Here is a 59,267-nt window from a genome sequence, read left to right on the forward strand (position 1 = left end):
ACCAAACAGGTTTTCTCAGGATAAGGGTTTAATTGATCGGGATTAGTAAGTTCAAGGGCCTAAACAGGGATTGTTAGGGTTTGAATCAGACAATTTCTGCAAGTATAAGGTTTCTCCGAAAGAAATAATCAGTCGCAACTGTTGCCGTCGCTCGCAAAGGTTACAAGACGTACAGACGTGTAGCGTAAAGCTTGTGAGGCGCAAACGCGAAGGGGAGCAATCGGCTTGAAATAGCAAACGGATTAGAGGCTACTTTTGCAAAACTCCCCCTACACTTCTCCTTCATCCCCTAAATCACCAGCCCCCAAATGGCCAAATCACAATCCCCCTCGTCCATCCCTCCATTTCGCGGGTCTAAACATAGGCGAAGCTCGACGCACGCGCCGCGTGCACCCCGCGCGCACACACACGCGATCGGAGGAATTTTGGTCTCTCACGATCTCGCCCGACGCGATCGGCGATCCCCGCTCCCCCCCTCCACCTCCACTCCACGTCGAGATCCCATTTCGGATTCGACTCGAATCCTCTAGGTTTGCTCGCCGCCGGTGGTGATGCGCTGCTCCTGCTGCTGCTGGTAGGCTCGGGTCGGAGGCGATGAACATTGTGCGGGGCGTCGCCGATCTCCTCCGCAAGTCGCCGAATCCCGTCGCGCCGCCCACGCCCGTCACCCCCTCCGTCCGCGGCGGCTCCTTCCGCGGCGCCGACATCGACGACGCTCCCGCGCCCCGCGTGGTCTTCGGGTACGTATGTTTGATCACACCCGCTCATTCTCCTCCCGCATTGGCTCCAATTTAGCGTGCGTGTTCCCAGTTGCCCATGACCTAATCTCCAGTTCCCCGAAAAAAGAAGACCTAACCCCCAGAGCTGGCGTTCGTAAATTTCGCATGCGATGTCCCGCTGTCGGTTGTCACAGCAATTGCGTGTGCGTGTTCATGTACTGTGGAAATGCATGTGTTGGGATTAACTCACTGTGGGTTCATAGTAGTAATAGGGCTTTTGTTTCAGCCCAGCTATGAGATTTATTCACGAACTGTTATCTACTGCTTCGAGTTTTTTTGTTGAGGGAAATCTACTGCTTCGAGTTGTTTAGATGATTATAAAAATGATTTACATTGAGCGTGCAACTATGGCTACAGTGGAGCAAGTGCTTATGTTAATTCATGATACAAAAAGCATTAAATTAAACTAGCTTTGTTTTTTCGGTTTCCATGAAATCCGGTGAAATGAGCCTCCCTCCCAGTCCCTTCTTATTGGACGAGTAGCATAGGTAGATGAAACAACAATATTACTCCCTCCGTTCCATAAAGGTTGGCACGATTTTGAACGAAGGAGTATATGCCTTCAATAAGATTGCATGGAACAGCACACCAAATGCTGTCCAGTCAGGCAATTTCTAAATATTCTGTTTAGTCTGCCTGACACATCAAGTGTTATGTCTGACATACTATCATATTATTGGTCCATGGTATCTAACATGTTTTTTACGGACTACGGTAACTGTAAGGATTATAGATAAAAGTTTTTGGAATGGCGTGATTATAGATAAATCTAGAGACAAATACATTTTGGGTCCCTCAACCGTCCGCAGAGTTCACTTTTGGTCTCTTATCTTTTTTCCTTATATCTTTGGTCCCTCATCTTTCTAAACCGACAAACTTGTCCCTTACCTGCCCAAAGCAGTACCCTAGCTTATGTGCCTTTTCTTTTGGCTGACCTACCACGCGTCTGTCCAAGTTGGTGCTATGGCCACATCAGCACATGACTGAAGAAACACACAATATTTTTTCTGACGAAGGTGGCAGCTCCGCTTCAATTAATTAAGATAAAACACACACAATACGAAAAACAGGGGAGAGGCATGTGCCATGTGGTGATGCGGAGCTCGAACTCGCCAGAGCTAGAGGGGAGAAGAGCACCTCGTGAGGACGAAAGGGAAATCAGGAGGAAAAGAAGAAGCTAACATGGAGGGCCACATGGCAAGTCGGGTCAAAGACGAGGAAACCACTTTGGGTCGGGTGAGGGACCAAACTTATCCATTTTTGGAAGAAGAGGGACCAAACTTTCCAAACAGTTGAGGGACAGAAAACTAGAAAAGAGAAAACATACTTATCTCTGAAGTCTATTATCGAATCACTTGATTTTATCTGCACATCAGCATGAATATTTCTTCTCAGAATTTGTCTTCTGGTTTTAGTGATAGCCCGGAGGAGGGAGTCTTAAACACACTTTGGCAGAAGTATGAGAATGCCCTTGATAAGGTATTTCCCTGAATCTTGCCAGTTCCTTTTCAAACACTAATGATTAGGATCGTAGACTATATAAAAATATTGTGTCTCAAACGTTTGGTAGATGTATTTTCTCCATGCTTTGATGTAATGTAAAAGGATTAAAGGGCTAGGGATATTTAATTTAGCGTGTGTTCTGATTCTTATGCATGGCATGGCCGAGTAATTGCCTGTCCAAGTGCAATGTGTGAGAAATGCCAAATACACGGACTAAAAATAGACAAACATATATTTTAAAGCAAAAAGCGAAGTTTAATACTTATGTTTAGCTGTGTTTACTTCTTACTTCTTAATAATCATTTTGCTCAGTGGGCCTAGAGTTAGCTTGTGTGTAACAATGTTGAATGCTTTACAAAAAAAACATGTTTCTTATTCAACTTTCAAGTCAAGTTAGACTTTTTTTCTCTGAACAAAGTCAAGTTTAACTTCGAATTAGGAACTACTCCCAATATGACGATAGGTATACATGTGTTGTTACAAGTTATATTGTACAAGTTTCTTTATCTACAAGTGTGAGGTTGGTAACAAGAATGATTGCTAAATGGGATTAGATTTCTATCAAGAATTAGACACAGCTGTACTCATTTGTGCTTTATAATTTGCTATCCAAGTATCTTTCTTTGTTGCTCCATTAGCAATCCAGTCAGTATTATCTAATTGTGCAGTACTATATCTTGTATCTCTATGTAATAAATTTTTACAGGATGAAAAGGAGAAATCCCTGCAAATTTTTCTGTTACAATTTGTACAAACATTCAGAGATTGGGGTCCATACCATATTGAGCAATTGGTTGATCAAGAATTAGGATCTGATGAAACAGTCGTCGGATGCTCTCACGGGCATCCTTCTGAGGTCATTCTTATTTTGATTCAGGAAATTTCACTAATAACGTCAACTATCACCGAAAGTAAGTGGCTATATTATATGATGAGTATCTATCGTGGGATGCAGCTCTAGTTCTCTTCAGTGCGATCTTGATGTTTGTGAATTCTTCTTTGCTTGTGGTACTGCATAACATCCCACCTACTACTATCTGATCATGCAATATATTTACATGTTATGTTGAACTACATTAATGCAGTGAGGAAGTGAGCCTTGGTTGGGGGACTGGATGCACAATCCCACCACCTGGGTTCAAGTCCTCAAGGATGCAAATTTAGGTTCCTATTTATACTGCAGGGGTTTCCCTTACAGTTTTCTTTCAAAAAACAAAACAGATACCCAGTGACAGCCCTATAAGAAATGGCCATGCACTCTCCTGTAGTCCTATTAATGGACATACTACAGTCACCTAGGCCCTTTCAGAGCATTAGTCCAATATTAAACTCTTGATTCTCTCAGTGAACAGATATTTGAAAATGGATTCTCCTGAGACTGGGGACAGTTTTAGTGGCGTAATTAAAATAAAAGTGAGCTAACTAACTTGCTTCCATTTGTCGACTACCTGTCACTTCTTTTGTCTAGCCAATTCGCTTATAACTAGTTTGCCATTGTTGTGCAGTGGTGTGTTGTGCTCCGTTGTGGAATCTTTTGTTGTTATGGGCTTATGGCTCTAAGGATGGTCTTTATGTAGCTAGTCTATCAAAAATAGAGTTTCTTCCAAAATGGCAGTGCTACACAAAATTTAGCATTAATCAACGCAGACACACACAAAAGGGAATCAACATTTATGTCATGCGTGAACACTTCCTGCGCTACAGTATCGCTGCAATACTCACTACACAACAATTTATCTGCAGGCAACACAGTGTGTGGTCTAGAATACTTGCTGTGAATGATACATTGAGGACTGTTGATTTTGTGATGATGCTATTTTTGCTTTTGGCAGTTATTGTGATAAATGGGATCACATTTGCTCTTGTCTTGCATTATTAGGTGGCACCAGTCCAGAATCTTCTCCGAAGCATTCAGACCAGCCAGAACCCCTGGAATTAAGCGCTGAAAGATTACATGTTCTTGAGTGCCTGGCTATTCTGACTCGCTCCGTGCATAACTGTAGAGTATTTAGCTATTATGGTGGTGTGCAGAAGGTTACTTCTCTACTAAAAGGTAGCAAATTTTTTCAGGTGCTGATCACTCATTCTAAGAGATATCTTCTGGGTGCTGGATTCTCGTTATGTTTTTTTTTACTCGTTAGCTTAACTATGCTTTCCTGAATCTGATTTTGATGGATTATTATCAAATATTTTTAAATAACTCTTTTGTCTTTGTTATACTCAGCTGCAGTTGATCAGCTCAAAACCTTGAACAGCCTGCACGCTGTAGATGACCAATCTTCAGGTCAAGCGGTAGAAAATACAAGGATGATGCTGAAGATACTCATATGCATAATCACAATAATTTCAAATTTCATAAAGTTGGAGCCAACTGTTACAAGGGATCCCCGCTTTGTCGACACCACTAAATATGCCCGATCAAACAGTCATTTGACTGCAGTTACTACAAGTACTTCAGAGAACTCCATTTCTGACGCACTTCAACATTGGCAGCAAAAGGCAATTGTTCTTGTGGTGGAAGCTGGTTGTGTCAACCGGTTAGTAGGTAAAATTGCCCTTTGGCTGTCTATTGAAATCGAATACCATAAGTTCTGCTTATTTGTCTTTAAAACTACATTAATGCAGTAGTATCTACTATCTACTATTCTACTTTACTGGTTTGTCATTTAAAGCCTGTTTGCTCGAAAATTCACCAGGATGCCTAGTAAAATTAATTTCATTCCATGGTTTTTTACTCTCTGGGCAATAGATTCTCGAAGTATCAAAAGATGATGATTAAAGGTAGGTTGTTAGCATGCTTATGTTAATAACTTCTCATCAGTGATCTCTGTAGTAACTTTTGAACTAATCGAGCACTTAGGAATAATATCATGCATGTGAGAGAATCCTGATGTACCAAGGGAGTTTGATAACAGAAAAGAGCATAGACATTGTCTGCAGACTTCACTGCTTATTCATGTCAGCTTTGTATTGGTAGAAAAAAAACACAGTTCTAGTTCAGTAATAGTTCTAAATTAGACAATTAAATTAAGCTGGGAAAGATAGGTTTGTTTTGATTAATAAACACAACTTTATACCACTGGACGTGTATGAGGTTCTAAGAAGAAACCAGAGGTCTGCTGCAACACCATGGACCACAAATAATGCATGTCAAAAGATGTTTGCCAGTGGATCTATCTGAAGTTGATCATAGGGGTGTTGTTAAATTTGTACCATGTTTACCTGTGGATCTATCTGAAGTTTACAATGTGGTCATAGGGCTATTATTAAATTTCTACCATTTTTTTTATAAATATAAAAGTGTTACTGCAGAACTCTTACGGGTCATTCAGAGGCTGAATTTGAAAGAGCAGTGGACTGATCTCTCACTTCATTTTACCACTTTGTGCACTCTGCGATCGACTATATCTGGTACCCGTGCACAGAATCATTTCAGAAGCATAGGTGGGCTGGAAATTTTACTGGATGGGCTAGGGCTTCCTTCAAATAAATTTTCAGTTTCGAAGCATTCATCCATCTCAAAAGATGAAAGGTGCACCTTTGAGAGCCTAGAGTACTTCTGTTTGTCATGGCGTGCTTCCTTTCCTTGTTCTCTCATATTGTACTCAGAATGGAAAATACTCCGTGTAAGGGAAAAACTAGTTATATACATAAGAGTTTTCTAGATCAAGTAAAACTATATTGCAAAACAGAGCAGTGCTTTTGCAAGAAAAAAGAGACCTGAAATTTATGTTGAAGTTTTTCTTGAACAAAATTTATTTTGAAGTTAAAGTTTGAAAACATCATTTGCTTAAATTTGACATTCAAGAACAATATTTATGTGAAAGTCACATGTCCATACTCAAAATGCACACTACAATTTACTTGACATTGCTAAGTTTGACATTTTCATTTTGGAATGTCAATATCAAAACATTAGTTTCATCTATGATTTCAATTTTCTAATTTGATATCTAATTTTTTCTGACAAACTTATAGAGCACAATGGTTGAAACTTTGGAACATAAAGTCACGCTTCTTTAAAGAAAATACTGGATTTGGTATCTTCAACATGTATTTCTTTAGTCAACATTAATTATATTCTGCCAATTACTCGTCCAACTTTTGTGGGCATTTTCCATGTTCTATTACGCATGAAAGTTTTGTAATGAGCAACTTTTTTTTTGAAAATCTGCAATGATATTCTATCATTCACCCTCTATATCATGAAAGTTTTGCAGTGAAAAATAAATGTCAAGCTGCTAGCTTAAGAGTTCAGCTTTGTTATGCTAGCATTCAGCTCCTATATTCTATCCCTGCATTTATGTTCTGACATTGCCATGCTTTTATAGGGGTGAAATTCTTCTGCTCCAGATACTTTATTTGGAAATTATGAGCGAGGCAGTGTATCCTGTGCTCTAAACCACTTTTAATTGGTAATTAAAGTTTGTTTTGCAACTTCCAGAATATTAATATACTTATCTAAAAATGAAGAATATCAATATACTGTGCCAATACTTAATTTAAGTAAATTTTGGTCGTATGGTTCATACCATGGGGACAAATTGACTTGCTATTCACTACACTCTACTTTCAATGAAATTGAAGAATTTAGTAATGTATCTGAACTTTGATATTATACTACTTCAGCATTTCCCCATATTTGGTCCTTGACTGCTATTCAGATTTGGCAATGTCAGCAATTTGCAATTTTTATGCGAAAATGCATGGGTGCATAAATTTGCAAACAGCATCAGTTGGCCTGCATTTATGATTCAGGAGTTTCATCGGCAAAAGGATAACACCAGGACTTCTCTCGCACTAGATTCTATCTCTGGTCCAATTCATTTTCTTGATATAACAGAATGGAATGACTATTCTGTAAAGTTGAGCACCACACTTTGCTCTTTTATTCTCCCCTCAAACATTGTGAAATGCTGCTCTGATGAAATAGCTATCAGCCAAATTTCTGTCACCATCCCATCAGCTTATCAGGAGCAGTCTGTGAGATGGATGATAAGGGTTCTCCTAACAGTCTTTCTATGCATCAAAGCTTGTACCAGTGAAACTGAATTACCAAACCATATAAAGTAAGTTTTTTAAATGGACTGGCATGGATCTCCTTTTCAGCTAGAATAGTTACCTTTCCTTTGTTCAATACTATCTATATGCTTCCTTTTGCTCTATGGAAGATTTTCTCAGATTATCTATTTTAACAACCATGGGAGTTCAATTAAAATCTTCACATGCAAATGATCAGTCTTTCAGTCAATTGTGACTTCACTAAATTAGTTGTTATTCATCAAGTGACTAGCAATATTCTGAAGTACATTGCAACTGCTGAATGTGCAATGGACTAATGTGATGCAGTAGTACCCGTTGTATAAGCATGACTATTTCTGAGTCAAGTCAATGAACATCTGTATATTGAAACTTTGAACAGAACTTTTTTTTTTCTCATCTCCTTTGATGACAAATTGATCCCTCTATGATGTGGCTCATGCTCCAGGATATTAGCCAAAACCATTCAACTTTACATGATCCGTACATTCAGAAGGGTTCTTGTTTCAGCACCAGCTCTACTCACAGCGTTTCGAGAGGAAGGTGTATGGGACTTGATATTCTCCGAAGATTGTTTCTACATTGGGTCATCTGTTTCTGTGGAAGACATCCAATTTCACATTGTTAGAGAGGATCAAAATGACAATGTTAAAAATAATAGGAAAGCAACTAATTATGAAAGCTCATATAGAACTGATGTTAACATTCTTCAAGTGGAAGCTATCTCCTTCCTGGAGTTCGCTGCAACAATGAATGAAAACACGTATAACCTGGTAACTGTTTTTCTCCTTTAGTACTTATATGTTGATTATTTTACCAATAATAAATGATACATTATTTCTTTTGATTTTTTTCTTTCTAATAGCCTTCTTTTTTTATATTCCCTTTGTTCTTTGTAGCCAGAATGCTCAGCACTACTAGATGCACTTGAGCATGGCGTTTCTGATGCAGTGGTGACCAGCATTCTTCTAAAATGTTTTCGTGTTATTCTACAACTTGCAACAGAACAAACTCTAGCTTCAATCAAGTCATTGGATGCAATTACTAGAGTCCTTAAGGTTGCATGCTATCAGGCACAAGGACTTCAAAACTCTAGGGCTTTGCCTCGTCCTGACATTATCATCACCACAGAAGGTTCTCAGAAAAAAAATACTGAGATGAGTTTACCTGAGGACAGAGCAGATCACACTCTTAAATGTCTAGAATTAGGTTTGAGCCTCCTTAAGGATTATGTCACTATATCTAGCGATGGAAGAATTCTGGTTTTGCACAATGGGGAATGTATTGAGTGTTTATTCAATTTATTCCAAGAAGAGAACCTCCGGAAGCATGTACTGGAGCAAGTGCTTGCCTTATTTAGGGTAAAACTGTGTTTATCTCAAATTCTCCTCCTGTTAGTCTTGCTGTTAACGTTTGGAGCTAAAATATTGTGATTATTTATTACAACCAGTTGCCTCCAACCTCAGCACAAGATCATGCTGCAAAGTTGCAGCTATGCTCCAAATATTTGGAGAACTTCACTCAAGCAAATGAAAAGGAAAAGGTGAACTCAGAATTGTTAATTGATCTACTGGTCAGCATGAGAGAGATCATTTTGATGGATCGTGTGGTAAGTTTCCATATGTATATCTTTACACATAGCAGTTTACAATGACAATAGTGTTTGCCTCCTGCCATAAATGACACTGTTTACAAATATACTTCTGTAATCCATTTTGCTTAGTACTATCAAAATTTATTTCGCAATGGAGGGTGCTTTCTGCACATTATCTCTTTATTGAATGGAACTTTCGACGAGGCAACTTGTGAGCGCTTGGTCCTTAACGTCCTTGAGACATTAACCTTATTACTTGAAGGAAATAATGCTTCCAAGGTAATCATATTGGTGTATATTGTTTTATGCAATAGCTTCTTCTGATGTGCTAATAAATCTTGGTTTTGTCTTGTCTAGGCTGCTTTCAGAATGCTAGTTGGTGTGGGTTATCAAACACTACAGAGCATGCTATTGGATTTTTACAAATGGTTGCCAAGTGAGCGGCTCTTGGGTGCATTGCTTAGTATGCTAGTTGATGGGAAGTTTGAGATAAATGAGAAAACAACAATAAAGGCTAGTAATTACCATATGCTTGAACCATTTTAACATTATTTTAGGATCTATTTAATTTTTATGCGCTCCATTCTTTGATTATTATCACAAGTGTTTTCTTAATTTATTTCTCAGAATGAAGATGTTGTGGTGTTATTTCTGAACGTTTTACAAAAGGTTCTCTCTCTCTCACACACACACAAACAGATATGTGACTGCCATCCTTTGATAAATTAAATCAATATGTTTTGCATTTTTGTAACATCACCTATTTCTGATCGGCAGAGCAGCACATCACTTCAACATTATGGGCTTGTTGTCTTGCAGCAGTTGCTCAAGCAGTCCATTACAAATAGAACCTACTGTTTCAGAGCAGGGTTGCTTAGTGTTCTTCTTGATTGGTTTTCAACTGAGGAAAATGATGACACAGTTCTCGGAATTGCAGAGTTGATTCAGATAATTGGTGCACACAGTATATGTGGGAAGGATATTAGGAAAATCTTTGCCCTCTTACGTAGCGAGAAGATTGGTGCCAAGCAAAAGCACACTTCTTTGCTTTTGACAAGTCTCAGCCACATGCTCAAGGAAAAGGGTCCAGAAGCTTTTTTTGAATTCAGTGGCCATGATTCTGTGAGTCCTGTCATATTTATTTGGCTATTTAGAATTTATTTTTCTTCAGATTCATTGTTTAAATGACAACCGGTTGCCAAGTTTTGAACTCTGGTGTTCATGGGTCCAAAGTGGGGTTTTTCACACTGAGCTTTGGGTGGCGGGAAGTGTGCGGGTGGGTGGGGGCACTAAGAAGGTGTGGGAAAGCAACCATGAGAACAAGCTATGTGGGTTTCCAGATAATCTCCCAAACGTTTTTGGGGTGAAATGATGGCACTTTAATCTTGCCTCCCTCCTTTTCAAGTTCCATAAGGAAGCCATGGTGTGGATGCGGGCTGGAGCTTTAGGTCTTAGGTTTGCTCTCCCCAGCACTTGGGATGCCAACCAGTTTATGTTTTCAGCTTGTTTGCTGTACCCTCCTGGCTTGTAAATACTACTATACCTTTTCAATATATTGAGATGCAAGGCTCTTGCCTTTTCTCGAAAATAACTATTTGCTATGAGTTAGGCATATGTTACCATGTGTTAAAGTAGCTTTTCTTTTGTCCCTCGGTTTATGAACCCTTTTGGGGTTAATTATGATGACACATTCTACTTTTGACAATGTTCTACCAATAACATTGTTTTATTTTTTTTCATGTTCATTTACCTTCTTTATGCGTCATACTCCCTCCGTTCCTAAATACTTGTCGCTGTTTTAGTGTTTGAGTGCAAACTTGCACTAAAACAGCAACAAGTATTTAGGAACGGAGGGAGTACTTTATCATGAAGTACAATATTTAATCTTTCTTTTTCCTTGACAGGGTATTGAAATAAAATCTCCATTTCAATGGCCTTACAATAGAGGGCTATCTTTTTCTTGCTGGTTAAGAGTAGAAAACTTCCCAGAAAATGGTATGATGGGCCTTTTCTCCTTTTTCACAGAAGATGGAAAGGGGTGTGCAGCAATGCTTAGCAAAAGTGCTTTAGTATATGAGGTAATTGTGTTTTTCTGCCATGGTTTGAGTCAATCAGGTACTTCATAATTGAGTTATTGTTGTGAAATAATTTATCAGATTTTACGTTCTATTAACTAGCATATCTATTTTTGTCCTATAAAATTATTACCAATCTCCACTTTTATACTAGATCAGTTGATCGGTTTCTGAACACAATTCATTGAACTTCCAGCTTGCAACACAACTGCATGGAAAATGACACAATAACAGCTTTGGAGATTTTACTAGTTCCATAAGCAATTTTAAGAAATCCCCTGGCTGCCTCTAAACCATCTTCCCTCATCTCAGGGCTTCGGTGGGAGCAGCAGGCCCGAGGATTCTCCTACGAGCCATTACTAACCCCATAGCATAACGTTATAAAGGGCATGGCCTAGTCTTAGGAATTACTCAAATTTACTCCCCTGAACCTGCAGAACAGTCCATATCTTCCTGAGCTAGAAAACAGGACATCCAACCGTTACACATCAAACACCTAAGCATTTAACCCTGCAGGATTGGTTTTGAAGCAGTTTTGCCACCATGGACACAACGTGGCTGACATGCCAGCCTGAAAAAAAAAAGAAGCCATGACGGCCAAATCTTTTTTTTCGAGGACATGCAGGAGAGCTGCATGTAATTATAATATTATGAGAAGTGTTCACAATGCCATGAGGGCACGACCACAAAAAGAAGAACAAGCTCTCACCAAGTGTCGACAGAAACAGAAACTTAAAAAGCCGGAGCAAGAAGCAACCACTCTAGACAAGCACAAAATCTACTGATGGCCAAATCAGGTGGCCGAATCTGAATCAGAAACAGATGGCCAAAATCTTTCCCTCCCTCCCTCTGTGAATTCTCTACTCCACTGGTATAAAAGGAGGCAGTGAAGAACTTTTTGGTGACAAGTATATCGACGGGCTACTATGATGTCACCAAGCTCAACTTGGGTGGCAGAGTGATTTTTTTTTATTTGCGTTTCTCACCACATGCCGGTCCATGTGCCGAAAGTAGATCCTATCACCTTTCACCGTGGAAAAAACATTTCTACAAAGTAGCCTTAGCGTTCCGTGATTAATTTACAGGTTTAGTGATTAATTGGACTTTTGTGGGGGTTCAGGGGGGCAATTGACAAATTATTAGACTTATCCCGCTTAGAAATGTTAAATGTTTGGTCTAAGAGTGTGCTTGGTTTGATGCCCCATTTGTCAATGCCAATAATTTGGCAAGCCAATTTTTGGCAAAGCTAAAACTTGCCAATGATTGGCAATATTGGCTAGCACTTGGTTGCTAGCCAGTTTTTATGCCAATAGAGAGAAGGGTCTGGGCTATTAGATGGGGGTTTGACCATGAATTGTCTTTCCAATCGACAGACAACGGGTTGGGCATAACCAAAAGTTGGCATTGGCAAACGGGCCGCACATCAAGCACACCATAAATCTGGACAGCAGGCATTCCAGATGATGTTGGTACTTCATGCTTGTTTCCCCCCCATAGTAGCTGTATATATCTTGGCCTTAGACCATGCATTTTGTCACTGTCACTGAAATTATGTGCTATGCTAAAGTCTGCTCTTGCCCTGTTTTGGCAGTCTATCAACCAAAAGCATCAGTCTGTTCTGTTACAACTCAACCTCCCACCAAAGGAGTGGAGGTTCCTTTCTGTTACTCATACAATAGGAAGAGCTTTCTCTGGAGGAAGCCAGCTGAGGTGTTATGTTGATGGGGAGCTAGTATCATCCGAGAAGTGTAGGTGAGCAAATAATTCTGCATTTATAGTTTACAACAATTTTTAAATTTATCTTTGTCACATCGAGGTACAATATACACACGAGTGTTTATATTTAGGTTGAGCAAATAATTGCAGCAGCTCTATGAGCTGAGGGGTCACGGGTTTCATGTCCTGAATCAAGCCCTGCTAACCCTTTTTCCGAAGAAACCTGACGCTGATTGCCTCAGCGACTTCAGGTCAATCAGCCTCATACACATCATGAGCAAGCTGTTTGCGAAGCTCCTACCCATGCATTTGGCACCAACACTTAGCGCACTGGTCTCACGCAACCAGAGCGCGTTCACTGTAGGACGCAGCCTGCACGACAACTTCGTGCGGGTGCAGCTATCCGCGTGGCTTCTTCATCAATTCAAACTCCAGCGGATGGCCGGACGCTCCTCGAGCTTGACCTCGCTTAGAGGTGCAAATGGGACTCTACTTAGTTCAACCAAATGAACTAAAATTTTAAAATCACATCACTTTTTGGAAAACTAGTTCATTTGTTTGAACCAAAGATAGTACCCTCAGGGTCACCTTTTTGCACTTCTAACCTCACGAAGTCCTTTGATTCTGTTTGTTGAGCTTTTATTCTGGAGGTTTTGCGGCGCTATGGTTTTGGAGAAAGATGGTGCGGCTGGTTATGCATCTTGTGGTCTTCTGCCAGCAGGCTGGTCATGATCAACGGCGTGCCCGGCGCCCCGATTTGGCTCCGAAAGGGCCTGCGGCAAGGGGATCCCTCTCACCGCAAGTCTGCTTGATCGTTGTGGACACACAGCTGCCTCATACGGTCATTCCCCACGCCTTGGATTACGGCTTTCTTCACCAACTCCACCCGCGCAGGGACATACTGGCAGTATCCCTTTACGCTTACGATGTCGTTGCGCTCTTCCACTCATCCAGGCATGATCTTGTGCGGTGAAGGGCCTTCTCCTGGCGTTCAGTGTTGCCTCAGACCTTGTCACTAACCCTGCCAAGAGCTCTGCATCTCCCATTAATTGCGGCGTTGAGAACATCGAGGAGATTATCTGGTGTGGCTGCCAACTCACTGAGTTCCCATTCAGGTTGGCATCTCTCTCACTGTCAGGTGCCCAATGTGCCTGCAACTCCAGCCGCTTCTGCAGTGCATTGCCAACAGGTTGCCAACTCTTGGAAGACACAGTTTCCACTAACTCTTGGTGCCCCCCCCCCCCCCCCCCCCCCCCTCACGCACACCCACACACAGAGAAGAAGCTCATCGAGCAAGTCAAACAAGATCAGTGATTTCACCTGGGCTGGGCACAAGGAGGCTAATGGCAGCAATTGTCTTGTGAATTGGAGCGGGTCTGCGTCCAAATGAGCTTGGATGACTCGGCATTTTGGACCTATACAAATTGGGCATGGTGCTCTGTTCTTTGCCGCCTCAACCTTCCCCAAGCTTGGCAATGGCGAGACAAGCCACTTCTGGATGGACCGCTGGTTAGATGTGCATGTGCTGATGGAGACCGCACCGGCAATTCTCACCAAGTTTCCCAAGCGAAGGTGAAAACCCCACACTTTTGGTGTGGATCGTCCGTGGTCTTGTGGGTTGTCCGTGCAGCGGTCTATCGTGAATTGGTGGTGTTGAAGCTGTAGCTGGTAGGGTTTCTATTTATCTGCTTGTGGTGAAGTCGGAGTCGCCGGTCCGGAGGGCTGTTGTCGATGACGATGACACCGGTTGACGTGCTAGGTGCCTCTGGTGCCGGCGATGGTGCCTCGCGGAAGGTGGTTCAATGTTCAGAGATCTCCAGCACAAGGTCTGCGTATCTCCCTTTCCGAGCTTGTCCTCAGAATCGGAGCCGCCTTGTCCTTGACGTGTTGGCCGGCTGTTTGGCATAGGCTAGCGTGGGCTTTCTGCAACCGCACGGGGAGGATTTGTTGGTGGTCGTTTGTGGTGAAGTCAGAGTCGTCAGCTCGAGGAGTGATCTGTGATGACGATGGCACGTGCGTGCGGCTTTGACGTTCCTTATCGTTGGTGTGTATGGAGTGCGTGTTGGTAGCCAGGCCTGCTGGTGTTGTCCGGGGTGTTTGTGGGTGTGTTTGTAACGGTTTTCGTCCAGTTTTCCGTTAATTAACTGGACATCTTTCTTCTCTGTCTCTATTAATAAAATGTGGCAATTTTTTTGCCTTCGTTTTGAGAAAAAGAAGCAGCCCACACTGCGGCACAGGGTCTGCAGAACAGGACTTGGATTGACGACATTCTCAGCAGCCTTTCCTTAGTGGAGGCAACAGTTTGTGGTGCTCTGACACGCGATTGCTGCAGCCCACCTCAGGATGATTCTGACTTTCTCGTTTGGCATCAGAGTAGAATCCTAACTCTGCTCAATGATTGCTACAGGGAAACCTTACATGGCTAAGTTTACTGCAGGTCCTGGAAGCCGACTTGGAAGTCGTGGGCTCCAGAAGAGGTGAGGTTCTTCTGGCTAGCCCGCATGGACCATTGCTGGATGGCTGAGAGACCACGCGTAGAGGCCTACCACCCAGCCCGACCTCCCTGCTTTGTGGGCAAACCCTGGAGATGATGCAGCATCTGTTGGTGGACTGCTCCTTTGCCAGAGAAATATTGCCAGAAGTTTCTCCTTGGTCAGAGCTTAGAGCCCCTATCCCTGGAGAAACTCTCATCGACGGGTGGCTCATCGCGAAGCAGAGGACTCTGAAAGGGCGACAAAGGGTCTTGCAAGTACAGTATTCCTTACAGATTGGATGGTTTGAAAGCAAAGGAATGCTTGCACTTTCCACAACAGTAATCCAGACTTCCGCAGTATGCTCAGTGATATCAAGGACGAGGTTCTGCTTGGATAAAAGCAGGAGCCGCCACGCTGGCAATTTTCCTGCCTGAGGGCTGGGATGTGCACTCAGCACCCTTGCGTTGTACTATTCCTTTTTTTGCTTTCGTGGTGTTCACTTGGGCCTGTAATTAACCTTTTTTTTCCTATCTATTTGATCCATCGAGACACAAAGCTTTTGCATTTTCTCGACAAAAAAGTTTTCTTAATAAGGGTTTTAATATATTATTGGCTTTTATTCATCCTTGATTATTTTTGCTTGTAACTTCGAAACTTATTATTGTTATTTTCAGGTACGCAAAAGTCAATGAGGTAATGACCCGCTGCACTATCGGTACACAATTGATACCTGTTGGTGAAGAACCTCTTTCTATTGGTTTCGAAAGGACTTTCGCATTTACTGGTCAAATGGGCCCAGTTTATGTGTTTTCTGATGCTCTCTCTTCAGAGCAAATAAAAGGCATATATAACCTGGGACCAAGTTATATGTACTCCTTCCATGGTGACGATTCACTCTATAGGGGAATTTTGGATGCAAGAGATGGCATTTCATCAAAGATAATTTTTGGTCTTAATGCACAGGTCCCGATTCTCTTCCCTGTTAAGAATGATACTGTACTTATTTCATCAAGTATAACACTCTGGTCCAAATAGTGTTTTCCCATGTGTGTAGTATATAGTAGGGGGAGTGGGATTAGCCCAGCAGGCAGAGTTTAAGTGAGAGTTTGGACCGCAATAGACCTAAAGTAATCAAACGTAGCGACTCCGGGCGAACCTTGTAGTGAGGAAGAAAGTCTGTGTATATATTAAGATAATGCAGGAAAGCTGGATGAGTTTATATTAAAGTAAAGTCTTACAGGGGGTCTCTAGGACCCCAGCAGCGAAAGAACAACAACAGCAGCAGCAGCAGCGAAAGAACGTAGAAGCACTAAGAGATTGCCTAGCACAACCTAGGGCTTAAGGGAGCTGAGCTTAAATCATGCCATGGCTTAAATGCTCCAGTATTAAACCAAGCTTGCTCTCCTTACGGATCAACCAGGTGACGAGGTTAACCACTTTGTCGAACCCTTCCTTCTCTGTAGGGAGTTTTGTCCTGAGTTGATCCTCCCATCTCCCAAGTTTGCCGTCAATTGTGGTGTAACATGTGTCTGAATTTGCTCCATGTTGGGCAAGTTTGGGCAGATTTTGGGCTCTTGGATGTTACATCAAAAGTTCAGATTGACTAATAGAATATTTTTCCTTTCCTCCATATCCCCAGGCCAGTGAGAGCAAGACTCTGTTCAGTGTGTCATCTGCTCTCGATAGTGCTGACAAAAGTACAGTTGAAGCAACAATCATCGGCGGGACAAAGTTATGCTCACGGCGCCTGCCGCAGGATATTATTTATTGCGTCGGTGGTGTCTCTGTATTTTTCCCTCTCTTCACTCAATTTTGTGATGTTGTATCTTGTCATACATCTGTCATCGATGATAAATTGGCAGCAGAGGTCATTGAGCTGGTCGCATCTGTTCTGGATGGAAATGTATCAAATCAACAACAGATGTATCTTCTTTCAGGATTATCTATTCTGGGTTTCTTGCTTCAAGCTGCTACACCTCAGCTGTTAAATATGAAAACACTTCCTGCAATGAAGTATATGTTTGATGTTCTAAGAAACTGCGGTATTCTCTCTCTCTCTCTCTCTCACGTGCTGAGTGTGGTCTTTTTGTCAGTGTATGATATTCGAAGCTGCACATTATTAAAAAACAATCTGTGCATCTTCAGGTATGTCAAAGGTTCTGCTGAAAGATGCTATTTCACAAGTTTATTTGAATCCAGAAATATGGTTATATGCAAGCTATGAAGTACAGAGAGATCTTTATATGTTCTTGATACAATATTTTGAAACTGACGGAAGGTTTTTACCGCTACTATGTGGACTCCCTAGAGTTATTGACATTGTGCGTCAATATTATTGGGAAAAGATAGATTCTAGGTATGTTGTCGGTTCCAAGCCATTGCTGCATCCAATTACGAAACAAGTTATTGGAGAGAGACCTAAGATAGAAGAAATCCGCAAGCTTCGACTTCTCCTTCTGAGCTTAGCAGAAATGAGCATAAAGTAAGTACGTCCAACTTCCAAAAAATCTTTTAGAGATGATTTGATGGTTTTCCTTCTACCCTCCCTTCTGCCTTTGCTTTCATATCCAGATATCTTCTAGGTGTCCTATCTATTTTTCCATTTTTTCTGCGCATCACATGGGAGCAATCTCTAAGTGTTTTTCGCAGACTTAGCTTGTAATGCAACAAACATTGATTTACAGGCTTAAAGTATCTCCTGATGATATACAAGCTCTTGTATCATTTTCTGAGAGGAGCCAAGATATAGCATGCATCGAGGACATACTGAATATGATCATTCATGCTCTTTCACACAGTTCACTTTTGTCATCCTTCTTGGAACATGTAAATGTTCTTGGTGGCTGTTGCATTTTCTTAAATCTTCTTAAGAGGTAATGTATTTTCATTGATTACTATCCAGAATTCCAGAGACAATTTCATTATGATAATCTAGTACCTTGTTCTAAGTAATACACTGCATATAAATTCTGATGTTGCTTTTCTTGCAAAGCAGACGTGCAAATCAGACACATGAAATGGTACTTGACCCTGGTTAGAAATTAAGTTGGTTGCTAGAGTAAAGTTATTAGCTGCTTGATAGCCTGCAAAACAACACAAAAATTCCAGAGATTATGACTATCTTTGACTTGATTATTTTGTTGTGCTGATTCCCGTCAGGACATTCCACAAGTTACTGAGAAGGAACAAAGAAATAGATTGTGTGAACCTCGGAGCAGAGTGATTGTTGAGGACAGTGAGAATACGTATCTCTTCGGTGTATAACACATGCCCCATTTAAGTCTTTGTTGTGCATGCTCTGTCTGTCCCTCGGTTGGTTTGGCTGGTGGTTTCAGTTGAGGAGTGTGCCACATGTGTGGTATCTAGGAGAATTTGTCTCCCTTGAGATCTATCTTTCTTAAATATTCTTAACAGCGACGTTAATGTTCAATGGCAGAGCAGATGCCGAGCCAGTAACTGCCGAGCTTGCCGGACGCAGAGCATAGATGGATTAAAATGGAAACGGATACAATGCAACGTTCCGTACCTAAGTATTGATTCAATTTGGGGTAGATGAGAGACGTAGAGATGATGGCGATGTCTTGTTAGCTTCTTGCAAAGAAGAATGGACCAGAACTATCCCATTAAATTTTCGGTAACCCCAAAATGCTGAAGCATCAGCATTTTTTGCATGATTGGGTGGTCCGGTCGATGAAGTAACATGTGAGTGAAAGAAATTGAAGGGGACAGATGAGGGGGTTTAGTATGACATGTGGGACCCATAGGGACCATCTTGGCTATTTCGTGCTGTTGACAAAGATGCCACATCAACTTAGCATAGATTTATTCTGGAAAAACGAACTGTAGACTTATTGTGATGCCACATCAGATCAAAACCGCTCAAACGAGGTCGAGGATAAAGTAAACTGTTTTCATAATTCATGGTTGTAATAGAGATGGTTCCCTAGTTTATGGTTGTAAATCTGAATTTTGCCAAAGTTCAAGTAAGTTCGAGTTTTTTTTTTTGCAAGGACCGTCCTGTTTCTGTTGGAATCTTTTTACGTAAATGTTGTATGAATTGCATCACTGAATTTTGTATATATTACTAGCATAGTGCCCGTGCTTTGCTACAGAATCACCAAGAGAAAATCTACATATAGCAATAAAAAATAATAGTTAGACTATGGAGCAATGCCATTAAACTATTTAAACTATTACTCAAGCTCATGGAGATTTGAGTGTAAAGGCAGCATAAGAATATTGGGGGAGGGAGTGTTATTGGTCTGCTTCTCTAACTCGCGGGTTTGCATGGTCCAACTTGCTAGGGCTGAGAAGGGAAGAATTAGGAAGGAGTGAATGGGCGACGACCAACTCCAAATTTTATAAGTAGGAAGATTATCATAATAAAACATGCCTTTGGGAAAGCTTACTATTGTTTAATATATCTTAACTCGTAAGTTCCCTTTTGGTCTATGTGACTTGGTTATTTTTTCAGGGAATTCGAACCAATCAGATTGTTGGGGCTTCAGCTTCTTGGAAAGCTCTTGGTTGGGATTCCATCTGAGAACAAAGAAGCAACATTATTTACCTCACCAATAGGACAATCTAGACCCTTCTCTGAGAACTTAAGAAAAGAAATAGCATCGGCACCTCAGTTGTTTTTTGATACAATATCGGAAAGGCTCTTGAAATTTCCACTCTCAGATAATTTGTGTGCAACTCTTTTCAATGTTCTTCTTGGTGGAACCAGTCCAAAACAGGTTATATTGCCAACTTCATGTCATATTACTATTTCATTTGTATTACTTTTACCATTGATACCCATAAATGTGATCTGCTGTTTCCCCTGTATATAGGTCCTACAGGAACATTTGCAATCCGATCCATCCAAGGATAGGAATTGCAATCCTTCAAGCTTGGTTTACTTTTCCGTTCCTCAGATTTTGGTCAGCATCTTCAAATATATGCAGTATTGCCAAGATTCTTCAGCACGCACAAGAATCTTAATCGACCTTCTTGGTCTACTCTATTCAAACCCTATAAACATTGAGGCCTTAATGGTACTGATTATTTTCTGAGATCTAACGACCTCGTTTTTTAGGCTTCTGTTCTACTTCTTTATTTGTTTCTGTTTTTTCAGTTTTGTTATTTGTTTTGGTTGGATTTTTTTAATTTTGCACCTTCTTGGTGCTCTTCTTCTAATGAAAAATGACGCGCATTTTGATCCATGTTTGAGAAAAAAAAACTTAGGCTGAAATGATTTTGTCAGGAGCATGGTTGGAACTCTTGGCTTGAGACATCAACAAATCTTGATGTAATTAAGGACCACAAATCAGTTTCTAAAGGTAAGCTGGACAATGTGGAGATCAATGAACTGATTCAAGTGAGGAATTTGTATTCCTTGGTCCTTTCATACTACCTGAGCTCTGTAAAAGGTGGCTGGCATCAACTTGAAGATACAGCTCATTTTTTTCTTTTGAAGTTTGACCAGGTTTGGTTTTATCTCTTTTGTTTATTCTACTTATATGAACAACTTGGTAGCATATATTTCTGTTTTGTTCTGACGCATTATTGTGATTCATTAACCTGCAGGGACAATTATCAAGTTCTTATTTTCTGCGGGACATACTCGATGATATTGTTGGCAGCCTGCTTCAGACATCTTTGGAAGAAAATATTTTCCTTTCGCAGCCATGCTGTGATAATGTCTTGCATCTTTTGAAGCTTATCCAGGAGTTGCTTGTCAATCAAATAGGAATTAAGCTCTTGGTAAACTTTGAAATATACTTCTATCAAACAGAAAGTAGATTATTGCCTATGTACATGTTGAATAATGTTTCTATTCTTCCACAGTTTCCGTCTCCTAGCACTACAGAGGAATCTTCATCCGATGACAAATGGAAAAATGATATTAAGTTTGCATTAAATGAAATTTTGAATGCTGAGAGCAATGGTCATTATAGAAGGTATTAGTACTTTAACTATGTTTCCTACATAATATGCTTAGTTACTATTGTTACATGCGTAAGTCTTGTGTAGCTAGTTGTGCAGTATTTGTACCTTGTATAGGGTGTTATTTGCATATTGTGCTCTACTCTTGCACACAAGGTTATCAGTATCAGTATACCAGGTGATGCCGTTTCTGGCAGCACTATCAGATCAGACCATATTGTGAAAATGCATCGGGTGGATTATCTATCACATGTAGGAAAATGTAGTAATGCAGTGTAACGGGCATGCTATTATGCGCCGTCATGCAAAATATCCTATGCTGGCCTAATAGTATGAGGTGTGCAAAACTACACATGTTTGCTCGTAAACCCGTCCTAGCAGTCGTAAAATCTTCCAGATTTTTGTGCCACGGTTTGGAGCGCATATCCAATCATAAATCTGTTCTACCTGGTTGTAAGCACTAAATAATAAACAACTGATGTAAAACCATAGTTGCAGATCATAAACATATTGCGCCCATCCATAATACCTTGGTATTCAATCATATATCCACATATGCATCTAGTTTGTTCTCCTCTGGCGCAGCGGCACCAGCAACCGGGTTGATCGTAAAACTAGAGATGCATATGGGTCACCATTAGGGTACCCTCCAATCCTACTTAGTTTAATCAAATGAACTAAAATTCCAAAGTCACATCACCTTTGGAAAACTAATTCATTTGTTTGAACGAAAAAGGCATGGAGGGTACTCTAATGATGACCAATTTGCATCTCTACATAAAACCTAGTTTTGTAGTGGTAAATGCACGTCTGAGGCGCCGACTGTCTTAAAAGATTGCTTCTAGTTGTATTTCAGTATCAAAGATGTGTTGGAGATCCTAGCTTCTTCCGGGCGAGGCAGAGTGGAGGCACAAGTAAAGTGTGTCGACTGTTGTAAAGAATCTTGTGCCTAGACGTGAAACCTTATTTTAGGATTGTTGACGTGCCAGAGAACATAGCTTCCTACGGTGAGTCAATGTCGGCGATGATATTGATCGTTAAACCCAGCATTAGGACCTTGGTCGACAACTTATACATAGTACATGGTTGAACTTTGTCATTCTGGTAACTACCCCGTGAAAGGTTGGTGCAAACTCAAACCAAGTTGAGACGTTTGATTGCAATTATGATCATCAATCACAACATATATCCTATGCAGACATACTGTTGATTCTGTTCTTCACTGGACTACCTTTTATATCCTTTTTCTCATTGGTGGCCATGAAACATATATCTTTATCCTAAAATGGGTGCAACTTCAATGGCGAATATCTTGGCATTGCCAGTCCATTGGACACAACAAAATCCGAGGCGCAGTCCTGGGCAACTGCTGGTGCGGCATGCCTCCAGCAGCTGCCTGCCGACCGCATCTAGTCTTTTGGCTGTGTGTGTGGTTTGCCTAGTTTTAGGCTTGTGTATAGGCCCTGCTTTTTTCCCTATCAATCTATGCATCAAGACACCAAGCTTTTGACATTTTATCCAAGGAAAAATATGTATTTTCATTAACATGCACCCCTAATATGTGCAATTTTTTATTAAATGCATATGTTGCTGCCATTGGTAGTTAAAACAATTCAATATTGACGCTTGGTGTATACACAACGTGAAGCTAATATATTAATTGCTAGGCTTCTCAAGCCTCAATGAGTTATATTTTTTGTTTTTCAGGTTCCTTGATAACCTTTTTTTTTCTAAACAAACACATGTGTTTTCGTACCCTTTCATTTGTTTTGAATTTTGTAAACTTTCTAAACTCGTAGTAGTGAACATTCACCCTTGATAAATATGTCAATTCTCAGTTTCCCTTGGAGGTCTTGCCAATTTGCTGATGGGGATGAGATAAGTGAGGATTGGTGGAGCTTCTTTGACAAGGTATGGAATATCATATGTGATTTGAATGGCAAAGGACCAAGCAAATTGGTTCCAAAGAGTCCAAATGTTGGAGTCCCATCTTTGGGGCAAAGGGCACGTGGACTGGTGGAGTCTCTGAATGTCCCTGCTGCAGAAATGGCTGCTGTTGTTGTGTCTGGAGGTATCGGTACTGCATTAGGTGCAAAAATGAATATATTTGCTGACAGAGCTACATTATTGAGGGAAGAGATACTCCCAAGAATTTTCTTCCACCTTGTAATTCTGTATCTCTGCAAAGCTGGATTAGAAAATGCATCCAAGTGTGTTCTACAGTTCATGTCATTGCTTCCTGTTCTTATTGCAGAAGATGAGCTAAGCAAAAACACACTGCATTTTTTAATATGGTACGTTTAAACTTTGAGCTTTCTTATAAATGCGTGCAAAACATTCTTCCAATTCTTTTGTTGGTACAGGTCCTTACTCATTGTACGATCTCAGTATGGGCAACTTGATGATGGAGCACGCTTCCATGTTTTATCACACTTGATTCTTGAAACTATCATATATGGCAAGTCCATGCTTGTTACTAATATCTTGGGCAGAGATGATTCCATGGATATCAACAGCAATCAAGAGGCCGGTTTCATTCTCAGTTTTATTCAGAAGGATCGTGTTCTTGCCACGGTTTGTTCCTTTATCCTTTTGTTTAGATTTGTCTAGAACCTTTTTGTTGTTATCTTAGAGATTTTTATCACTTCATTGAGTAGGATGTGTTTCAAGGGCCAGAACTTCTATCAACAGTGTTTATTGTCTGCATGTCTTTTCTGTATTCATCATTGTGTGGGGGGTTGGGCGGGGAATTGTGATAGATCATTCTTTATAAGTTCGGCATTTTCCATTGTATGAACCATGCTAAAACACTTTTTTTGTGACAAAAAATCATGCTCTTTACTTTTCAGGCCATTTACGAGGTTAAGCATATGAAGTCTGTCCAGGCTGATCGCTTAAGGCAGCTGCAAGAACTTCACTCTAAGCTTAATGAGTGTTCCACTAAAGAGACACAGCTAGTGCAGATCATTAATGAGCAGATACATTTGTCCGTCAGCTCTGCTGTTTCTGCAGATGACAGTAGAAAAACAGCTTTTCTACTTGCTTTTGACGAGGATCAGCAAATTGTTGCAGTAAGTCAAATACTGCTGAAACATGCCAAATGCTCTTTTTTAGGACATAAAGTCATATGGTATGTTTTTTCTTCCCATTTGTATCAGGATAAGTGGATACATATTTTCCGTGCTCTAATTGATGAGAGGGGACCATGGTCTGCTAATCCTTTTCCAAATGATGTTGTGACTCACTGGAAACTTGACAAGACAGAAGATAAATGGCGGCGACGGTTCAAGCTCAAGCGAAACTACATGTTTGATGAACGTCTTTGCCAACCTTCGTGCTCTAGGATTGAGAATGCAGAGCCATCTGTTGACCTACCTTCTTTTAGTACCAAAATTCCTGAGAAAATGAGGCGATTTCTTCTGAAAGGAGTACGAGGAATCACAGAGGATAGTGGCTATGGACCATCTGAAGACACCAATGATATGAGTGAATCATCGCACAGTCCTTCAGAGAGGCAAAACCAGAATAATGCTGCAGATTCCTCAGATTATCGCAATAATGTGCAGAATAAAAGAGAAGCATCGTCTACTAATGTAGATAATGATTATAGTAAGGTAAAAAGACCGTTGAAGTTCACCTGAAGGTATCAGACATATGTTGATTGCTGTTTGCTTTCTGTTTTCCAGGTGCTATGTTCAGTTCATTGTGTTCTTGTAACCCCAAAGAGAAAACTAGCAGGACAGCTAAACATCACACGAACTGTTCTACATTTTTCTTTCGGTTTTCTGGTTGAAGGAACTGGAGGATCATCTGTTTTCAGCAAGTTTAAAGATGAAAAAGATTCTGATGGCAAGAATGAAATGGGAGGTGCAGAGAGACTTTATGGATGCCGGGACAGTTTGATTAGAATCAATGGTGGCTTGATGCAGAACCAATCTAATAAAATTAAACATCACAGAAGGTGGAACATAACCAAGGTATATCTATTCGTCCCTCCTTACTCCCTCACCTTATATTGCTTGCTTACCCGTTTCACCTTCTTTCTTCTGTGTCTCAGATAAAAGGAGTTCATTGGACGCGCTACCTACTACAGTATAGTGCAATGGAGATATTCTTTGATGATTCAAATGCACCTATTTTTTTGAATTTCTCCTCTCAAAAGGATGCTAAAAGTGCCGGGTCTCTATTAGTTTCCCTCAGGAACGATGCCTTGTTCCCTAAAGGAAGTATTAAAGACAAAAATAGTGTCATTTCATTTGTTGACAGGCGAGTTGCGCTTGAAATGGCTGACAATGCCAAGGAAAGATGGAGAAGGAGGGAAATCAGTAATTTTGAGTATCTAATGATTCTTAATACCCTGGCCGGGCGATCTTACAATGATTTAACTCAGTATCCTATATATCCATGGGTGCTGGCTGATTATACCTCAGAAAAACTTGATTTTAACAAGTCATCTACCTTTAGGGATCTTTCGAAGCCGGTTGGTGCTTTGGATGAAAAACGATTTAAGGTGCTGAAACTATTGAGTCTTGTTATCGTTTACTAGGTGCATCCCCTCCGATGATCTCATATAAGCAATTGTAATTGGCAGGTTTTTGAAGATAGATATCTTAATTTCTGCGATCCTGATATACCAAGGTTCAACCTTGACTAAATTCCTAATCCATTCTTTTGGTTTTCTTTTGTTGATGTTTGGATTCACATAAATTGCACTAAATGGCCATGATTTTTTCCTGCAGTTTTTATTACGGGTCCCACTACTCTAGCATGGGAATCGTTCTTCATTACCTTCTCAGGCTTGAGCCATTTACAACTCTGCATCGTAGCCTTCAGGTTGTCAATGTGTTTGTCATACAATATTTTCACCATACTTAAGAACTGAGCATTGTGATATTGTTAATAAAACTAGCTTTAATATGTGATGTTGTTAAAAAACACTAACATTGTGACAGTGTGCTTGTCATAGTACTTTTCATGCCACAACTTCATCATAATTCATCACTAACACTAGTTTTAATATGTGATATTGTTCAATGTTTATTCACGTCCGACACTGTTTTTACAGGGCGGCAAATTTGACCATGCCGATCGTCTCTTCCAGAGCATTGACGGCGCTTACAGAAATAGCTTATCAAATACAAGTGATGTCAAAGAGCTTATTCCTGAATTCTTCTATATGCCTGAGTTTCTTGAAAATTCAAATTCGTATCATCTTGGTGTTAAGCAGGATGGTGAACCTTTAGGTGATGTTGCTCTCCCTCCATGGGCAAAGGTAATGGATAGTTTTTATTGTCAGCTATCTATATGATTATCCTGCTTGTATTCTCTATGATGAATTTGCCCAGTAGGATAACGTTGCTGGTGTCCCAATGACAATTAGCTTAGTTTTGGAATCGGTGACAATTAGATATTGTTGCTCTGTTCCACTATGTTTGTAATCTTCACATGCTATTTAAATTACCATTCTCAGTTACACGAATTTCTTAGAGTTGTGCTAGCTTTGTGTAACTATAAGATGGATTTTCTTATGCAAAAGATGCCAGACTAGTCCTCAATAAAATAACCTTTTTTATTTGACCATCATTGTTAACAAAATTAACCCCATAATTGTAATTGTTGAAGTATAAGTGAATTGCCCTCCTTTCCCCATCAGTTTGAGTTTTTGGGTATACTGGTTTGGTGCATGCAACTCAATATGGTATCAGAGCCAAGAGGACTTGAATTCAAGACCCGGCTGGCTGCAGTTAAATTGCAGCCCACTTTCGGTCCATGTTTAGGTCTGAGGGGGAGCCACACTTGAGGTGGAGTGTTGAAGTATAAGTGAGTTGCCCTCCTTTCCCCATGAGCTTGAGCTTTGGGTGTACTGGTTTGGTGCATGCAACTATATAGTAATGTTGAGAGGAACAATTTTTTGCATAATTATGTCAGTTCAAAGTCATGTGGTTCTCTATCTAGCATACTTGTTAATGTTGTAATTGTAAGTGATAGTCTGCTAGCTTGCACGTGCATATCCAATTCCATCCCGAATTAATAATTTTGGTATATATAATTAATTCATGCAAAACTTGTAGGGTTCTCCAGAAGAATTCATTCACATCAACCGAGAGGCACTTGAAAGTGAATATGTGAGCTCTAATCTCCATCACTGGATTGACCTTGTATTTGGTTACAAGCAGCGCGGGCAGCCTGCCGTTGAGGTGCAATCAGGTTACTTTTGTCAGCATCTTTGAAAATCTAGCGATGGAATATCCTTTAATGCATGTATATTATTTTGGATAGGCAGCAAACATATTTTACTATGTGACATATGAAGGCGCAGTTGATCTGGAAAACATGGATGACATGTTGCAGAAATATGCTATCGAAGATCAGATTGCAAATTTTGGGCAGACACCTATCCAGATTTTTCGGGTGAAACATCCAAGAAGAGGGCCTCCTATCCCGATTGCTCATCCACTTTATTTCGCACCTCAGTCAATAACATTGACTTCAAGCATTTCTAGTACAGCCAGCCACATGTCTGCTGTATTATTTATTGGTTTGTTGGACAATACAGTTATACTGATGAATGAGGGACTCGTATTATCAGTGAAGCTATGGTTGCCAACACGGTTGCAGTCAGGTGGAAATTTCACATTTTCTGGAACACAGGTTTTTCCTGACTGCGGCACCACTAAACTATAGAAATATTGAGAAACTAGCATATACTTTTGTTGATTACTTTTATTCTTTGTTTTTTTTAGGAAAATTTATGTGGGATTGGTTCAGATATTATCTCCCCCCGTAAAATTGGCACTTTCCTGGCTGAAAATGTCAAGTTTGGAAGACAGTTCTTAGCAACTATGCAAATTAACAGTGACAAATATTTGATTTTATGTGGAAATTGGGAGAACAGTTTCCAGATCATTTCTCTTTGTGATGGAAGAATTGTGCAGAGCATCAGGCAGCATAAGGATGTGGTTGGCTGTGTTGCAGGTACAGATAACCTTTAGCAAGTTTGTGGCATCCATTTTTGTTCCAAATTTCCATATATTTTTTTGTAAAATTAGTCAAGGGCTCCTTTTCTCGAACGCACATCGAAATGTGTGTCATTTTGTAGTAGATGAATGCCGAGAAGGCACAAACTACAAACCGCCAACTGTGGGTCGACCAAAAAACAAAAGCCAAGAGAAACTGGGAGGAAACCTACTCTAAGCTACAAAAAGGAGGAGAGACCTGCCAAGCACTCTCAGTCAACTTCCACAGCTTTGGATGCATGGATATGTAGCCTGCGCAAGGGTATGTACCTGCAAGGGTCTGCGCAAGGGTCTGGCCCCTGCCAACTTCCACAGCTCTACCTCGGACAAAATCACTTCTACCACTTCTCGGTAGTGCAGTCCTAGGAGCTCTTGCATTTACTAGGAGCGGGGAAATGAGATGGGCAACCAAGCCAGTCCTAGGAGCGGGCATGTTCCCTAAGTTCCCAAATTTAAGAAATTCCTTTTAGCGAATAGGACTTGCAATCCAGAAAATATTTAACCTCCTGGGTTCGTAAATCTTATGCTCAAACCCCTCGAAACAATCGTATTTAATTGATTCATTTCTCTTGATTTTGTTTCTTGCTTGCATGTGAAATAGTCTCTGTAAGGAAAGATCTGTCTTCTATATGTTTGCTAAATGTCAATGGTGCTCCTCCTTTTTCCTTGTTGCTTACGAATTTTGTTATCACATTTTTCCCTGTGCTTATTCCCTTTTCTTACGAAATAAACTTTTGAGATGCAGTTTCATCTGATGGAAATGTGGTTGCAACTGGAAGTTACGACACAACTGTTATGATCTGGCATGTGTTTCGAGGCAGACCAAGTGAGAAAAAATTTAGGCCTACAAATTTGGAACTTTCAGAAAATGATCATGTTATAATGGAAAGGCCTGTTCATATCTTGTGCGGTCATGACGACATCATAACATGCCTGTTTGTTAGCACGGAACTGGACATTGTTATCAGTGGTTCGAAAGATGGAACTTGTATTTTCCATACATTGCGGGAAGGGAGATATGTTCGATCCATTCGGCATCCTTCAGGCATTGGTTTGTCGAAATTGGTGGCATCACGGCATGGAAGGGTGGTATTCTATTCTGAGAGTGACCTATCCTTGCACATGCATTCCATCAATGGAAAACATATTGCTTCTTCAGCATCCAATGGACGTCTCAATTGCATGGAACTTAGTTGCTGTGGAGAGTTCATGGTTTGCGCTGGTGAGCATGGGCAAATAGTTCTGCGTTCTATGCATTCTCTTGATATTGTGTGGAAGTATGATGGAGCTGGGAAGACGATTACTTCTCTAGCTGTGACCCCTGAAGAGTGCTTCCTAGCAGGAACCAAGGACGGTAGCTTGCTTGTTTTTTCAATAGAAACTCCTCTACTTCGAAGAGGGAGCATGCCACGAACAAGACCAAAGCCTTCGGCAACCGGTTAAGTTGTCATGAACTTGATGCTAGAAGAAATCTGCACACACAAAAAGGTTCCTGCTTGAAGTTTAAAGCATAAGGTACACCAAGTGACTAATAAGACGAGTCCGAGCAAGAGCACCATTTTTTAGTCACTTTTTCTCATGTTTGTCATTTTTTTCCCACTCATTTATTCCAAGTGCAACTTATGCTTGACACCTGCCAAACAAACTGCACCTTGAGTTATCTCAGTTAGTTCTGTTTGTAATGCACGTGAAGGTTGTTAAGTATATCAAATCTCCTCTTCCTATTAGATCGGTCTTTTGGGTGAGATGGCTAGGTGGGATATCTTAACAAAGGTTACATATGAAACATATTTGGATTTTAGTTAGGAAAAGATAACAAACTGTACCTTGAGTTATCCCCGTTAGTTCTGTTTGTAATGCACGTGAAGGTTACATATGAAACATATTTGGATTTTAGTTAGGAAAAGAAGCCACCTTTAGCTATCCTACGGTTTCTACATCCATGATGTATTTGGTTGCAGCTAGTGAAAGTTGAATGTATAGTCCAGGTTTGATCCAATAAACTATTGTAATTCTGGTAAGTCCCCAACCTACCAGCCCCAAATTCCTGTCAGATCGTGCTAATGTCAGGTTTGGTTCTAGACTTCTTTGTAAATGTTGGTAGTACTGTACTTATTACTATTGAACTGCCAGCTTCATTTATTAGGATTTGGAGATGTTAGCTTTAGTTAAACTATGCCCAGAATTCTTTCTGAAAGTACTGACTGCTGAATTTGCTCAAACTCTGCAGGTTAGTAGCAGAAAATAAATAAAATACAAGAATAGTTATCATGCTCCTGTATAATGTACATTACACGGAGTTAGATCCGGGTATAGGATTCTCAAGATACTCTGCTGACGATGATCCATGGGCAACCGAGTTGACAGTAGGGAAACTAACACACATGCGAACACCGGTTAGCGAAGGACCATACTGATTTTAAGGGTAGACGAACGCCAGGATCTTCACTGGGTAGGGACTTGGCAATTAACATCGGTCTTACATATGGCACACCACTCCTGCAGTCTTGTGGTTGTGTAGTGGAGGGGTACCAGAGTTATCGCCAGCATGATTTACCTGTATGTATTAGGTGCCACAGTGTTTTGTAATAATCAAACTACACATTTTAGAATGCTAACGACATACATTCCTAGCTAACGATCTGTAAAGTGGTATGTAGCATTTTCAGTCCACAGTTCTTGCAATATCTGAAATGAAGTGTACATTTTTTCTGATTCAACATTAGCCAAGCCTTCACAGATTTGGCTAATATGCCAAAGTACTAGTAATCTATTAGTACCATTCTACTATATCTATGCTCTCGATCCGCGTCTATCACTAGCCTACTACTATAAAAATCTGCAAAAAAAAATCCCCGGGATATCGATCTTCCTAAATTTTACTTTCCACCACGTGCTCCTCATGACCGGACGTACGCGTGTTCTCTTTATACTGCTAATTCGGCCAATCCGGCCGCCGCCAAGTCTTTCCCCGGGTAATTAAGCTCCCACAGTTTCCCCGTGATCAATGAAAATCTTTGTGCCGAGGTGACAGTGACGTGGCTCCAGCGTAAAGCCAGCCAGCCAACCCAGACGATCGATCTAACTCTGTTTCTATCAAGCACGTGCGTATAATATCGAACGTACTGCATGCCGAAACGGCTTTAAAAAGCCCCATCCATCTTCGCATACTCTATCGCTCTCTCTTCACGTCAACCAGCATTCCCTCTCTCTCTCTCTCTCGCACTCAGCATGATGTCTTCTAGCACGCGCCAATCAGTAGTAGAGGTGCCGCCGGCGCCGGAGAAGAAGCTGGGCGGCGCGTCGTCGTCGTCGTCGACGGAGGAGCAGGCGAGGGCGATCATACGCACAGCGAAGAGGGCGCTGGAGGACGTCGACAACTCCGTCGCGAGGTCGCTGGAGCGGTTCCTCGCCAACAGGAGGACCAAGGCGCCGGCGGCAGCGGCATCGTCTTCTCGATAGCTACTCGATTTGGTAGCTAGATCCTCTGAAATGTAGCCGGCCAACTGCATGCATGCATGAGAAACAACACCTATAGATTAATCTGTTTTAATTTCAACTTATTTCCCCCTTTTTCTAGTTTCATTCCTTGTACTCAAGTCTGTTTGGTTTGGAGGAGAAATTAACTAGTAGTAGCAAGATCGCGAATTGCGATGAGAAGTTTGAGAGGATTGAAATCTGACTTTGTACTAGGAGTAGAAGATAACTACTGATCGAGCTTGCATGGGAGTAGTACGTTCACAAAAGTATCTTTGTTCCTTCGTACTTTTTCTTCAATATATGTGCAGTAATAAAATCGGTGACATTTTTCACATAAAGCACATCCTCGATCGGCCTATGTATCCATCGGTCGATGTATGTTGCCGCTCTTTTGATGGCATAACTTCAGCTCTATTCATGGCTTTGGGTAGTCCAATTCATTTTCTATATGTAGAAACATGGTGTTTACATCATGAATATGCAAAAGGTTTGACCTTGCTTGGACCTCTCTCCCTTTCGGTATACAAGCCCGGACTACGAAATCCTGAATTTCCGATATACCAAACCAATCGCCAAACATTAAATAATCCATCCGTCCAACAAAAGATGTCTCAAGTTTGTCAAAATTTGGATATATCTAGACATGACTTAGTGTATAAACGCATTCAAATTTAGTCAAAGTCGAGACATCTTTTGTTTTACGGAGGAAGTAGATCATTTGTTCATGTGGATTAGCAGTTGCATGTGCGGATAGTCAGATACGAGAGTCGTGCGCAGGAGAGAGTGGACGAATGTAAATACTCGACCAAAAAAAGAAAATACTCGAGGCTTTGCATAGGAGTTGTGTATTTTTCTTTTGTTTCGATCACTTGTTATAGTGTCTGCAATAGCTCGGTGGAGTTACTATCGCGAGACAGACGGTCTCGAGTATTTTCTTTTTTTGGTCGACTCTTCTACATTCTTGCCTGGGTTTGCTTGACACTTTTGGACAATGAATAATATGCGTGTGTGCGCATCAACCGACGTAGAGAGACCGACAGAAACATGGCTAATATACCTCTTCAACAAATTCCACTATACCTAAGTCATGCTAGGTTTATTGCTGATGTAAAAAATAACCTGGGGCCTCTCTGAGAAAATGTCACACCGTCAAGCAAATCAACACATCAAAAGATTACCCGCAAAAAAAAACATCAAAAGATCATCCCAATGAATTAGCGCAGCATTACCCTGAAATTCCTTTTTAGCATTTGTATATATGAAGATCTTCTATATATTTGTCAATGAAAATTATGGCATTCTATTTATTTTTTGGTAATGCATAAAAATCAAGATAATGTGGATATCTCCCCCTCTCCCGATCGATATATGCGTACAGCTAGCATGCATCATAATATAATTAGTTCTTTTTCAGCAAGATATCCTGGCGGAATAATCTTGCTTTCATCATCCAAAACACGTGCGCTAACCCGCGCGCGTATGCTGGTTAGTTCGATCGATATATATTTCGTGCATCGACGTACAGCTAGCCAATTAAAATCTCGAGGAAATAAATCTTTCCACGATCAGCGGAAATCCACTCTCGATCTCGCAGCATGCACGCACGCCCCTAAGGTCTTGTTTGGTGTTAGCGTATTTTTTAGACACCGGTGTTTGGGTATTTGAAGAGTTTGGGTGTTCACCCAAAACTCTCAGAAACCCAAAACACTAGTGTTTTTTAGAAAAACACCAGTATGAGAAGTGTTTTAGTTTGGTAAAAAAATGGAGTGTTTTGTGGAAAAATATTAGGGATAATCCTCTCTAAATCCTTCCTACCAAACAACCATTTGGACTTTCTAGTGTTTTTCAATTTGGAGTAAATTATACCTAGAAAACGCTTCAAAAAACTCTAGTACCAAACAAGTCCTAAAACGTTTTTAAGCACGTACGTTCTCCTCAAATTTAAAGTGATCCTCATGCATGCATGATGCATGCCGGCCTGTTCGACGATATCTAGCTTCGGCTCGGCCAAGCTAATTTAGCTAGAGCTAGCCATGCTAGGTCGTCCCAAAGCCATGCAGTACAACACACTGCATGCATGATTCCCTGGATTGAGAGCTCACACTTCTTTGCCCACGTGCATGCATGCTAATTCTGGCAAGGAAGTGTGAGCTCTCGATGTGTGCCGAACTTCGCATGTACTATGGCTCATGTACAGGAAACCGGCGGCTTTAAATCAAACTCCACTGATCTAGAGCTCTCAAGGGTCAACTCAATCGACGAGACGTACGGCCGGACGTTCTCTATCAAGACAAGAAGAAGCAGCAGCAGCTGTGTTACGGCGATGCATGGCCGACGGGCCTGACAGGTCGTAGTAGCCTCCGATTTGGAGATGCGGCCCAACTAGCCCACGCATACAGGTGCAGATGATGGTGACCGTTATGTATCCTTTCACCCTTTTTAGTTCAAACAAATGAACTATTTTTTAAAAAAAATTGTGTCATTTTAAAATTTTAGTTCATTTGGTTGAATTAAAGAGGGTCAAAAGGTATCTGAGGGTCACAATTTTGCAGTTCTACCCACTCGGTGTGCATCTGAAAATCCATTCTTTTAAAAAACAATAGCCAAAATAAATAAATGTGACTCTTGATCGAATTCAAAGAGATAGCTCTGTGCCTACAGACACACACATATGTTTTTTTTAAGAAGGGAAATCTCCCCACTACTGCAAAATCTTGCATTGCTGATGGTCCAAGGCCACCATCAAAGCCTTTGCCGAAGCCTTTCCCTCGGGGCTGTCGGTAAAGGCAGTCGGTAATTCGGTATGGAGCCCAATCAGTAAAAGCCTCTTTCTTGAAAAGAGGTCACCCCGGCTTCTGAATCAAAATAATGCACGCAACCATATGGACGGCTCCCTTATACATATGTGCAATTAATACATAATGGCACATAATCATCTTAAAATAAACTCGTCATGCCGCACTTCGTTTGTAATTATATTACACGATATTGGTACATAAGTACCATGCTCGTGCTTATAGCTAATAATCTCGATTCTTCATTACATACGTCCTTTCGCAACACATAAACGCAGTTGCCGATCGATCATGACGTAGCGCTAGACTGCTAGCCGGCCGGTTGTAACTTGGAAAAATACTACTCCGTATATCGTCTCGTACGTGTTCGTCTAAAAAACAAACCCCCGCCCCGGCACCCCACTGGGCACCATTGCCGCCGAAGACGAAGAGGAAGAAGCCGGGGCCGCCTTCTGCTGGGAGCCGGCTGCGGCGGCGCCGTGCGTGATGCTAGAGCTGGAGCTGGAGGAGTAGTCTTCCTCGACGATGGTGTCCAGCTTCGCCGGCGGCCGTGGCCTGCCGGCGCTGGGCTGCTGCCACGGGGCCGCCTCGGAGAAGACCTGCACGCCGGTGCCGGCCTCGCCCTTGCGCGACCGGGACGACGTCCGGACCACCTGCAGCAGGAACGACGCTCGCTGGATACCGCTCGCCATCATAGATCGATCTGAGTTTCTGACTCCGATTGAATTACTCCAGCGAGAAGATTAATTTCTCAGCTAACTGTAGCTAGCTCGATCCTGCGAACTATAGGTACGTACTCTCACAGCTCGAGCTTAGTTAACAGCTGAGCTGTGGAGCAGAAACGAAGACGAAGACGAACTAGCAATAACAAGCATAGTTCGGGGATGCTCGGAGGAGGGAAGTGGGGCGTTTATATAGCCTGCGCGTGCACGAGAAGTAAGTTTCAGGCTTTCAGCGAGAAGCTAACTGCCAGAGAATTTTTTGACTGAATTTCTTGTAACATTAGCTTCCGGCTGAGGGAATTTCGTGTACGTAGCCAGGACAGAGGTGTCATTGTGATTTGTGAGTGACACTACTTGTGGCGGTTGTCGGATGGAGGGTCGCTTTTCCTTCCGTGTGCCCCGAAGACCAGGGCATTGCTCTATTCGCACTTTCGCAGTACGTCCTTTAGTTAATTAATGAACGACGCTAGCGTACCGAACAAGTGTACATGCATGGACGATTCCCCAGCTTTGCCGGCCGGGCGGACGTATGTATGCACGTAGATCGGTGCTCAAATTCAAATTTATGCTTTTTGGGAGTGTGACGCGCAGTAGAACATGCACCCCTACTCGATCAGACCACTACACGTCACTGGTTAAAAAACGCTTATCAGTAACGGTCGAAAATAGCTATTAGTAATGGGCACACCGACCGTCACTAACTTCTTGCCAGTAATGTGGGGTACATCAGTGACGGTCGGTTGGCCCGTTGGTGATGATACACACATACCATTGATATCATTTTTGATATTTAAAAAAGGCCCGCAAGAGATGAATCAACAAATCATAAATCCAAAATTTGACAAACCAATTGATGAATTAATCCACGAATCACATACAACAAATCACAAAAAAAATCACAACAAATGAACCTAAACCTAAAACTAAATCCATGGCTGGTCCGCATCTGCTCCGACGCCGAGGCCCGTCTCTAGGCGCACTGCTGCGATGAGCTCGCCGCCCTTGCCACACCTCTCGAACAGAACTTGCCGCACCTCTCAAACAAAACTAGAGAGAGAGAGAGACAGAGGTGAGACAGAATTGCGAGGGGGAAACATAACAGAGAGGGAGAAGGAACTTACCGGCGGCAGTGGCATCGATGATGGCCAGATCTGGCACTTGAGGCGGGGTGGCGCCCGGATCCGGAGGGTGGAGGGGGGCTGGCGGCGACGAGACTCAGGGACTCCACCTCCTCCTTCCTGCGGCCGAGAATGCGCCGGCTACAAGGCGCAACCGTCCTCATCTCCCATCCTCCGGTGGCGCGGATCTGCAAGAGAGAGAAAGACAGTGAGAGAGGGAGAGAGATTGAGAGAGGAGAGAAATAGAGAGGGAACCGAGTGTCTACCTGCAGCAAACGGCGGTGGACGGCCAGATCTGGCGGCGGCCAAGCCAAGGCAGCCGGATCCGGCCACAAGTTGCGCGCGAGAGAGAGAGCGCCCGAGGGAAAGAAGAGAGCAGGAGAGGAGAGATCAGGGGGAGAGGAGAGATCGGGGGCAAAGGGGGGAGGAGAGATCGGGGGGGAGAGGAGAGATCGGGAAGGGGGGGGGGAGAGGAGAGAGCAGGAGGAAGAGGAGAGATCGGGGGGGGATAGGAGAGATCGGGGGAGATGGTTGGCAGCGGCCTAGGAGTGAGAAGAATGGGGAAAGGGTAACTAGGGTTAGGTTTTATAAGGGGAGGAGATTAGTTGGGCCTCTTGGGCTCAAAACAACTATTAGTAGCAGGCATAGATGTAAAAACCCGCCAATGATGGCCTCAGACATGATTTTTTCATTTGAAAAATGGAAAATAATATTTAAAACCTAACATTTGCAAAAAGATTTTGCAATGTTGTTTAACATGGCAAGATACACATCTGGGGAAATTTTTGATACATTATCATGAAATATAGCATATAAATGGTTGTGACTATGGTAATTTGACGTCAAAGTCATAAATGTTCATACTTCATAGTCCATTTTGTGGAAAAAAAATTGCACATTTGCCAAAATTCAAGTTTATCATTTTTCATGGCAACTAGTGAACTTTTTTGACGTTTTCTTAGTAGTGTTTGACTTCTTTTCAAAGTGGGGTGAAAAATGGAGAATCATTTTTCATGACCAAAACTTTGAAAACCTCTTTGCCAATATAGTTTTTTATGACAAGATGCACACTTTTGCAAAAAAAAATGGATACATTATCATGAACTATGGCATGGAAATGGAGAAAACTTTGATATTTGGCTTGAAACCTAAAGTTCTACTATGGGAAATAACAAATTTCTACTAGATAGGTCATTGTTCAAATGTTACCATCTAATATTATCGTTCCTCTATGTTAAGAAAGAAAAACTAAGACTACAGCAAAAAGAATCACATTTTTCTGATTTAATATGAATTAGTTATGATTTTTTGAATTTTCAAAGATCTCCAGGGTCATCAGTGGCGGGCCTAAGTGTAAAGACCACCACTGATGTGTGTTTTTGTGATTTTTACAATTTTTCATATGTGACCGTTAGTGGCAGGCTTTCCGTGCCCGTCATTGATGATGGTTCATGAGTGACGGGCTTGGTACGCCTGCCATTGATGAGGTGTCATCAGTGACGGGTTTTATGCGCCCGTCACTGATGCTGGTTCATGAGTGACGGGCTTGGTACGCCCGTCACTGATGAGGGGTCATCAGGGTGTTATGCGCCCGTCACTGATGACCACTGATGAGTGACGGGTATTTCCCGCCCGCCACTAATGACACTCGTCAGTGACGGGCGCGATAAGTCCGTCACTGATGACCCGTCACGTATGTTGTGTTTTTGTAGTAGTGCGTACGTGTGTCCGGCCCTTTTTTTTCCGCTCAATAGTAGTGAAGGACGTGCTGTCGTGCTTTCTTGGATCAATAAAAAATGTCGCACATTTATGCTAAATTAATATAAATTTTGTAATAAGTGAACGATATTATTTATGAATTGGAGGTACTTATCGATCTATCCGAGAGGAGAGGCGAAGAGCACAAGGTAGGGGATAACTCAGTAGATCGAGCCAGTGAGGTCACTGTCGGAAGCGAAAAGACGATGCGTGTCGTGTACCCCGCGCGTGCCCGGCCGGCGCGCGAGAGGTACCTCGGTCGTGATCAATCGGGCCGGCCGTTTCCGGATAAATGCCAGCCTCGCCCGCCGCGAAGTGCAATGGCCAAAAAGAAGCAATTTTTATGGAGTCGGATTCACGACGTCGCGGGCGCCATGGCCGCCAAGAACAGCACGGCTGCACACGTGGACCGACCAGCACGGCCGTGTGCGTGGAGGCAAACACGCACGCCGTTAGCTAACCGGCGGTCGTGAATCTTGAGTCCAGAATCGACTGTCCTTGGACGGTGAATTTCCTGCTGAATGAATGCCACATGCAGATCTAGATGTATTGAGATGTTGTCGGCATACTCCATTTCCTCCAGCTCCGTCGTACGTGGGCATGCATTTTCGAGAGGCGAGACGATGTTCTCGCTTCATTTGTTTTTATGTTTTTTTTAGAACCAAGGATGTTCTCGCTTCATTTGTTTTTGTTTTATTTTTAGAATCAAGGATGTTCTCGCTTCATTTGTTTTTTTTTTTTTTTAGAATCAAGGATGTTCTCGCTTCGGGAAGATGGGTCCTCTTCCTTCAGTTTCTTTGCATGCCTCGTGCGCTGAGGCCCCTGGTTCGTTCAGCAAGAGGTCAGCATGTAAACGGCGCTCTTAGCGGCGCCGGCAGGTCCGTTCGGACACTCTTTCCTAACACAATTTTTGTTCTCTATGACAGTTGCTTTGGCATTTATTAGGGGTAAACGGGCTCAAACGGGCCTTAGACGGCTGCCCGTTTACATCCTGAGGAAAAGGAGAGAAGAGGAAGACGGCCCAGGTTAACTTTGAAGGCGGCCCAGGGCCATTGTAAGCCATGCACGAAGGCGGTACAGAACACGAAGCAGAGTATTGAAACGGTGCCGCAGAATGGGCCGACCCATTTGGGTTGGGCTTTTCAGTGTCCAGCCGGATTGATTAACGTACGTAGAAAAGGCAAACACGTCCTTTTGAGTGTGATCTCGTCGTCGGTTGGACATTTTAAATGGACCAGAAGCTGACAGCAAAGCCCCATTCCTCCCAACAGTTCCCACGTGGACCTGGTTTACCACCTCACCCACTGCACCATCCGAACCTGACATGCTCGTTTTTTTTTTCTTGCACAGCAGAAGAACAAAGCAACAAGCAACTGATGTTGCTCAACGCACCACATGAGAAACGAGAGAATTCGTGTACGGGTTTATGTGCATGTGCCATAGTTATCATGGATACAGAAAGGAGATTCAAGAGACCGAATTCCACATAATATTTCATCTGAACGTCCATGCGTGTAGTGGTGTATAAAATACGTATACATGCAAAAAGTCAACATGTTTTCAGGGAAGGGAAATATTTCCAAGGAATTCCATGTCAAATTTTTTTTGTTAGAGCTCTGCGTGGCAATTTCCTGCCCCTGCATTCCACAGCCTGACGTGGCAGACCGAGCGCGTCCACGTAACACCGACGCGCCGCCCCAATGGTCGAACGAACATAGCAATCCCGGCCTCCTTCTTTCCTTCTCTCTCTCACCCTTTTGCTCCTCTTGACTTTTTCTCCAAGTTCAACTCCGCCGCCCGCCCCCCTCTCCCCGATCCCGGGAGAGAGACACAGCGAGATGTCCTGGCGGTGGGCTCTCGCGCGGCGCGTCGCCACGCTGGTCGGCGGCGGAAGCGGGAGCGGCGCGGCTCAGGCGCAGAGGCTCTTCTCCTCGTCGGGAAGCGCACTCCTGGGGAGGCTCCTCCCTACTCCGCCGTCCCAGATTCGGAACAAGGTCCCCCTCTTTCCCCCACCCATTTTCATCCTGCCCTAGGCGGTGGCTCTCGTAGTGAGCCTCCGCCTCCGGCGCCTCGTTGTGATCACTCCTTCTGATCGGTTCAGGCAGCGGTGGAGCTGCCCGCCATGTGTTTGCGTTTATGCCGGCTAGTGTCGCGCTGCGGGAAAACCCCGTGGAGTCGTGGTCGTAGTTGCAAAGTGTCGTTGTACACACTAATTAGTCCTCACTGATGTTATACAGTTTGTTTTACTGATGTTAGTTACTGTTGTTAGTCAGTCAGTCAGTCAGTTGCTTAGTTCTTGCGTTGCAAAAGGTAAGCAGATTAAAGGAGGCAGGACTGCAGGAATAGTAACCAGTTAACTTGTTGTCAGTTTCCAATGGGTTTGGTGGTTAGGCGACCACGTATTAATGAACTGTAGGTTGGGTTAGCCTTTTGCTGTGCTGATAGGTTCTCTACTTTTGGTATGGATTAGTAGGTGGTGGGTTGCAGAGGAGCTGCCTTCGTGAGCTCGCGATGGTTACATGATGCCCAATACCAGGTTCGCCAAGATGGAGTTTCGAGGGCTGAAGTAGGTGAACCCTTTATTTGTGTTATGATTTTCTTTTGTGATGCTTGTTAGTTTTGTAATTACCTTGGTCATGATGCCTTTCTTTTTTCAGTAAAAGATATAGAACCCAGATTAATAATTTAACTGTTCATTACTATGTGCAAGCAAAAAATTTATCGTGCTACAGTACCTGCCACCTGAATACTGGACTGTGAATTGAAAACATGTGATGTATCTACCATAGAACAAAGATCTGTAAAGTGGGCTGTTGCAAACATTTTCGTTGTCCCTCACATTATTCTACTACATGGACCGTTCCATGCTTTGGTCAAGTGCTGCAAGCCTGCAACTTGATTGTGTTGCATTGACATTCTTGCAGTTCTCATTTATACTGTTTTGGCATTTTTTGCTACTCTGTGTCGTGTGAATGGCTTCTTTATGTCAATTTTTGGTAACTTTTCTGTGAGTCATCGTGCACATCGGCTCGCATGAAGATTAACTGCCCTCATGTTATTCCAATTTTTTCTGTCACCAAATCAATAAGTAGATGCCAATACAGCAGATGAAGTACTAACAATTGGAATCAAATTGTTCTATAATGAGCCTAACAAGGCAGCATTCTACTCTCTGCATAAAAATTTGAAAACTGAATAAAATGATTTGTTTCCCCTTTTATGAGAGAACAGTATGTTTAATGTTTCCAATCTCTGGCCAGTTATTTTCTTTTACGTGATCAGCAATCTGTTCTACAGAACCTGAAGGAATATTTTATTTTGGATGGAAATTTGACTGAAGCCTTCCTCAGTTATGTAATTATGATGTCGGGAATCGAGGGTCATGCTAAACTAATTCTACTACCAATAGCTACAAAGCCTCACTTTTGTTATTCCATATGAAAGCTAATCATAGGAAGGATAATATATTACTGTTCCCTCGTGGCAAGACAGTCTGAACTCTGAAGAGTCTAAATTTACTCTTGCTCTCAGGAACAGCAGGATCCATTTGAATTGGTTGCTGATGAGCTGTCAATACTGGCAAATAGGCTACGGTCCATGGTGGTTGCTGAGGTTAGTAATGAATGAATCCTACTCATATTAACTGCTCTGTTCAGCTTGGCTGCTGATGGCAGGGTGTTTGGATGTTCCACTGATCTAGTGGTTACCACATTGTATTTCAAACATACCCAGATTTCCTAAGTGAGAGCTAACATTTTGCTTTTACAGGTCCCTAAACTAGCATCAGCCGCTGAGTACTTTTTCAAGATGGGAGCCGAGGGAAAAAGATTCCGACCTACGGTAACATCTCAACTTCTTTATTATTGAATTCATTCTGCAACATCTTTTTACTCTTTGTTTGTCTCCGTATCGTATTCTTTTGTGCATTGAATCTTGTGACTTCGATTGACAGGTTTTGTTATTGATGGCATCAGCTCTAAAATTCCCGATATCAGAATCAACAGAAGGTGGAGTTTTCAGTATGCTGACAAATACGCTCCGGACACGGCAGCAAAACATTGCGGAGATAACTGAAATGATCCATGTTAGTACATTGGATGTCCTTCACATCAGACCTGTTATTTATTTATTTCTCGAGCTGACATCGACTCCAGGTTGCAAGTCTTCTGCATGATGATGTTCTGGATGATGCTGACACTAGGCGAGGTGTCACTTCATTGAATTGCATTATGGGTAACAAGGTATTGTGTGCCATACGAACTGCGCATGCAGTATACTAAGTGGATAAACTGGGTCCTCTCGCTAGAAGAACGATAAGTTGCTTTAGTGTTTAGCACACATGGAAATAGCTCTGCACCACTGCAAAAAGATTTACTTCAACATCATTAATCAAAGTTATTTCCCAGAGGCACTACAATTGGAATGATCTTGACATAAGTATTCCTCAAATTGGCATGCATGCAGCTTTCAGTTCTGGCTGGTGATTTTCTCCTGTCTAGAGCATGTGTGGCACTTGCAGCACTTGGGAATACAGAGGTACATAAAATTATTTGTTTATTTATCTCAAGCATACATTGCTGTTTTTATTATGTATGGTCATCTAATGGGTCAAATTGAAGTGGTTAAACTTTATTGTTGGTTGCTAGATGGATGTTCAACCTTTTGACCCATTCTTTCACATGTCTGGATGTCTAGAAATGTACTTTTCCTGATCTAAAAGTTATTATTCTTGATATATATTATATGTTCAGTAAGCATCGATGACAAAACAAATTTGTTCCAGAATTATTTGTAGTTTGTACTGGGCATAATCATTAGTACCTTGGCAGTATGTCCTAGCTGAGCTCATGTTTTAATTCTACTCCCTCCGTTCCATATTAAGTGTCGCAACTTTGTCTAGATACGCATGTACCTACACACTAAACGCGTCTATATACATTTGTATCTAGACAAAGTTGCGGCACTTAATATGGGACGGAGGGAGTAGGTTGTTCCATACGGTTGCAGTACTGGTCTGCTCTTTCTTGCCAGTCATATATAGTACTCCCTCCGATCCATAATAAGTGTCTCAGATTTTGTACTAGCTTAGTGATCCATAATAAGTGTCTCAGATTGAGTACAACTTTGTACTAAGTACAAAATCTGAGACACTTATTATGGATCGGAGGGAGTAGCAAACTTCAATTGACCGACCTAATTTATGCAGGTGGTATCTCTAATGGCAACTGCTGTAGAACATCTAGTTACTGGTGAAACTATGCAGATCTCGACAAGTAGAGAGCAACGGCGAAGGTTAAATATTCCTCTCTATCATTGATCATGATTCTACTTGCATCACATCTAATGACTAAATCTAAGAGATGCAGAATAAAAATGCTTGGGCATATTTGCTTCTATATTTACTTTATTTTCTCCATTTAATTCAATGTCATTGTTTGCTAGTTCTAATATGATTCTGAAAATTGTGCAGTATGGAATACTACTTGCAGAAGACATACTACAAAACAGCATCATTGATATCAAATAGTTGCAAATGTGTTGCTCTTCTTGCAGGGCACACTGCTGATGTTTCACTCCTTGCATACGAATATGGTCGAAACCTGGTCTGTAAAGCATCTTACAGTTCTCTATTTTGAAATTAGTGTTCCTTCTGAGCTAAATAGCTAATCCTGTGAATCTTTTAGCAACTTGATCAACTCGGTATCATTGCAGGGTCTGGCCTTCCAGTTGATCGACGATGTTCTTGACTTCACAGGCACCTCTGCATCACTTGGGAAGGGTTCATTATCTGATATTCGTCATGTAATAACAGCCATCCTCTCATTTTGATCATACTTTATCTGCCCAGTCTATCGTCTGAAACGGCTATTTGTCCTTCAAGTCTCCGACTGCTTAACTACTTATCATATTAAATCCATAACTTTACTGTTTGGTATTTGGTTTTTTTTTTCTGGTCATGACCGAAATATTAAATACATTAGGATAACCCCATTGCTTATAAGAACAGTCTTGTATGCCTTGTAGTAAAGCCAGTGATATTTGATGCAAAATGTGGTTGGCAAAGAGCTCTAATAAAAAATTAAAATGCTAATTTCTGCAAATGATCACCTATCAGCATATCCTGTTAGAACAAAGACCACATGGCTGCTGTTTCTCTCAGTCACTCAGGTGATGCTATATTTTTTTTTTACATAATGGCATTCATGATGCAGGGAATCATTACTGCCCCAATGCTATATGCGATGGAAGAATTCCCACAACTACATGAAGTTGTTGACCAGGGTTTTGATAATCCTGCAAATGTTGAGCTTGTGAGTAATTATCTTATTTTGAGAATGGGTCCAGTCTTTTTCATTGTTCACTCACTATACCTATAGGGTAAAAATGAACATTTACATAGTCCGCAGTGTTATACCTCACAGATGATCATCGTGCATCCATAAAGGTCATGTTTGTAGACATTAGGTCAGATAATTAGGCAGGGGTCTTCCCCTTTTCGAAAAAATAGAGATCAGATACCTGGACAAGTTAGAAGAATATGTTTTCAAAAAAGATTAACTAGTGTTTTACTATTAACCATGCAACTGGCAGTTTTAATTACGATAGCTAACCAGCGTCATTATGTGATTCATATCTATGTTACATCTTGAGCAATTGGTGAGGAAAACTTTTATTGACCTGACTTAATGGTCTACCCTTGCAAATTACAGGCCCTGGACTACCTCCAGAAGAGCCAGGGGATTGAAAGAACAAAAAAGCTTGCACAGGAACACGCTAACCTTGCCATCAAAGCCATCGAAGCTCTACCGGATAGTGATGACGAAGATGTTCTGATCTCAAGGCGGGCTCTTATTGATATCACGCAAAGAGTCATCACAAGGACAAAGTAGCGAGATTATCCAGAAGGCGAAGATAAGCCTGAACTTCGCCACAGGTGTAGTGTTCCACTTGGAAAATTTTGTACGGTTTGGCCATTGCATTCTTCACGTTGCCTGAGTTTTATGTAACATCCATGCCATTTAGGATCACAGGAAAGTTTCCCAGAATCATCCAGCCGTAGATGTAATTGTTTTTAGTTACAAAAGTGGCAACAAAATCTGTGTATTAGTATCACCGATTGCGATGATCACCTGATGACCAGACTCTGTAACCATATAATTGAAGTATGGGACGAAATATATGAGGGAAGGGACTACTTGCACCGGTTAACCCCATCTTTGATGATGCTAGGTTTTCCCTCGATTTCTTGAACTGAACTCCATCAACTCAAATTTTCCACGCAAATGTAGAATGTGCTTGCTTTTCAAAACATTACTATGGAAATTAATGTGGATCATATCACTCACATTAACTAGAATGTCGATGAGTGCAATAGCAAAGCTGGAACAATGCATTTGATTGATCAAATGTTGACGTTGTTGGGTGATAGCGAGACCTAAATCTGGGTCACATCATGAATTCCATCATGCTGCCGCTTGAGGTCGGCTTTCACTGGTCGTCGTGGCTCCAGAACCTCTCCTTGGCCCAGGCAATCGCCTCGTCCACCGCAGCGGCGCCCACGCTGTCGATGTCGTCGTCGTCCATGAGCAGGGGCGCACGCTCCCTGACCTCCATCATCATCATCATGGCCGCCTCCTCCTCCAGGCTCCGCCGCGGCGTCGTCCTCGACAGCGGGTTGCCGAACAGCGACGACGACGCTGCCGACGACGACGGCGAGTAGCAGTACTGCCCATAGTCCACGTCGTCGTCCTCGGCCCCGCGGTGTGTTTGTGTAGTCCGGCGGAAGCTGGGCTCGTGGCTGCTCGTCTCCCCTGCGTTCGACGTGAAGCAGCAGAAGCCGCCGCCGCTCGCTCGCTGCTGCTTGTAGTTCCGCCCGGCGCCCGAGGCTGCGCTGCTGCTGCTGCCGGACGCCTTGGACTTGGATTCGCCGCCGTAGTAGTAGCGGCAGGCCGGGTACGCGGCCGTGGAGCAGGCGAAGCTGCTCTGGCTCTGGTAGTACTGATGATCCCCTCTCGTCGACGCCGTGGACGGCGGCGACGAGTCGTACCGCCGCGACGGGATCGCGATCGGCCTGCAAAACGATGGTCGTCAGAACATTAATTTTTTAAAAATTAATGCCAATGTGATTATTCCACGTGAAATTGGTAATTAATGCTTAATTAATGACCTGAGCTTAGAGGCGAAGGAGGAGAGGGCGGCGTCGGGGCGGGCGCGGCGGCCGGAGCCACCGAAGTCGTCGGAGCTGACGACGGAGGAGGACTTGGTCGATTTGGACCTCGACGACCTGGAACGCACGTGGCGCGCGCGTGCGCCGAAGATGTCGTCGAAGAAGCCTTCTTCCGTGGGCACGGCGGCCGCCGCAATCCTGCCGCCGCCCCGGCCGTCGGCGTACGGCCTCCGGTGGCCGGCGACGCCGCCGTAGCAGTAGTAGGACCCCGCCGCCGCGTGATCGGCTGCGGGCTCGCCGTAGAAGCTGCTGAGCAGCACGGTGCGCGGCGGGCCCCCGAACACGTCCCGGAAGTCGTCGGCGGCGAGGCTCTGGCTCTGCTGGACTCCGGCCGCCGGCGATCGCTGCCGCGGCACCGCCGCGCCCATCGTGCACCTCCATGACTCGTCCATTGCCTTGCCAGCTGAAAGTGTGAGAAACTGAGAGTGTTGATCGACCGAGAGCTTCGCGTGCTTCTTCTATTCTTGGTGGTTGTGTTCTTGGGAAGAGAAGAGAAGCATCGCTTTAATTTATACAGAGACAAGGGGCAGGTACTATACGTACGTAGCTTGGAACTAAAGCTTGACACTTTGTGCGGGTACAATTAGTACGTACGGAACAAGTACTCATTAGCATCGATCGCCTTCCCCTTCTAATTACCCGTTCTGAAACCAGGCCATGCATCGCTGGAATGGATGCTGACATTTCACATTTCATTTTCGCGGGAAGAAGTTCTGAACATTGTCGATTTAGGTACTCCCTCCGGCCGAAATTACTTCAATGACAAGTAATATGGGTCGGAGGGAGTAGTAGTTTCTGATGGTCAGATTGCACGACTCTTAGCATTGGTCAAACATCGCAAGCCGCGCCGTGATTAAGTACTCTCAAGTCTCAAATCACCACAATCATGTGTAACAACTTATAACTAATCGTGTGTGTGTGTACACTATGCATAAAGGCTTGGAAAGTTAAACCAGTGTATAGTTGTCAGGTAAACTGACAGCTCCTTGTCTTGTGTTGCCTAGCTGTTGTATCAGTATCAGATAATATAACCGATGCATTGCAAAAAGGGTGTAATTTAATTCATCAACTATAGGATAATAGTACTTTCTTGGAGCAGGGGAGGCATGTGAGATGGGATGATCATGTTTTGCCACCCTCTTTGCAGACACAGCATCATGGTGGTTGATCCATTGCCTCCAAAATCCAATCTCCTCACTTTTGTCAAGCAGAAAATTCCATTGTCTTTTCCTCTCCAGAGTGGTCTCCTTTATGTGATTCTTAATTGTTTCTTCATGTTGGTGCTTTGCTCACCACTACACTGGAGTAGGAAATTAGTTGGAACAGCTAAAAAAGGGAAACTAGTTGAGATATGTAGCAATGTCTAAGGATCTCAAATATCATATCTATTCACTCAATTTTGCTCGAAGTCAAAACAAAAATTTCACCATAAATATTCTTATAGCCCAACAAAACCATAAATTGTGGGAGACAAGTTTTGCGCACATGACTTTCAAGCATCTAACGTAAACATTTTAAAAGACACTGCCATTCAAATTTTGGGAAGTTTGAATCTGAATATGTAAAACACAACAACTTTTAGGGAATCCGAAGCGTTATATTTGCATACATGACTGATCCAACAGTCATGGAAAAGCTACCAGGCTGGGACAGATCAAACTGGGTTAAATACTGCAGGCAGAACCATGCATAAGGTGTGCTAATTAACCCCAGCTATGGTCAGTCAAGTTGAAGTTGGAAAAAAGTAAGGTAGCAGTTGAGACACTACAACTCAGGAGCATCTCATGATCAAGCTGCAAATCATGTGGAGTTTGCTTAAAGCTATAGGCTATGTGGCTAAAAGGCACACTCCAAGTGGTGCACTGCAGATGTATACCTATCAGCTAATTGACTAAACAAACCACAGGAAATCTTTCACCAGAATCAAACAATCTTTATTTATGCAACATTCCCAGATCCGCATCCAAGTATCCAACTGTGCCTGTCTGTATGATCCATGCATTCCATATAACAAATGCAACAGCTCAGTATCAATCAAAATCTATCTATCTACCTGAAAACTCCCTGAATTCTAAGCATCTTTCAGGAGCATGTAATGAAAGCAGAGGTTAGAGCACACTCATTAGCTGCACATAGCAGAGTTGCTTCATTCTGAAACCATCTTTCCTTTCATGGGGCCCTTGTGTTCTTCCTCTTCTCCATCTTCTGATCTAGCACAGATCAGGTCCACTCATTGGATATCATGGATACGGGTCAAATGTCGAGCTTGACTGGCTCCATGAGCATGTCTGCGCTTTACAGAGCCGATTCAGGTAAAAACGCATCGATTGGATTTCATTTCAGAACCCAGATTCAGACAGGCGAGTGGCGAGAGCCTTGGCAGCATGCATGCAAGAGCAGAGCAGCTCCTTTGCAGTGCAGTGCAGGGAGCCAGGGCTTGAGTGAGATCGATGAGATTAAGCCGAATTATTAGGTGTCCCACAAGGCGCTGCTTCTTTAATTTGCCGCGGAGCCGCGCCATGATGCGCATGATTTGCTCGTGTCCCCTTGGTCTCCGGCAAAATGTCGATCGAGGCGAGCGCTCTGCATCTTTGCGAGTAAAGCACAGGAGAGAGGAACGTTGCAGCCGCAGCTGGGCTTTTATCTCGAGCGGTTCTGAAGAAGGAAAAGCTAAAAAGAAGAGCAAAGAAAGACAGAAGAAGAAGAACAAGGGAATAAGCGAGTGTCATGCAATACAAAGCCTAAGTTTGGTCCTTCGTGCATATTTTTTGGTTTCTCCAAATGTTAAAGCTGTCCAGATTTGTTCCCTTGTCGCAACTACTCCCTCCGTCTCATATTAAGTGACTCTCAAATTTGCTCAAATATTGACGTATTTATGCTTAAAAAGTGTCTAGATACATGTAATAAAAAGTCACTTAATATGGGACGGAGGGAGTAGAAGTTGTTTTGACGAATGGCGTGGCCTCAGTTTCGTTGCACATACGTGGCAGACCAGACAACGCAAAAACTGAAAGAAAAAATGAGAGGAACATTAGACAATTGAAAAAATTAAGGGTTAAAAAGAAATCGGTTCATTTTATTACTCCGTATTATTTTTGGGAAATGCAGATTTTAAATTTGTAGCATAAATAAAATGAAAATGGAATTTTCAAGAAAGCAGATTTATCTTTAAATGATGAATAATTACAAGAAAAAGGAAAAAAATAAAATATTAAATTTAATAAAGTAAAATAAAACTGAGGAAGACTTGAGCTTTAAGTAACATTGATATTCTAAAAATCTTACTGAAAATTCTGAGAATTTTTAAAATAAAAAATGAAACATTTGGAATTTTGTCAGCATGTGATTTTTCTGTAATACATATCATTTTTTTAGCATTCCTATACTCAAATTTTCTATGATATTCCTATCCATGCATTGAAACTATTCCCTCCCTCCTGAATTTTCATTCTTCTCTGGTTTTCACTTTTGTGTTGACTGATGAGATCGGCCCATGTTATCGTCCAAATTGCTTTCGGTAAGGCAGTTGTGCTGTAAGTAATGTCCTGTTAGATTCTGTCAAACTATCTTTGCAGATAAATACTTGTAGCTCTATGAGACTATTTTTTCAAAAAAACAATGGCTATAATGTTTGAGGCTGGTTGAAACTAGAGGTGGCTTTAGCTAAATCAGGCAATCTTCCATTGGGATGAGATACATGAATGACGAATGCTCTGTTTCGAAGGAAGATGCATGGATATCTCTGTCATTTGAAAGATAAAAGGGGAGTCGTTCTGCTGAATATACAGGAGACTGGAACGAAGCTGCATGCACTGGTTGATTGATGTGTAGTGCTTGCAGAACATATAAAACAAAGTGATCACATTAGTATCTTAATTTGGGGTGGCCCTCAGACAAAGCTCATCATGATGCACCACAAATTAGAAACATGCAATGGTGGCTGAAGAACATGCAGAATGGCTTTAGGTTATGCCATTGCAAAAAGGGCATGCATGTGGACCACCACAATGTTCATTCAGAAGGGGCACCAAACCAACCCATGCATGCAAATTTGCAAAGCTTTCCAGGCTTTAAAAGAAGCAACATCTCAGCTTTACACACACACATGAAACCAAATTCCAACTTTTGCTTTTTTTCCTTTCTACATGTACTGCTGGCCAGAAAAGGATCGCCAGCTCTGACAGTTCAGCGAGAGTGCGCTCATGCAAATTGATCATAATACCGATGGCAGCAGCGAATGCAAGACAAACCAATGATGTGAACCATTTTGTAAGGCTCGGGCTATGTTCTTTCACCTTTGATTTCTCCTCTTCTCGTGCACGATTACCAATTCTCAGTGAATCTTCTGAAGGTGCACTATAATTTGGAGCAAGCAAGAGGTAGAGCATCCAAATACAAATGGAAGAATTTGCCTTTGAAGTGTAAATTACTTTGGTTAACTTCAACCTTTATACTTCTTTAATGGTTTTTGCGCCAAGGTGACACGGGATTATGTCTCCGCAGAAGGAAGCGTCAACCTTTCACCTTGCTGCCGATATTTCATTAATTATAGGACAAGTGTATTTGGTTCCCCTTAAACACTTATCAGTCATTGAAAACCATGAGTTGAAATCTAGAAGCTCTCACTGCTTGCATATCTTGAATCTTTTCAGAAAGATGTATGGTCCAATTCGGGAACAGAAGTGTAGCATTTAAATAAGTAGCAACATGTCATCAACTATCTGAAAAGAAGCAGAGACACATATGTACTTTGCAGTTGCAAGTAAATGCAAGGAGCAGGAGTGTTTCGATAAATTGTTATTCTGTGTAACTCGCATCCAAAAAAGAAGAACGTACGGGTCAAGAAACAAAGGAAGTTGACGTGGCTTAGCATACTGGGAAATAAATCACATGCTTCTAGTCTGTAGGTCTAGTCCATCAGAAGATTCTCAAATGTATTGACATATTGCATCAGAAGAATCTATTTTTGATATTTTCTTAAATAAATAAACTCAAAAGGGTCCGAGACTACAGAAATTGGTGGCAGAAACCAATCTAGGTACCTCAAATATTTTAAGCAGATCCTGATGAAATATCTTAAGACAAACTACAAATATGTTGGGAGCTTCCCTTGCTGTACAAGGAAATTTTCAGTACTGTAATCCACTTTGAGAACTTAGGCCATAGTATCTACAAGATGCTAATTTCATGCGACGGCCGCTGCTCACTAGACTCGCATGGACATAATGAATCCTACACATCCTGTTTAGCTGATGGTCCGGAGACCACGCTCTGGAAAAATGCATGGAGGAAAAAAATTAGGTACAACTACAATAACAATAAGTAAAAAAAATTGTCTGGTATGAAAGAACAAAGACTGCCGTGCTTACGTATTATTTACGAACCAAAATGGTCAGAATGCAGGTGAAATGTCATGATGTGATAGCCAGTACCCAGTAAGAAACACTACGTACAGTCGTACACACACCAGAAAAATAGAATGACAAGCATATTACCAATTTGATTACCTAGAGCTAAATGAGTCAAGGGAAATAGGTTGCGGTTCGTATGTTAAAAAAAAACTAAGAAATCCATAATAACTAAGCTTCGATCTTTGAAAGAAGGAAGAAAAATTATAACGAACAAGAGGGGTGTTTTGCCTTTTCAATCTTTGACTGGAGCCATTAACAGACGATGGCATGGGCCTTACTGGTCGAGGCATGAGAAATGCCTTGTGTGCAAACATCTGGCTATCACTCCACAAAACTATTCGCCCTCTTAATGTCAGATTTCAACACGTGAAAAGGGGTGATTTTAACACGGTAATCAAGCTCACTAAAGTTTACTCTAGGGAGATTAATAGCTATAGCTCCAATTAAGTAACCTAATTCGACCAATATGAGGTCCAAATCTGCCATGCAAACATAGAAATATTTCACCACGTCAATGCTCACACGAACCCACCGAAAACACCACACATGATGTCGAAACTCAGTATTTTGCATCAGATTACAGGACTAAATCACCCATAACTATGAAGGGCATCTTTCACGCAGTATTTTGAAGTGGCGAAAGCTAAATGCCATACGCAGGAGGGAGGGGGTAGGCAATTCACTCAATTAGTGTAGTTTGCCACTGCCGCTGGAAATATGGCGAGAAATTTGGACTCGCAGCTTCACTATTTGGACGGAGACGGCGGAGGAGGAGCGGTGTGGCTCCAGTGGGGAGGGGATTTGGGGATCGATCGCTGCGTGGCAGACGACGAGGCGAGAAGGCCTCGAGAATGTGCCGCGTGACATGGGCCGACCACTTACCTGGGCCTCCGCAATACGGCCGGTCCAGAATGTCCTGCGTTTGTCGCTAAATAAAAAGAAAAGGAAGAGCTATCAGCAATGGGCCTGGTTCGCTAGCCCAACTGAGCCTAAATTCTTTGGACCCAAATCTGGACTTGCAGGCTGCATTTCGTGTCAAAAGAGGTGAAGGTGGGCTTCCCAATTTCCTAGTCTATATGAGGCCCATTTTGGGTTCTCCAGAAACAAATATGAGGCCCATTTTGGAAAGGCGTCATGTTTGCTTACTTGCAGCCCCGAGATTTGTATCCCAAAGATTCTATTGAGTTACTGCTTGTTTTCTTCTCAAAAAAAAAAAATGTCTATCTGAGTCATGCCGATGAGAAGGAAGAGGGAATTGGTGCGACGAAAGGAGATATGTCTATCCGGTCCCCAAATTAACTGATGCCAGGTGCCAGCACACTGCACGGACTCGATGTAAATGACATCTGAGAAAGATGCATGGAAGAGATACGCTGCATATCCTACCTGCGTGCCGTTAGCTAGCTGGCATATTCCCGTCTCTGAATTCCAATTAATTCAACGTCTGTCGTTTAGTCTTAATCGCTACTTCCTCGAATCCTAAATTGTTGTCGTTCAAACCGATCCTGGTAGTATGTGAAGTTTATATGTCTCAGGTAGCGGTTTCCTACTGATCGACGCATCGACGTATGTAACAAAGTTATGTAGGCTACATCCCCCTACTTCTTGGATCGTGGCCCTCGCGTTCTACTCTATGGAGCATGTGGATCTCACAACACGTATGTGCTTTTAATCATCTTCTCATATGTCGATCAAACAATGCTTTCAACAACTTTTTATCTGTTGGGTGGATGGCTCATCTCACTCTTCAAAAACCTATGAAACTAGTTAAGCATGTACGAGTTTTACTCTTCTACGGTGCAATCGTCATAGACATGTGAAGAGTTTAATGCACTGAACCAGTTTACCAAAAGCTCAACCTGACGAGGAAGGGAGGACGATTCACTTATACTTTAACACTCACCTAATGTGTGGCTCCCTCAAGTCTAAACGCGGACCGCACTTTAATTGTCCTAGGCGGGTTTTGAACTCAATAACTCTTGGCTCTGATACCACGAAGAGTTTTAACCATGCACGGAATTTTAGTTCGCCTCAAAGTTCGAATTGATGGGAAAATGGCAATTCACTTATAGTTCAACAGCATTAGGTAATATTGCAATCATGAAAACCATGGAACTAAAGGTATTAGACATTGAAGAACCTTGATGCAACTTTAAGTTCTTCGTCGGGGACTGTTGTTGCTGGTGTTTGTTTCAGTTTCGATCCATTGTGATTTGCTTCCTTCAATCCACAAATTAGCTAAATGTGTTTTTTTTAAACAAAAAAAATTTGCATGGCCAAGCTTGAAATGCTGACTCCGCCGCCGAGTAGCCGTGTGCATGTGCTTTGACTGACGGCTGACCGCTGACCAAGTCAAACACGCACACGCACGCACATCTGAATCTGAAAAGGAATCTTTGGCCAAACCAGAAACCATGCAGCGGCTAGCTGCTGCTGCAAGCCTGCAACTGATCTAGCTGGCCAGCCAGCTCCCACACTCCACTAGCATTCATGTGAAATCTTGTCTGGTGCATGCAGCTAGCTATACGTACGCCACGGACGGAGACGGGCCGGAGATGTATGTGAAATCGAACATGATCTCTCGTGTTTGCACTGCGTGCGCTCGTGCGTTGCTGGTGCCTAGTTGGCGGCCGGAAAGCATATATATTGCGGCTGCAGGTTGATCCGTCGACTCGACACGCTGAGTGTGGATCAGCAGTGTAACTGCAAGCATGTGCGTTGGCGCCTGGATCTCTTGAAGATCCGGACGATCTGGGAGGAGAAAACGAGTGAAAGTTCAGTCCTGACCGATCGACATGGAGGCCCTTCTTTTCAACCTTCTTTTGACTCTCAATCGACAGCGTTTCTCCTACTCCTGCTGCTAGTGCGCGTGCGTGCGTGCGTGGATCGATCACAGAAAAGAACACGATGTGGACTTCCCCATTTCTTTACAACCCATATAAACCATATATTCTGAATTTATTCCTTTCCGTTCTTAAATACTTATCGCTGTTTTATTTTCGTTTCTAAATACTTATCGTTGTTTGAGTGCAAACTAGGGATGGGGGAGTACTTTTGTTTTTAACACATGGTGTAAGTACCGATCCAACGAGCCATATACTCTGTATGTACTTATCGAGCTTTGAACATACGCATGCATTCGTGCGTGATGCAGCAATATTTAGTACTAGTGGTGATGTAATTAGCTTTGGATCGACAAGCTGCATGTTTGCCTCCTAGACAGTGGCATCAACAAGACATGGGGACAGGAAGGGCATGCCCGCAATGGATTTCTTAATTTGCATACGGCTTTATTTCCTCTTTAACGGCATGAGGTTCCCATAATTAAAAGCCCCACGGGGGACATTGATTCCCTCTCCTAATCATCATCAGTGCTGTGCTGCCCTGCTCTGCTATAGCTAGACCACTCCAAACACTGGCTAAAATATAATAGTAATATAATACTCCTACCACAAGTATTTTTCAAAGTAGCTAGCCTGTATGATGCAGCTATGTCTTGGTGTTTAATTTATCATCAGCTAGAAGGATCGATCGGGGCCACTTCATGTATTTATTAATATTAGGGCACTGTCTCTGTCATTAATGACCGACCTTTGTATTATTCGCTGGTGGTTTTGGCCCTTTGTTGTTGTTAACCCCTTAAATTCCTCCAGGGATGCATAGAGTGGTCCAGATTGAGCTCACATGTTTTTAATTAGAAATAAACTAAACAAGAGTTTCATGGTGTCATTTCAGTCAGATTATATCGATATGTACAAGATCAGTTGGATTGTGTTTTACTTGTGTGATTGGTACCGCCCTGAGAAGCTATTTCTGAAGTCCCAGCAAAGACTGAATTGGCACTATAATTCTGTATTGCTGTTGACCTTCTTTTGCTGCTTCAGAGGATTAGGTACTCCATTAAGTGGAATGCACAGTTAATCAAGGAATCTAATAGGAAATTAAGCTGCAATCTTTGTAGGGACAGGAACATGCATGTGCATGTTGATCCTAGATTTAATTGCCTAAAGTGTTTATTCCTAATTAATTAGCCCATGCGAGTTTGCATAACTTGCAATGATGGAGCCAGCTCCGAGAGAGAGAATTTGAGGTGCGGGACTATATCTGCTGACCAGATCTGAATTTATTTCAGATTTCAGACAAGTGAAGCTTCCCATACCGCAAGTGTGCTTAGCTTCCCATACAGACACACAGTACTAATAAACTATATATACACTTTTGCTTGGGTAAAATTTCACCTAGATAAACGCATGCTTTTGGGTGAAGAACGGACACTGACATAAAGGTTTAAAAAGGTTGCATCTCATGCTGAATTTGTTAATCATGAGTGCAAGTGCTAGCTGTTATAGGCTATCTAGGCCTAATTAACAAACCTGCTAGCTACAGGTCTAGCTATTTCAGGCCATTGCTCGTTTGCTCCACCCTTTACCAAACTAAGATGATGCCTAATCTCAGAATCCTCTTCTTTTTCAGTTTGGTTCATCCACAGTGGAAAAGGTGAGACCCTAATTCGTGGAAAGAATTAATATGCCATCTTGGGATCATTGGATGCCTTTCTTGACTACTTTCAACACTGTTCCCTCTCTCTTTCCAGTTTTTATTCTTTGTTGGATGAAAATTATCATGCCATACCTTTGCCACCACATGCACTCTCACATCTAAGATTTGATTGCCACAAGGACAGGATTGTGGGGCCCACTCCCTTTGCTACCAGGGCCCACCAAATAAATTAAATTGGGCTGGTGTGGGTGAGGGGTTTCCTTCAAGACCACTGTTTTTGTTGCCACTGCATGTGTGTAGTAGTAGTACATGTACTACTGTGCACCGCTAAAAACAAGTATTTACTGCTGCCTACTGTGCATGTATGCATCAACACTTCCAAATTGGAGTATAACGTACGTTGCTTGACCTGCCAAACCTTCAGTCTCTTGATCTGATTGACGCATTGAGGCATGTAAATATGGATGCACATAATGTGGTACACACTACACAACAATTCCCCTGAATTCCCACTGGTGTACACATCATGCATGTCTGTACGTGTACTTAAACTTCAGTTCAGTTGCTTTCCCCAGTTTAGTTCTGAATAGTACCACTTACTTACTCAACATCGGTGTTTAGAAATCAAAGAGCACACTTTCTAAAAATGTACTCCAGTATATAAACCCAACTAGCATCTTAACTACCAGTACTCCGTAGTCCGTACTGCTTATACTGATCAGGAGCACCGAGCATCACAGAAAGATATGAGCAGTAATTAAAATCTTACCTTGTGGTGGTATATATTCAGAGTTGCAAGCTAGGCTGTGAAGCATGATCAATTGCATACAAAACACAGTTACAGCGCCGTTAAGTTGTCGGTAGAGATATAAAGAGAAGGGTGCCCACGTGGCATCTCCTGGGCCTTTCCATCCAGCTCGGCAGGTAGCTCCCTACCTGACGCTGACCGATCTCGATCGGCAAGTCGAAGATGAGAGCATCTGAATCAACTGTAATAAACAAGCTACCAGTTTCTCCTCCTTCCTTTCTCCAGCACGTGTATAAATTCAGCAAAGATACTCTCTGATCTGATGAGATATATCTTTCCCCATGCAGCAGTCTATTTACTGCAAGAATCCTGTGTCCGATGATGAGAGAAAAACACGCAGCACACACACAGTTGCAGGTATGCATGCTGAAAGCAGCGGCAGTGTGCTTCTGCTCACTGCTGCTGCTGCATTGCTTGCAGCTGCACACATCATTTCTGGAGATTCCTAGGATGATCAAAGAAAGACTACCTGTGATCGATGCACCAACAGTACTGCCCAATCATAGACAGGAGAGGAGGCAGAGTGAGAGCGCTCTGACTCTTTCCGGTGGGGTGTTTGTGTGGATGGTGTTTAATTAGACCCTTTACGCACACTTGATTTGGTTTCAGAAAACCTGCACAGCTTTTTCTTGGGGTTTCTAACGGAAAGTTAATCTCTTTGCCTCTGCTGGCTGTTGCTTATTGGAGTAGTACTGTACTACCGTGGCATCCATGCATAGCATGTGTAGATAGCTATTGGTTGCAGCTATATGTGAACAGTGCCACTTTTGGGGGATTGGTTGATGTCAATTTAATTATTTTCCCTGGGTTTAGTTTTGGTGACAATTGTACTGCAGCTAGGCTAGCCCTCTAGGGTCACCCCCCAGTCACATCAAACCACAATCATACTGTTCCTTGACGCGACAAAGGAAAAGAGGGGGGGGGGGGGGGGGGGGGGGAGAGAGACATCACACACAGTACTACATGGAGTGACGAGAGTTAAAGCTGAGAATGGTACAACTCCGGGCAAGCACTCCAATAAGAAAGCTCTAGGATCCAGCGTCACAAAAAGCATTGTCCTTCTACTCCATTGGGGAATGGATCTAGTTTCCTTAATTCCGTGGAATTAGATATAAAAAAGTGAAACTAGTAAACAAAAAGATAAAAAAAGATAAGCATGATATACCATACGATCGACCTAGGACAAATACGCTACTAGCTAGTTAAAAGAAACGAAATGAAAGAGCTTGACCTAAAACAAAGAAATCTGAAGATATATGTAAATTCTTGCTTATCTAGATAAGCGAGAATCCTCAGGGGAGAGGGAAGCCAGCTTAGCTTTTCTTTTGATGGACGTACGTGACAGCCATCACTAGCAGCACCACTATGGCCGCTCTAGTGATGAGAACCCTAGCCATAGGAAATTGCCATCATGATTTCTTCCGAGAAGGAGGCCAATGTGGGCCTCCCCTAGCACTGTGGATGCATGTGGGATCCCTTCATTGATCTTTTCGATCGCAAGCTCCAAAAGAGCCAAGCACAAAAGAAAAGGTTTGCATATGTTGTATATAGAAGGTACTGTACTGTACGAGAAGAAGAAGAAGAAGAAAAAGGAGATATTCAAACTTCAAAGCGATAGCTTGGGAACTAGAGAGAGGAGGAGAAGAATATGTGTAAACAAACAAGGTAGCGCCTTTGCTTTGGTACTTGGTATGTGTTCTTTTGGTGTTTCTATGCTTGGTTTGCACCACTACCTAAACTTGTTGATCGACGATCACCCACCTTGTGGCTGTGGCTATCCCCACATCTCTTTCATTGGCCTCTCCGATCACATGCATGCGTTCGCGCTTTGGGCAACGAGAATAAAGCCAAAAGCAAAATTCCTATTCTGTCGATTTTCTAGACCAACACTAAATCATTGATCTGTGTCAATTATCGAATTAGAACGACGTACTCACTCCGTTACATAAAAGTTAGCGCGGATTTGAACTAGAGTACATGCGCACTCTTTGGGATAGAATGTGCGTGCGTGCATGTTGAGATTCATGACACAAAGTCTAGAGGCCATACATACATACAAAATGCATGGAGCAGTTTGTACGGAAATTCAACGGCTCTCTTGATTTTACTCACATGATCCACGTACGGACCAAATGTCTTGGTAGCCATTTGCATTCGGAGTGCGCTGATCGAGTTAACAAACATACCTTTTCGCGGCGCCGGCCGGACTCTCTGCCGATTCATACCAGGCAAAAGAAAAGAGAGAACGAAGCTATGGCTGGACGGCCTGCACTTCCGTTTCTTAAAAGAAATGCCATATTAACTTTCATTAAAACAAGAC

The 59,267-nt window shown here is 42.3% G+C and overlaps 3 protein-coding genes and 1 long non-coding RNA gene across 7 annotated transcripts; 2 read left to right on the forward strand and 2 right to left on the reverse strand.

Moving 5' to 3' along the window:
• The first annotated feature begins 298 nt into the window (after window positions 1-298).
• On the forward strand, window positions 299-30,801 carry LOC100836933 (BEACH domain-containing protein B). The gene is made up of 41 exons (XM_024459673.1): window positions 299-740; window positions 2,195-2,258; window positions 2,989-3,193; window positions 4,162-4,335; window positions 4,507-4,827; window positions 5,595-5,814; window positions 6,614-6,667; window positions 6,947-7,351; window positions 7,771-8,095; window positions 8,222-8,683; window positions 8,773-8,931; window positions 9,046-9,195; window positions 9,274-9,429; window positions 9,544-9,585; window positions 9,694-10,038; window positions 10,821-10,994; window positions 12,583-12,743; window positions 15,856-16,144; window positions 16,821-17,223; window positions 17,327-17,663; window positions 17,866-18,054; window positions 19,656-19,920; window positions 20,017-20,220; window positions 20,430-20,651; window positions 20,753-20,929; window positions 21,014-21,126; window positions 22,951-23,406; window positions 23,476-23,686; window positions 23,962-24,183; window positions 24,271-24,726; window positions 24,799-25,089; window positions 25,170-25,622; window positions 25,704-25,750; window positions 25,852-25,945; window positions 26,178-26,384; window positions 27,184-27,309; window positions 27,392-27,763; window positions 27,856-28,087; window positions 28,874-29,350; window positions 29,471-29,643; window positions 30,359-30,801. Exons 1-40 carry the CDS (start codon window positions 595-597, stop codon window positions 29,569-29,571), a joined length of 9,507 nt encoding a protein of 3,168 aa, XP_024315441.1. The 5' UTR covers window positions 299-594; the 3' UTR covers window positions 29,572-29,643; window positions 30,359-30,801.
• An 8,938-nt stretch (window positions 30,802-39,739) lies between these two features.
• Window positions 39,740-45,210, forward strand: LOC100837237 (solanesyl-diphosphate synthase 1, mitochondrial). Of its 4 annotated transcripts, none has more exons than XM_003563354.4 (12): window positions 39,740-39,995; window positions 40,475-40,567; window positions 41,533-41,613; window positions 41,770-41,841; window positions 41,954-42,085; window positions 42,156-42,242; window positions 42,466-42,537; window positions 43,208-43,293; window positions 43,472-43,604; window positions 43,714-43,803; window positions 44,214-44,312; window positions 44,712-45,210. In XM_003563354.4, exons 1-12 carry the CDS (start codon window positions 39,840-39,842, stop codon window positions 44,889-44,891), a joined length of 1,281 nt encoding a protein of 426 aa, XP_003563402.1. In that variant the 5' UTR covers window positions 39,740-39,839; the 3' UTR covers window positions 44,892-45,210. The 4 variants fall into 4 exon arrangements, with proteins under 4 accessions (XP_003563402.1, XP_010240685.1, XP_024313225.1 ...); XM_010242383.3 differs by having other exon boundaries at window positions 39,752-39,995; window positions 40,475-40,571; window positions 44,712-45,208; XM_024457457.1 differs by having other exon boundaries at window positions 39,863-39,995; window positions 40,472-40,571; window positions 44,712-45,208.
• A 75-nt stretch (window positions 45,211-45,285) lies between these two features.
• On the reverse strand, window positions 45,286-47,396 carry LOC100822287 (CLK4-associating serine/arginine rich protein). Its single transcript, XM_003560400.4, has 2 exons — window positions 46,169-47,396; window positions 45,286-46,072 (listed from the first exon to the last, which is right to left on the reverse strand). The coding sequence occupies exons 1-2, from the start codon at window positions 46,618-46,620 to the stop codon at window positions 45,490-45,492; spliced, it is 1,035 nt and encodes a 344-aa protein (XP_003560448.1). The 5' UTR covers window positions 46,621-47,396; the 3' UTR covers window positions 45,286-45,489.
• A 3,749-nt stretch (window positions 47,397-51,145) lies between these two features.
• On the reverse strand, window positions 51,146-52,449 carry LOC112271734. Its single transcript, XR_002965044.1, has 2 exons — window positions 52,323-52,449; window positions 51,146-51,499 (listed from the first exon to the last, which is right to left on the reverse strand). It is a non-coding gene; the product is annotated as an uncharacterized LOC112271734 (long non-coding RNA).
• Between the last annotated feature and the right edge of the window lie 6,818 nt (window positions 52,450-59,267).

Source organism: Brachypodium distachyon, chromosome 1, assembly GCF_000005505.3.
Source record: "Brachypodium distachyon strain Bd21 chromosome 1, Brachypodium_distachyon_v3.0, whole genome shotgun sequence".
NCBI lineage: Eukaryota > Viridiplantae > Streptophyta > Magnoliopsida > Poales > Poaceae > Brachypodium > Brachypodium distachyon.

What these genes read in the sequence shown, in the direction of transcription:
- LOC100836933 (XM_024459673.1), top strand. Translation starts at nt 595, where the DNA reads ATGAACATTGTGCGGGGCGTCGCCGATCTCCTCCGCAAGTCGCCGAAT. An exon ending in AAGTGCTTGCCTTATTTAGG is followed by an intron (nt 8,684 to 8,772) that starts GTAAAACTGTGT and finishes TATTACAACCAG; the next exon opens with TTGCCTCCAACCTCAGCACA. An exon ending in CTCTCCCTCCATGGGCAAAG is followed by an intron (nt 26,385 to 27,183) that starts GTAATGGATAGT and finishes CAAAACTTGTAG; the next exon opens with GGTTCTCCAGAAGAATTCAT.
- LOC100837237 (XM_003563354.4), top strand. Translation starts at nt 39,840, where the DNA reads ATGTCCTGGCGGTGGGCTCTCGCGCGGCGCGTCGCCACGCTGGTCGGC. An exon ending in GAAAAAGATTCCGACCTACG is followed by an intron (nt 41,842 to 41,953) that starts GTAACATCTCAA and finishes TTCGATTGACAG; the next exon opens with GTTTTGTTATTGATGGCATC. An exon ending in CAGCACTTGGGAATACAGAG is followed by an intron (nt 42,538 to 43,207) that starts GTACATAAAATT and finishes TAATTTATGCAG; the next exon opens with GTGGTATCTCTAATGGCAAC.
- LOC100822287 (XM_003560400.4), bottom strand. Translation starts at nt 46,620, where the DNA reads ATGGACGAGTCATGGAGGTGCACGATGGGCGCGGCGGTGCCGCGGCAG. An exon ending in TCCTTCGCCTCTAAGCTCAG is followed by an intron (nt 46,073 to 46,168) that starts GTCATTAATTAA and finishes ATCGTTTTGCAG; the next exon opens with GCCGATCGCGATCCCGTCGC.